Here is a 70,290-nt window from a genome sequence, read left to right on the forward strand (position 1 = left end):
CCTATAAGGGAGAGGGAAACAGATGCTCATTGGGCTGTGTCCCTCCATTAGTTCAGAAGGGACTCGGTCATTGGTGGGGCTGCATGGTGCTGTTCTATGCTGGGCCTTGCCTCCAAGGCGAAGGCTGAGATTTGCACTCTATAGACAGAGCAAATGAGGCACAGCTAAGGGTGACGCTCCAGCCTCCTGGCTTTAGGGATTAATGGTTGATAGTTGGTGGTTTAAAATTGGCTGTTGGGATATTTAATGATATGAGTCTGTGAAAAACATTTATGATAACTGTCGTTAGTGAGATCTGTCACTGTGACACGAGATGAGAAAGTAACTTCAAAGAGGGACAATTCGGTGTGGCTCAAAGTTCCAGAAGTTTCCGTCCCGTCACTTGACTCCATTGCTCCTTGAGGCTGAGCACTGTGGTGGGAAACATATTTTAAAGCTATCCACCTTCTAGACTGGGAGCAGAGGCACCACACCTGGGGACCTACTTCCTCCTCTGCTGGGCCCCACCTCCTGACATTCCCAGAGTATTGACAGAAGTCTAATTACGCACACCTGACAGACAGCAGAGAGAAGCCAGCCTTGCTTCTGACAGGCTCCTCCAATGGTTCCTTCCAAATTACAAGAAATGCCAGGCAGATCCAAAGTTAGGGGGCAATCTACAAAATAAGCAACCCATACAATTTATGCAACTTCACCTGGAAGCCAGGGAAAATCTGAGGAGGAAATTCTGTCTGAATATTAAGAGACAATGGGGCTAGAGAGATGGCTCAGTATCACTTGCATAGCAAGCATGAGGGCCTGAGTTCAAATCCCCAGCATCCACCTAAGCCAATCACAACAAGGCATGGTAGCACACAATTTAAACACATCACTTGTTGGCACATAATTTAATCCCATCACTCGGAAGGCAGAAGCAGGTGAATGTCTGTGAGTTCAGAGGTCAGACTACTCTACATAGTGAGTTCCAGGCCAGCCATCCAGGACTACATAGAGTGTCTTAGTATTATATATGTGTGTGTGTGTATGTGTGTGTGTGTGTACATATACACATATATATGTTGAATTACATACAAATTGAATCACACACTATATATGTGTAGACATATGTATATATATGTATATATATGTATATATATATATATATATATATATATAGTGTGTGTGTGTATGAGAGAGAGAGAGAGATTCAACTTGTCTCATTGTTTTGAATGTTCATTTTGATCCCTGCATGAAGACTTGATCATTCTAGGCTTCTCTGAGGTCAACCCCCCCTTTCTTGCTCTTTGCAATAAATACATTATTTGTGAGGAGGGATGTGTCCATTCATCATTTACATATAATAAACATGCTATATATTATATTTTTAAAGATTTTTATTTATTTATTTTACATATATGATGAGTACACTGTAGCTGTCTGCAGACACACCAGAAAAGGGCATCAGATCCCATTACAGATGGTTGTGAGCCACCATGCGGCTGCTGGGAATTGAACTCAGGACCTGTGAAAGAGCAGTCCGTGCTCTTAACCACTGAACCATCTCTCCAGCCCTATATTATTTATATATAATATGTGTGTTTCTCTCTCTCTCTCTCTCTCTCTCTCTCTCTCTCTCTGTGTGTGTGTGTGTGTGTGTATGTATGTGTGTGTGTGTATCCAGGCTTGCTGGCTGCCAGCCTAGGTTCCGGGGCAGTAAAAGTCACTGTCTTACAGGAATAAGGTGGAGAGTGATGGAAAAGAGTCCATATGTCTTCTTCTGGCCTCCTCATGCACACTCACATACACATACATGTATATATCACAGAAGCACAATACAAGTGTGTATACACACATACATGTACATGGGGGGATGACTGCTAGATGTAACTGAAGCTGGAGCCCATCCTCTGGAATGTCCATGAGGATGTCATGGAGACAGGCAGTCTACCAAAGGCAAAAGGTCCTGACACGCAGCGTCATTTCGCTGATTGAAATCTGAACTTCAGGAGGGCCATCCTGGTTCAGTACATACTGTCACCTGACCACCCATACATCCTTCACAAGTGGCTGAGGGGAACGAGGAGTCCTTTGTGTCACACCAGTGACTTCTTATCACTTCAAGATTGCTTCATCAGTTTTAAAATTGCTTCTACATTGCATGTACTCTTTGACTCAAATTGAAATTCCGAACTTCATTTTTATTCTAGGGATCATGCTCTGAGTGTGGAAGGATGGCTGCAATCATGTCTGCACCATCTGAGGCACACTAAATACACAGTGTTGATATTCCTTTCTACAGTAAGATTTGTAGCAGAATTATCTTTCGAAAAGAACCTGCCCACCAGTAAACATCAAGCAACCGTGCAGTACATAGCCTACATCATCAGACAGGATGAAACGGATTTCTGCTGGCCTTAGTGAGTGTTTGCCAGGAGCTCATGTGGCGGTGTGCTGTGAATATTGAGTCCAAAGCAACTTGCTGTGTCGAGTTTATTACTAACACCAGGTGCCGGACAGCAGTGAGGCTGTGGGGGGCGGCCTGTTCAGGGTGAGGCTGCCAGAAAGTCATGCTTCTCCTAAGAATCCCAAGTCACACAGCTGCTGCTTAATCACACACACACAACCACATACTCAGTCATATGCACACACACACACATAATCACATACACAGTCATATGCACACACAGAGAGACTCACACACTCAGTCATGCACACATACACAGAGAATCACATAGTTATATGCACACACAGAGAGAGTCACATACTCAGTCATATGCACACACACACACACACACACACATAATCACATACACAGTCATATGCACACACACACACACACACACAATCACATACACAGTCATATGCACACACAGAGAGACTCACACACTCAGTCATGCACACATACACAGAGAATCACATAGTTATATGCACACACAGAGAGAGTCACATACTCAGTCATATGCACACACACACACACACACACACACATAATCACATACACAGTCATATGCACACACACACACACACACACAATCACATACACAGTCATATGCACACACAGAGAGACTCACACACTCAGTCATGCACACATACACAGAGAATCACATAGTCATATGCACACACAGAGAGAGTCACATACTCAGTCATATGCACACACACAATCACATATTCAGTCACACACACACACACACACACACACACACACACACACACACGCGCGCACGCGCGCGCGCGCACACACACACATCTGCAGATGACCCAAAGCATGTCTTCTAAGGTTCCCTTTCCTCTCCTGCTGACAGGGAATAAATGCTACTATCACATCTGTCCACCCTGGAGCTAGTTATTGTTTACGGCCCTGTCTCTATGTTGCAGATGCCAGCACTGAGTTGTAAAAGTTGTCCTCAAAGAGTAGAGGCCTCTCTCTGTAGCTCAGGCTGGCCTGGCTGGAACTCAATACTAAAACAGGTTGGTCTGAAACTTTCAGCAATCCTCCTGCTTCAGCCTCCCAAGTGTTGGGATTTTGGGTGTGAACTAGCACACACTTGGCTAAGTGAATTTTTGTTTGGTTGGTTTTTTAATATAGCCATAGGGAAGGGGTCAGGGTGCTCTTATGCTGCGGCATGGGGGGAGGTTATGTTCTTTCAACATCCAGGGCAGATCTCTGGGTGGAGCTTCTCAGACCACAGACCTACTGGACTGTTTTCAATAGTCAAGGCCTTGGCCGGACTGGGGGGGGGGGGCCGCTTGTGAGTCCATCTGAGGGCCTGGGGGACAGCGACTCCAGCTGGAAACCTGGGCTCACAGTCTCACTAAGAAGTTGGTGACTTTGGGTAGGGCGCTTTTCCTCAGTTTCCCTGTCTGTGAAGCTAAGTAAAGAGTTAAAATGGATATTTGCGGAGGTGCCGTGTTCTCAGAGGATGCGGTTTGCCAGCAGATCCCTCCTATGGGGGACCAGAACCCAGTGGTGGAAATGAGCGCACAACTCCAACGCGTGTTCTGCTCTCAACCGGCTTGGGGACAAGGTGCCTCTGTCCTCCATACCCACTTCAGCGCCTCCCAGGAGGGCCACTGGAGTCCGCTCTGCTCTTGGCCTGTCCAGGCACCCTGGGGTGCACGTCGATCCCGGAGCTGGGCGGGTCAGGAGTAGCCCACGTGATCTGAGCCGCAAGTTGGGCAGGACCGGCGCCACAGCTGCCTGGATCCCCGCACACAGCTCTGTCTAGCTCAGTGCACCCTGACACTGGCCTCGCTCGGTGCCTGGGGTTTCTCTCTCAGGAGCTAAGAGAAAGGAGCAGAGGCCAGGACCCACCGAGCCAGAGCTACAGGCTGGGCATTCCCAGGAGAGAGGCTGGTGAGTGCACCAAGGACCTGGGGCTTGCAGAACTCCCAGAAGAGGGAATCTGGCTCAGGGAGGGTGCAGCGACACCTTACTTCTGAACTCTGGGCTTCTTCTGGATGCCTTAAACACAATGGGCGAAATCCTTGGGGAGCCCATTTGGGGCTAAACAGTTGGTTTTAATTAAAAGCTTCCTTTGAGCTAAAAGCTGGTGCCTTCGGGAGACTTGGACCGGAGCCCAGGGTGAGAGGCTATTTGTACAGAAACTTCCTCTTGGCTGCCCTCTTGGCTTCCTCTTGGCTGTCTTCTGGGAGCAAGAAGAAAGCAGATAGGTGCATGAAGGAGGCACCTGCCCTCCTCCGGACTTAGTGGAATCATGTTGTTGTTGTTGTTGTTGTTGTTGTTGTTGTTGTTGTTGGACCATAGGTCCTCTAGGCCCTCCTTCTTATTATGAAGATGTGAGAGGAAATGTGTTAACACCTCGAGTGTCACCCCACTGTGTCCAAGCCTGGGAGAGAGCTGAGTCTCACAGATGCAGGAAGATTTCACAGAGCACACACCTATGTCCTACTGACCTGAACTAAAAACACAGTTCTTTGCTTTCATCGGAAATGAGTTGGTGCTGTTGTCTGTTCTGTTTCTATGCCACAAGGATTGCTCTTGTTTCCTTCTGAGGGCTTTGAGTAATAACCAGGGTACAAGACTCCCCTAGATACCCAGGGCACAAGTCTCAGGAAAAGGGATGGGCTAAAGACCAGGGGTAGCTGGGCATTGAAGTTGGTGAACCCCTGAGCCTGATGGCTCCCTGGCCCAGATGTGTGTCATTTAACACACACCCATCTCCCAACTGATTACAAGGCCTTAGTAAGACACAGCAACAGCTTTCCTGGCCACGAGCATCACCCCTCCGGGCCCAGGTCTCCAAGGTGTCACTTCTTAGAGCATCACCAGGCAAGGTGGGGAGGTGAGTTCTTCCATCTCACCCAGCATCAGTGCCCCATCTCCAAAGTGGGTACCAGGGCAGGTGCCTCACAGGACTTGGAACCTGGTCCAGGCACAAGCATGAGAAGCTGGTGGGTCATCCTGATGCATTAGTGACTCTGAAAAGCTGCTGAGAACTAGAGGAGGAGGGAGGTTGGAGAGGGACACTGGGGGAGGGGGAGGTCAAGGAGGGGGAACTGGGAGAGGGGGGAGGTAAGGAAAGGGTAAAGAGGACACCAGAGCCTGTAGGCTAATGATACCGTTCCCTTCCTTCAGTATGGATGCAGGACGGCCATGTGTGCTGGCCATGCAGTCAAAGCACCTTTTAGGGCTCACTGTCTTGTTCTTTTCAAAAGCGACTTCTGAAAGAAGACACACACATCCCTAACATGTATGCACCCTGTACCCTACCACCATGGTGCCTCTTAAGTCTAAGATCCCAGCATCATACTGGGCTAGAGATGACCAGAGACCTTTGTAGATAAAGGCCAGCTTATCTGCTTCTAGTGCCACCTGTCCCAGAACCTGGCACATCAGTGACTGTGAGCAAACAAACTGAGGGACAACTCAGCATATGCCAGCTGACAGTGGCAGGATCACCCATGGGCCCCAACCTCTCACAGTAGACAGTGAGATCTTGAGAGCAGGAGGGACCTGAAGCACCCAAGCTGCCTATGCCTGAATTGGTTTGGAAGCCCAGCTGCAGGCTCTGTAGCTGCACCTGGTTCAGTTCTTGTCACAGCCTAGAGTAGAAGCCTTGCATGTAGGTCAGAACCGATGACCAGAGCCAATGAGAATGAAGAGATCAAGCTAGAAGCGATACCAGGCAGTCTGGCTTGCAGGAACCTTTCCAGAGCTCCATGGTAGCACCTGGCACATCTGTCGGGGAAGGGGATGCTTCTGAGTGGCAGTGTGTCCATCCTTCTTCTGGAGTCTGGAGGCCCCAGTACCCCTGTGGTGTAAACCCTATCTACATACACATAACCACACCCAGAAGCTCTGGAGTCAGCTCCAAAGGAGTCATAGCTGACACCTCTGTTTACACCTTTATCAGCAGGACTTGCCTAGCCCAATCAGGGGGTAATGATGCCAAGCTAGCTGGCATCGATGAGTTGTTCCCCAGTATGTTTGCTCACCATCACAGATGCGCTGGGTTCCGGGTCAGTTGGCCCCAAAAGGAGATAAACCAGGGCTTTATCTACAAGTTTCTCTTTAGTGTGGCCTAAGTGTTAATTCAAAGCTTTAATACATAAAGACAGCAGTCCCTTGAAACTCTACAGTCAGGTCTGAGCGGTCCCTCTTAGTTCTTCTCTCTCCTTCCTGCTGGCCACTCTGCCTGATGCCTCCCTGTTCCCCATTAGAATCATTAAGTAACTGGGGACAGCTGGCATCTCCGAGGTTTGAAACAGGATTAAAGCTGAGCAGTGGAGCAAAGAGAACTTGTGAGTGCTTTGGGGCTCAGGAAGCTCGTGACTGGGTTATCAGCACAGACAAGGAACAGCCAGAGCCTGGAGGCATTGCCCTGCCCTAACAAGTACCCATCCCCCCTGCCTGGCTAGACATGGGGCAGCCCCAAGCCTTCCAGTGTCGGGCACATCCGCTGCCCTTCACTGTTTTAAGAACAAATTTACAAAAGCAGACCCATTGGTGAGGAGCAAACAAGACAGGGATGACGGGGAGCACTGGCTTGCTGGAGGCTGCGGACCATGCCTGGCCAAGGGGCTAGCCTTTCACCTACTTCAACTGAGCACATCCTATGCTGGACTGGGTTGGACAGTGAAGTCGTCAACATGTTCTCAAGTTGCTACCTACTATTAGCCTGTGCATCTTAAAATACTGACATCAAACCAATTCTTCATGTGTATGATGACAAATATTCATGAGGATTCCTTGATGAACCTCAAAAACTAGTAATTTAAAAAATGATTTGTCAAGTCCAGCTTTGAGGATGAAAAAGGAGGCAGCTTCTCCTTTGGCTTTTCCTTCACACTCAGGATGTAAGCGCCCACGGACGGACTTTGATTTCTACTTCAGGAGGTGAAAGGGTGAGAGCCCTCAGCTGAGAGTCACACTGCTCATCTGCTCCAGGAATAGGGCCTGAGTGACTCTGAGTCCCCGCAAGGCACTTGCTCTAAAATGACAAGAATTCGGGATGAATGAGCCCCAGTCACCCATCAGATAAGAACTTCTTGTTCTGTTCTTTAGAAGCCAGACACCACGTGTCCTGAGGGGGGAGACTGGAGAGTGCGCCGGCTCCTATGACACTTTCTTCCCCACCCTGAGGCACTCTCTGAATGCATTCCTCAAAATTATCACTGTGCTCCAGGTTGGGAATATTAAGGGGTGATCAAAATGTTAGGGAGAAGTTGTCTTTCACCGATTTGAAGGCACACAATGTTAGGGGCTATGCTGGTTGGCAGTGGTGGACTCTGGAAATTCACTTTAATAGCATCTGCCTGGATGTTATTAACTTATCGTTATTAACCTGTTATTATTTCACTTTTTTCCCTGCCGTAGAAAAAGAAAATACCTGACAAAAGCCACTGAAGGAAGGGTTTCTTTTCGCCCACAGTTTTAGGAGGCAGTCATAGTGGGGAAGGCAGGGTGGTGATTCCGGACTCAGGCTGTGACAGCAGGAGCCTGAGGCAGCTGGTCACACTATACCCAAAACCAAGAAGAAGGGATGAGTGCTGGCACTCAGCTCAGCTTCTCCTTTAATGACCCCAACCCATGAGATGGTGGTCCCCACATTCAGGGTGAATCTTCCTTTCTCCATTAAACCTCTCTGAAAATGCACTCACAGACCTGCACAGAGGAATATCTCCTAGGTGATCGTGAATCCAGTCAGGTTTGATAATGAGGATTAATCATCATAGCCTTTCTTGTTGTTAATTGTGAAATTGTTCTTGAGATATGATCTCACTATGTAACCCAAGCTAAACTCCAAGCAGAGATCCTCCTGCCTCAGGCTAATGAGTGCAGAGGCTAGGGGCTACAATTAACCTCCATGTGGCCAAATTAAAGTACTTCTCTGACACAGAGCCAGTTCTTCTCAAACATTCGTACTGACTGCTTCTGACTGGTGACTGTAGAGGGTGAATCTCGGGAATTGAAAGCAAGTTATAGATTTCCAGGTTTGCAGGAATGTATCTTCATTGACAATGGAGGACTTTCCCTTTCCCTCATGTATCTTTACCGATAGCATGGCATCAACTCCCAAAGGAAGGCTTCTCTGACTACACAGTGTGCTCTATTCCTTTGCTGGTTACTCCCTACTTCCATCCTTCTAAAGTTTCTTCATCCTTCTTAGTGGTCAGTGAGGTTATGTCACTGTTAAGCTCCCTGGGGACAGCAACTCTGTGTGACCCTGGAACATAGGTCCTTTCTATGCTCCTCATGAGAGTACCTGACTGATCCCCTTCTCCATGTTCCCAAGAAATTAAGTTAATCCTCAGGGAAGACTTGCTGGAGTTTCTCAGTGCTAGTCAACTTGCAGCCTCCCAAAGCAGGTCTTTCTAGCATCTAAACTCTGTCCTTCCTAGGACCACAGGTTTCTGGAGTCAGCTGGACTAGGAGTCACCCATCAGCTGTCCTGCATGACCAGCTGCAAACAGTGAGGAGCATAGAAAGAACCTATCTATATACCAGGGTCAGAGTTGATGTCCCCAGCGAGCTTAACATTAACATCCATAACCTCACTGACCACTGAGAAGGATGAAGAAACTTAAGAAGGGTGGCTGTAGGGAGTGACCAGCAAAAGAATAGAGCTCACTATGTGGTCAGAAGCCCTCCTTTGGGAGGTGGTGCTGTGCTATGTTCTCAGTGAGGATGCATGAGGGAAGGTCCTCCATTGTCAATGATGCCTCTAGTTTTATACCCAGATGTAATGTCACATCAATATGCCCTGTGAGAACCATGGGACATCTCTGTACAAAACTCAATAAGAGAGCCTATCTTCCTCTGCTCATCTACACCATGACTTTCATTGGCCTGCCTCACACCCACTGCCCACCCTACAGAGCATACGGATCAAAGCTGTTAGTGACTAATCCCCTCCCTCCCCCCTCTGCCCACAGTATTGTCACCCACAGGGATCCCTGGACCAGATATACTAGTCCACTCTAACATGCACAGAACCTGCCTGATGAACTTCCCAAAGTCTTCAGGATTGGGCAGAGCTCGGGGATCTTTATCCTAACCACCTTCTAAAGGAAGTTGTCAGTATGGACAACATTTAGAGAAATGAAGTCACCAGGTTCTGCCATCTTTCCTTCTGATATCTGAATTTTTCTTTCTGTGTTCTCTGACATTGGCATGAACAAGGATGTTGGGTTTGGAGAACTTCAAAATATGAAGTCTGAGTCCATGTGAAGGTGCAAATAGATAATGTCAAAACTCAGGAGGTTGAGGCAGGAGGATTGAGAGTTTCATTCCAGTCTGAGTTATTCAGCAAGACTATACCTTAATACAATTAACTCATCAATAAAAATCCAGTTGATATCCATGCTGTTGGGTCATCTAGAATCACTGCACACCAGTATACTCAGGGGCTCAATGCTCTGATTGCAACTGAACCATTCAGAGCCCTTGAGAGTGCTGGCTATTGACATTGTTGGGTGACCTTAACATTCACTTGGCACAGGAATTCCCACTGGGCAGTCCCCTCAGCTGACCTTTCCCAGTGAGCAAAGTGTGCAGCCCCTAACCATCTTACCCATGCAGGTATTTCTTCATGTAGTGTCACCATGGGCTATGCATGAATATTCCTGGAGCAAGCACATTTGACATCATGCTAGTTTGACATTCCCAGGGGGTCTTTCTACAATGTGACATCCCTAAGCAAGAAGCCCCAACCCTGGAAGGCTGTAAACCTTTCAGATAGTGAGGGATCATCTCCAACTTTTCTTTGCCTACAGTGTTGGCTACTTTCCTGGTAGCTATGACAAAATGCTTGTCAAAGCCAACCTAAGGAGGTAAAGATTGCTCTTTGTCACACAGAAGACATGGGTGACAAGCACAGTGGTAGGATCATGAGGCAGACGGCCACATCAACTCCACAGTCATGAAGCAGAGAGAGATGAATGCTGGTTCTTGGCTCTTTCTCTTCTATCCTTTTTCTTCAGCAAGGGATCCTAGCCCGAGGGATGGTGTTGCTCACATTCAGGGTGGGTCTTTCCTCCCCATCCAGACCTCCTGTAGATATACTCAGAGGTGTATCATCTAGATAACTCTAAATCCAGCACATGACAGCGGAGTAACCATCATGCCTACATATAGAGCCAGTCTCTGAAATACCCTTGTTCTATGAGCTGGGGTGGGTTTAGACACGATTTTCTCTTTTATGAGCAAATGTGATGAGGTACTCATCTTACAGTAGAAGAGTGAGGATGGCTGTATGCATACCCTGGGGGCAAGAACTAACTTACATATCTACCTCCATTCATTTAACTGTGCAAAATTTATTAAATGGCCCTACCCCCAGACTGGTATTCATAGGTTTAAAAAAACTATTTGGCCCAGTACATATCTGTGGGTGGTTTTGCTGATCTGCCCCATACTCTGTGACTTATTTGGTGTCCTGGAGGCTTCCTGGAGTTGATTGCCTGTGGCCCTGTGACTTTCTAGGTGTGGCCTGGATGAGGCGCCGAGATGGGGAAAAGGTTGGACCTTTCCACGCTCACAGACGAGGAGGCTGAGCACGTGTGGGCAGTGGTTCAGCGGGACTTTGACCTCAGGAGGCGAGAGGAAGAAAGACTCCAGTAAGTGTCTGGCTGGAGTTCAGGCCCTCTGATGTCCCAAGCGGCTGTCACCTCTGGTGTCATAGGTGGGTGTGTGGCCAGAGTGGATGGGATGCCGTGATCTGGGAAGTGGCTTCCCTTTCAAGCTTTGGCTTCCTCGTTATGGAATGAGGTTTTCTGTTCTCTGAAGAGCGCCTTTGGACTTAACTCCACTTCTGGGAGTTGTCTCATGAGCCATGTGGTCCTGAGGCCCCACCTTGAAGAGAGAAAAGCTAACAGTGTTACTTGGTGAATGAGGTTTGGCTCTGCAGGGATTCAGGCAGAGGTTTGTTACCATCCTGTTTAGTGATTAGAGGAGCACCCCTCTTCCTGGATGAGCCCAGCTAGTGCACCTCACTCTCCCCAACTCCCGAACCAAGATCTACCTTGGTTTACCTCATTGCTTACACCTCCCTCTGCCCCACAAGGAAAGGCGATTGGCCTGTCTGGTGCCTGTTCTCTTCCCTCTGTGTCTTTTGTGGGTTGGGTCGGCGTATGGAGAAGTGAGGCAGAGACTCTGAGCAAAGGAAGGTAACTAAAGGCAAGCTGGGAGAACGAACGGGTTAGACACACTGGCTCTGGGGATGAAGATGTGGAGGTCTCAAGAGTGGGAATCACAGCTCATTGAGCCCCAGAATTCAAGGCTGGGAGGGAAGAAGGTTGTAAGAGGGCCCTATCTTCAAATAAGGGCCAGACATTGTATTTGGTGATTTGTTTTTCCATCCTCCTCTTCTTCCTCATCTTCCTCTTCCTCTTCTCCCTCCTCCTTCCTCCCTTTTTTCCCTTCTTCTCCCTCCCTGCTTCCTTTTCCTTTTCTGCTCCTCCTGCTTCTCTTTCGCTTCTCTTACTTCTGGTGGTGGTCTCACCACGTAGCTCAAGCCAGCTTGAAGCTCAGGGTCCTCCTGCCTCAGACTCCTCAGTGATGGAATTACAGGATGCCCAGCTCAATTGTCTCTTTTTAGTCTCCTCTAGTCTGTAAGCTACACACACACACACACCACATATATACACACGCCACATACACACATCACACTACACACAACACATACACAACACACAGAGAGACACACACTGCTCGCCCTCTCTCTTTCCTCTGAAGCTTGCTGTAGGAGCTGGCTGCTTAATTCCATGGCCTTCCACAATCTGATGTCTCCCAGCCATGCCCCTCTGACCTTTGCAGTTAGGTCCCCTTGTCCCACTTTCCTAAACCCAGAGAGAATTCCAGAGGTGTGTCTCTTATCTTCCATGCATTCCATATTTGCATGAGTCACCTGGGTCTTTAAAAAGCTTCGAGTAGAGAAAATATAATCACTTGTTATTATTTTTATACTACACAAACATAGCATTGCCAAAGCAAACCTTGGTGAGACCAGCCAGCTAACTCTCCACTTGTGGGCCCCTCCTTCCTGGGACACCCCCATCCTGGACCTGAGTTTCCTGGTACTATGTACACCCCCATCCTGGACCTGAGTTTCCTGGTACTATGTACAAAGGAGACTTCAGCAGGACTGAGAGCCTGTACACTGCCTTTTCTTGTGCATGAATATTGGAAGTCCTCTCAACATCTCTTGCTTCGTGTGTCAGGTCCAATGCTCAGTTGATGCTGTGACAGGAATCACTGGATGGTCCCAAAACTCGCAAAGACCAGCCAGCCTCAGTGACTCATGTTCTTGGGAAGGGAGTAACTGAAGTACACTTAAATGATACATCCTGTCCAATGGTGCCGCCCAATAGCCAAATATTAGACCTGCTAACCTTCCCAGAAAGGCAAATAAGTGGTAGTGTACAGTTTTGATCTCTGCAAATACACAGGAATTCCTGAGATAATCCATGAAAGACTTGTCATCATGAGACACAGACAGACAAATGGGCATATTTAAAAATCAGCAGCAGAAGGGGGCTGGAGAGATGGCTCAGCGATTAAAAGCACTGACTGCTCTTCCAGAGGTCCTGAGTTCAATTCCCAGTACCCACATGGTGGCTTACAACCATCGCTAACGGGGATCTAATACCCTCTTCTGGTGTGTCTGTCTGAAGACAGCGACAGTGTACTCACATACATGAAATAAATAATTTTTTTTTAATCAGCAGAAGGGACAGGAGAGGTGGCTCAGTGGTTAAGAGCACTTGTTGCTCTTCCAGAGGAACTGGGTTTGATTCCCAGGACCCACATGATGGTTCACGACCATCTGTAGCCCCAGTTCCAGGGGCACCAATGCCTTCTTCTGGCCTTCATGGGTACCAGACATATACACATGGTGCACAGACGGCCACTGAGATAAAAAGCAGACATACTCTTGAAATAAAATTAAAATTAAAACTCAGGAGAAAACTAAGAAAAATTAAGTCTGGTCCATCATCCCTATGAACAATGGGAGCCAGGGCAGCAAAGAGCAATGGCTAACAGAGGAAGTCATCTGTCTGCCAGGGTGGAGATTAGCATTGGTGTGAGATGCCAACGGGATTCTGCTTTGCCTCTGTCTCCTGCATTCACACATTCCCACCCCCCACCCCCCCCACTACATTCTCCCCAGCAGTTTCTTTTCCACCTTGACTACTCCTTTCCCAGAATCTTCAGGAAGGCTGCCACACCCATTTCCTCACATCCCTGACAAGGTTTCTTTACCTCCTACCTTCAAGTCTCCGCCTCCACCCCTTACTCTTTCCTTTCTGTTGCCTCCTACAGCAGGCTCTGAGGGTCACAATTCCTTCGAGTAACTCATTACTAGTATCTGGTCTAGCCATGGATTCCCTCTTTAGTCATGGAGTTCAGCTGCCCGTGCAAGGCAAAACCTTGGCTGACTCTGGAGCACAGCCTTTGCGTGCTGACTCTCTGGAAACACTCCCCCAGCAGATTTCACCTCAACAATGCTAGGCTCCTCTTAATCACTGCTAATTTATCAGTTCCAGCTGACCAGCATCAAGTATCCCAGCAAAGCACAGGTTTCACTTCAGTAGTTCTGCTATCTTGTTAATTATAGTTCATTCTTCAGCCCCAGCTAACCAGAACTACGTAATCTTAATTCAAAAGAATGAATGGCCCCCAGTAGTCTTTAAACGTCCCCGTGAAATTTCACAAGGCAGACCACCATCTTCTGCATTTCCTTCAACATTAGCCCTGGCCTCAATTTTCTGCATTTCCCTGCAACATTCGTACTTCCAAGCTCCTACAGAAAAGCTCGATGAGTTTTCAACACTCAGTGGCTTTTAGTTCCAAAGCCCTTCCCCAGACTTCTCCAAAACATGGCCAGGTCTGTCACAGCAATGCAATACCTCACTCCTAGTAACAATTTGTCTTAAGGTTTCTATTGCTTGATGCAACACCACGACAAAAGTAATTAGGGGGGAAAGAGTTAATTTGGCCTACACTTCTGAAGCACTGTTCATCACTGAAGAAAGTCAGGACAGGAACTCAAACAAGGCAGGAACCTGGAGGCAGGAACTGATGCAGAAACCAGGGAGAGAAAGAGGTGTCGCTTACTGGCTTGATCCCCATACCTTGATCAGCCTGCTTTCTTATAGAACCCAGGACCACCATCCCAGGGATTGTGGCACTCACAATGGGCTGGGCCCTCCCGTATCAATCACTAATTAAGAAAGTGCCCCACAGCTGGATCTTATGAAGGCAATTGAGGTTCCCTTTCTTCAGGTAACTCTAGCATGTGTCAAGGTGGCATAAGAACTAGCCAGCACAAGTAGCTAGTCACTTCTATTCAGTGATGATGTGTTCCGATGTCTGAAATGGTGGGTGGAGTCAAGTCTGTAGACACTGTGCCTCTCCTTATAGGTCCCTGCCTGAGACACAATCGAGTCCATAGATCAGGGACAGGAAGAGATTAACAGCATAGCTAAATATGAAATAGAGTAGAATAGTTATAAAAATACATCACAAGAACTATAAAAATTAAATACCAAAAACCAAATCAGCGATCACTAAGTGGGCTAATGCTTTTTATAGAGAGAGCTCTCAAAAGAACTGTAAACACCGTAGATACTGCAAAAGGGTGATCGAATCCTTGGGCGTCAGGGAAATGCAAACAAAAACTGCTTTGAGATCCCATCTCATCCCAGTCAGAATGGCTACCACTGAGAAAAACAACTGGCAGCAAACTCTGGCAAGGCTGTGGAGAAGAGGCGCCCTTGTTTGCTGCTGGCGTAAACATAGACTGGTTGTGGCTACTGTGGAAGCCAATATGGAGGTTCCTTTAAAAAGATCTCAGCTAGCTATGCCAGACCTGCCTGGGCACATAGCCAAAGGATTCTCAGTCAGCACCACAGAAACACTTGCACATCCGTGGGACTGCTTCCGTGTTTGAAATACCCAGAAAATGGAGCCAGTCTAGATGACCATCAACAGATGAATCCATAAGGAATATGTGGTTATCTACACAATGGAATTTTATGCAGCCATGAAGAAAATTGAAATCATGTTGTTTGCAGAAAAATGGGTGCAACCATAAATCTTTGTTAAGTGAAAGCAGGCAGACTGAGAAAGACAAGAGTTTACATTTTTATGCATCTATGTGTGTTTATGTTTGTGTGTTTCTAGGTCACAAAACTAGAAAAGGGATCATGAGAGGGGAGGAAGAGATAGAACTTTTGTTTGTTTATTTGTTTGGGGCTTGGGGGAGGGGTTTGGTTTCTTGTTGTGTTGGTTGGGGGGGGGTTGTTTTGTTTTGTTTTGTGTTTTTGTTTGGTTGGTCGATTTATTTTTGTTTTTTTTCGAGACCAGATTTCTCTGTGTTGCTCTGACTGTCCTGGACCTTGCTCTGTAGACCAGGCTCGAACTTAGAATTCTGCCTGCCTCTGCCTCCCAAAGGGCTGGGATTAAAGGTGTGCAACACTATGCCTGGCTGGCTAGAGGAAGGGCTCTTAAGGGAAGTGGCAAGTAGAAAGGGTGATGGATTCCATGGAAAGGAAAGCGTATGTAAGGACTAACCAGGAAAGGGAAAGAAAGCAGCTTCCGGGGAGGAGGGGAGACACAGCTGAGAGCAGAGCATCATGACCGGAATGAAGAAACCGTGATGAAGCCCAATACATTGTATTTTAATTCAAAAAATGTATTTAGTAAAAACAATGTAACATTGAAAATTATGACTATTCTGTGTCTGTGTCTCTGTCTCTCTGCCACTCTGTCTCCCTATGTGTGTGTCTCTCCTACCCACGCCTTTCTTTTCCTTGTTGGCCATCGAAGTGGGCCATTGCCACTTCACACCAGATGCCACCTCCCTGCACCCCATGGAAGCTAAAACCTTGCAAGTCCTCAGGAGACAGTGGGCCCCATGTCTTGCTAATTTTCCTCACTAAGGACAGATTACCGTTATCCCATGTAAAACTAAAAATATTGTGTTTGGCAGATACTCCGTGAGACTCGGAACAGAAAGGGTACATTCATTAGGGTCTGGGGGACATTTTCCATCGTTGCAGCTGGTTCCAGTTGGCAGGCTCGCCCGGAACTGGGTTACTTCAAACGGGATAGTCTCGAAGAACAGGTTTCTCCTGGAACTTCCGGGTACAGGGTGATTCCTGTCTGGAGCCTCTCCAAGCCAAGCACTCAGTCCCGGCTCCGCAGGAAGAGTCCTGGGCCTCGGCTTGGTGCTTGCTGGAAGACGCCCTAAACCACTTGTTGAGGAAATATCACCTGGCCTTGCCCTCGGGATTCTGTTACCCACAAGAGAGAGCACAGGGTTCAATCATAAACGCCACAGGCATGCTTAAGAGCTGTGCCGTTTCAGTGAAAAAATCATAGGTTTCGTCTCTAGCCTACCCAAATTGCGGATGATTTAAGCCCAACCTATTTGTCCCCTCCAGAAAGAGGGCAAGATGGCTCTCTGCCTTGAGCCTGTGGCGCTTTCGCTTAGCTTCAGCCACTGTCCTCTGCCTATGGAAATGACCCTCTGTCTGTGTCCATTCACACTGCGTGCATTCACTGGTCGGTTGTAGAAACAAACTGTCTAATGTATTTCTTATCCCATTTTTTCCCAAGGGGGCTGAAGGGCAAAATACAAAAGGAGAGCTCCAAGAGGGAGCTGCTGTCGGACACAGCCCATCTGAATGAGACTCACTGTGCCCGCTGCCTGCAGCCCTACCGGCTGCTCCTGAACAGCAGACGACAGTGCCTAGAGTGCAGCCTCTTCGTCTGCAAAAGCTGCAGCCACGCCCACCCAGAAGAGCAGGGCTGGCTCTGCGACCCCTGCCACCTGGCCAGGTGAGGAGCGGGGAGGCAGAGCCCGTCCCTAATGGTGTCTTAGCCTGGTGTGTCCCTTTGGGGGACTGGCTGGGGGGGCGGGGAGGCACTGCCTCAGGCTGCACCCATCTCCCCGCAGGGTCGTGAAGATCGGTTCTCTGGAGTGGTACTACCAGCACGTGAGGGCTCGCTTCAAGCGTTTCGGGAGTGCCAAAGTGATCCGGTCTCTCTGTGGGCGGCTGCAGGGTGGAGGTAAGGGGAGGGCTGGTCTGGGGATGTTCCAGGAGCGCTTTAAGTTGAAGAACCCTTAGAATGGGGTTGGTTGACGCCTGTGGGAGGCGCAGGCACAGTTGTTTGGTCAAGTTGAGGGCCAGGGAGCTATCACTTAGAAGTTTACAGAGTTTCAGAAGTTTGACCATCTTGAGAACTATGGGAATTAAAGCTTCCTGACTGCCATTATTACCTGCCAATTTCAAAACTGCTGCCATTACTACCAGGAGGTGGCGCTGTGGGACAACAAACAACAACTTTGAAGCACTTTCTTGCAGGAATTCTCAGCAAGCCAGCTGAGGCTGATCTGCTGGCTCAGGCTCAGACTGAGCAGGCACGGGTGGCAGTGGGAAGGACAGAGTCAATCTGAGGGCCTCCCGGGCCCATAACCCAGCAGCCCAGCCGTACAGGATCGGGAAGCGGGTCCCTTTGTCCCCCCAGCAGGTGGTTGGTTGTAGGCAGCAGAGTGGCAGGCAGGATGAGGGATGGAAAGGTTTGTAAAGTGACCAAGGCCACTGTAGCCTAGGACACAGCCTGAGACACCAAGCCCAGGCTCACCTTGGAACAGTACACTGCTGTGAAACTGACGAAGATGTTATGTGGGGTTTCTGGATAGATCGATGAGTCAGTGGTAGACAGAAGTATAGGAAAGAAAGATGAGCCAGTATATGGTGGTAAACAGGCTGACTGGCTGGGTAGATGGGTTCAAAAATAGAAAAAAGAAGAAAGGCAGGAAGGAGAGGGGAGAAGGATGTCTTAGTTTTCTATTGCTGTGAAGTGACACCATCTTATAGAAGACTTTATTTGGGGTTTATGGTTTCAGAGGGTTAGAGTCTGTCTTAGTCAGGGTTTCTATTCCTGTACAAACATCATGACCAAGATGCAAGTTTGGGAGGAAAGGGTTTATTCAGTTTACACTTCCACATTGCTGTTCATCACCAAAGGAAATCAGGACCGGAACTCAAGCAGGTCAGGAAGCAGGAGCTGATGCAGAGGCCATGGAGGGATGCTGCTTACTGGCTTGCTTCCCCTGGCTTGCTCAGCTTGCTTTCTTATAGAACCAAGACTACCAGCCCAGGGATGGCACCACCCACAATGGGCCCTCCCCTCTTGATCACCAACTGAGAAAATGCCCCCACAGCTGGATCTCATGGAGGCCCTTCCCCAACTGAAGCTCCTTTCTCTGTGATAACTCCAGCCTGTGTCAAGCTGACACACAAAACCAGCCAGTTCAGAGTCCATGACCATCATGGTGGGGAATCACAACAGCAGAAAGGCAGGCAGGCTTGACACTAGGGCAAGAGCTGAGAACTCACAAGCAAGAGACAGACAGAGAGAGAGAGAGAGAGAGAGAGAGAGAGAGAGAGAGAGAGAGACACTAAGGATAGCAGGAGTTATTTGAAACTTCAAAGCCCTTGACATACCTCCTCCACCAAAGCCATGCCTCCTGATCCTTCCCAAACATTTCCACCAACTGGCAATTGGGTATTCCAACATATGAAGTTATGGGGGCCATTCTCATTCAAACCTCCACAGATAGTAGTTGGCAGGTGAGTGGAAAAATGAATCCAGAGACAGTTAAGTGGTCTCCCATTTTGGCCCTTTATGGGTGGAGCCATACACCTGTAAATTGCAGGTGGATCTGAGCCAAGCTTGGAAGAAGGAAATGGAGACAGTGAGCAGACTGATGAGGATGGAGACCTGGACACAGAGGCCAGAGACCAGCCCCTCAACAGCAAAGTAAGTCCTGCCCAGGCACTGTCTGTCTCCATAAATCCCATAGGTCTCCTGCCCGTCCTCATGCCCCCCATCTCCCTTACATCTCTCCCAGACATGCCATAACACAGGCATCTGCATTTCTCTCTGGCTCCCACCCCATACCCACCTGGGAACCTGTGTCCGCCGCAGTGGATCCTCATCCCTAAGCATGGGACTCCCTCCTCCCTAAGCCCCTCCCTCCTGAGCTTCTCCCTCCTACCCAATTCCCTCCCTCTTGAGATCCTCCTGTCTAAGCCCCTCCCACCTGAGCTCTTTCTTAAACCTCTCCCTGATCCCTAAACTCTTTCCTCTTAAGCCCCTCCCTTCTGAGCCCCTGGCTCCCAAGCGTGGGAGCTCAGTGGTCACTTCAGAACTCAAAAAAAAAAAAAAAAAAAAAAAGTACAGATAGACAAAACCTACTGCAAGGCCTGTCCTGACTGACTGGCATTCTGGGACACCGAGGTGCTGTGACAAAGTGTACAGGAGGGCAGACATGTGTCCAGATGGCTCAAGAGACATGCATGGCAGCAGACCTTGCACCTTTCAGATTATAAGCCTTGTCTTTATAAGTGGTTGTTGCTCTTCTCATTTGGCTTCCTGTGGTGGAGACAGGCTAGGCCAGTGCTTTGGTTTGGGGACAGGGTGGTAATGATGATTCGGAGAGAGGGAAGTAGGCTGAAAAGTGTGAGTTGTTTTTGAACCCTTTGAAGGTGACAGGGCTGTAGAATCAGATCTGAGAAACGCTCCAGGCACACACACAGTCGTCCTTTGCACAGGATCCAATTCACACCATTTGCTGAGCTCACAGCATGTAATCCCACCAATGTCTAGAACATTCTAACAATAAAACATGCATTTAAAGGATCAGAGTCACTGTACTGAGCAGTGGAGTTCATAAAGTAATGATCATATATCTAAAGAAAATGGAGTGGTCACCTACCTCTACCCCATAGTCAGTGAGCTCCATAGACCTAAAGTCCCAGGATGCCCTCTGTGTGAGGTACCTTCAGCCCTGCTGCAGCTCACACCCTAGGCAGCACCCAGTAGGCCGAGAGAGAACTCATTTTTCTTAGAGTAGAGCACAGCTGAGTTCCTGGATACAATGTCACTTCTGATGACACAGACACGGTGGGCCCGTGGGTCCCACAGCCATCTCAGGGCTCCTTTGGATCAGTTTCTAGCTAGAGATAGGTGTCCCTGGGGGGGCGGGGGGTCTACCGACTCTCTGGAGGCTGAGCGTGGGGCTGGAGTCTGACCAGTCTTGTTTTATCTCACACCCAAGAAGAAAAAGCGCCTGCTCTCCTTCCGAGATGTGGACTTTGAGGAAGACTCAGACCACTTGGTGCAGCCTTGCAGCCAAACCTTGGGCCTGTCCTCAGTCCCTGAGTCTGCACACAGCCTGCAGGTCAGTGTACTCTGGTGTCTGTCCATCCCCCTCCCCCCTTAGGAACCTGAGTTGAGGGGGCAGTGCTCAGACACCAGCTGGAGTTGCACGTGGGGATGCAGTGTCACAGAGCCCGGTGGTCACATCAGACTCTCAAGGCAAAGGGACTTTTTTTTAAATATTTTTTATTACATATTTTCCTCATATGCTATCCCAAAAGTCCCCCATACCCTCCCCCCCACTTACCTACCCACCCATTCCCATTTTTTTGGCCCTGGCGTTCCCCTGTACTGGGGCATATACAGTTTGCGTGTCCAATGGGCCTCTGCAAAGGGACTTTTGAGGACAGGCTGTGGGAACATAGGATTTAGAAACTGTACATCCTCTCAAGACCAACCTCTTAAGGTACTGAGTAAAACACTTGGAGAGGTTGGGGCAAATGGAAATGTAAGGCCGGGCAGATGAGTTCGGAGCCTGGAATATGGTCAGTGATGCTCAGCCTAGAAATAAGGACTCAGGAGGGCAGAATGGACAACGGCGTCCACTGAGGAGCCAGTCAGAACCCAGCACTGAGCCCTGCCTGTGCCTTACCTGTGCCTCATGCACTTCATTGTTCCACCTAAGCTAGTCTCATAAGTGAAAATGCCCCCTTTTACACATGCTACTTGCTAACCATGTGACCTTGGTCCCTGGAAATTCTTTGAAACCTTATCCCCTCATTTCTGCCTTTCATGGTTGATTTTGAGATGAGAGTTGTCTTAGTTAGGGTTTTACTGCTGAGAACAGACACCATGACCAAGGCAAGTCTTATAAAGGACAACATTTCATTGGGGCTGGCTTACAGGTTCAGAGATTCAGTCCATTATCATCAAGGCAGGAACATGGCAGCATCCAGGCAGACGTGGTGCAGGAGGAGCTGAGAGTTCTACATCTTCATCTGAAGGCTGCTAGCAGAATACTGGCTTCAGGCAGCTAGGATGAGAATCTTAAGACAAGCAAGGGCACACCTCCTAATAGTGCCACTCCCTGGGCCAAGCATATACAAACCATCACAAGAGTCTGTGCCCAGCATGCATGAGACACTCTGATAAGCAATAAAAATAGTTGTAAGTGCCAGGCCATGGTAGATTGCTTTGTTGTGAACCCTACAGTAGCTCTTGAGCTCAAGCATTGCTGGACTGAGCTGGAACACAGAAGTCAGCCCCTAAGGGAACTGCCCTCCAACCCTCCCTTTCCCAAAAGCCATGTCACTCCCCCAGCTAAGATTAAACTGTAAAGATGCTGCAACAGTGGCCTCTGGGAGCCCTGAATACCAAGATCCCATGAGGATGGTGGCACCATGCAGACCCCCTCAGTCTAAGGGCAACCTGCTCAGGAAACCTCACCTCTACCCTTTGACCTCTGACCATCAAGGATTGCTAAAGTAGACACAGTTACCATGTCCTCTCCCAAGAAGTAAAAATCTCCACAAGAGTGTTTTCAAGGCTTCAACCTGAATGAGCCTGGGCCCCTGGCTGTTCAGAAATACATCTGTCTCCTGTATGATGCCTGGGCACGGTGTCCCAGGGAACCCCAGTGTCACAGACGTGAAGCAGAAGGGTGTTAAGTGCTCTTGGCAGTGACTGAAGATAGAGAGGAATAGCACGCTGCCAGAGCAGATGGCTGTCTAGTGTTCAGTCGGTAACCCTGGAGCAGCCAAAGCTGACAGCATGTGTGCTCAGTCCCTCTCAGGTGAGCCCTACTCTGAGGACACCACCTCTCTGGAGCCCGAGGGCCTAGAGGAGACTGGTGCAAGGGCTTTGGGATGTCATCCCAGTCCTGAAGTGCAGCCATGTAGCCCTTTACCCTCTGGGGAGGATGCTCACGCTGAACTGGACTCGCCTGCAGCATCCTGCAAGAGTGCCTTTGGGACCACAGCTATGCCTGGTAGGTACTCCAGCCGACCTCTTTCTGAGATATGGGGAGGGGGCATTGAGGAAGGGAGGCATCCCTAAGAAGCAAGCCCCTCCCCTAGTTTACATAGGCAGATTAATTCTTTTAGTGTAACTGGCCTCCAGCAAACCTCAGAGACCCTTTCTTCCCTGGGCTCAGTGCTTCCCTGTGATACCTGGAACTATCAGGAAAGGGGCTAAACTGTCCCCAGCTCACTGCCTCTGGTATAGGGAAGAGAACTGTCATTCCCTCAAAACAACTACGGTACCACCAAGTCTAAAGTTCCACTGGAAGATCAGTAGAGCAGGTCCCACCTAGGAGCCTGTAAGCTACTCATCAGGAGACAGAGAGCAAGAGAAGGAAACTGGTTCCATTAGATTTTATCAGAAATTTCAGCTTCCAAATGAAATCCCCAAACCTGTGCCCAAGGGGGCTGATGTTCTGGGTTCAGCAGTTAAATTGGGCAGATTACATTAGAGTAAATGAGACTACACACAAATAGCTGCTTCAGGGAGACCTGTTGGTCTCTAGAGAGTGTGACTTCATGTTCCTTGCAGTGATTAGGGTCTTGGGGACCTTGGATAAAGGGGCTCCAGTTGTTCCCAAAACTGTGAGTAAATAAGCCAGCTCAGTGACACAACTTGATATTCCCTCCCATGATGCTACAACCCTGGGACACATAGAAGAGGGAAGCCAGGAGCTAGAGACCTAGCAGTGCCCAGCAAAGGCCCTTATATTTGGGAAGTTCTGAGATTGGAACCTAGGCTTTGGCAGCCAGTGATTCTCACACAGGGCTTTCCACACAGCATCTCCTAGACGGAGAGTGGTGGAGGGGTTGTTACGACAGTGAACGTAAAGCAAGGAGTGTCAGAGTGTGGCCAGCTCTTCTCTGGATGGAGCAAGGGCATAATGCTAGGGAGTACCAGCAGGTCATATGGCTTCTCTGTCCCTCCTCATTCTTGCTAGGACGGGCAGCCATTTCTAGCTCACCCCAACGTTGTAGGGACTAAATGAGATGGTCACATCTGTTGACAAATATGACCAACTTAGCATCTTAAAGCAACTTAACAACTCCTAAGGAGTCAGAGCATGGGCTGGGTTTGGATATATTTGGCAGAGGGTCTCCTAGGCTCTGTTGGAAGGGGTGTAATGTCACTCGGGCAGTTTCTGGGCAGGATTCATAATGCAGGGTGGGACCTGATGAGCATCAGACACAGGACATGGTGTGTGCCTTGAAATTTCTGGAGGGGAGTTGTCGTATACTTCCTTCCTGGCCTCTCTGTTATTGCTCGAGGTACCATTTGGGCCAAGCAGAGGTAGTGGGTAATTATGGGTGAGGACACAATATGATGGGGTCACCTCCTGCTAGGGCTCAGAATAGTTATTCAAGCCACACTGCAAGGGTCTCTCACCACAAAACTCTGTGAACAAGAAAGAACCCTCAGTGGCCACATGGGTGTGTGTGGAAAGGGTTTGGAAAGCTACCTCCATTAGTGGAAAGGCCATGCTAGGGCCCTGTGCCCTACACACGTGTGCAATCTGGCCATGTTTGCAATTTAGACTTTAGAATTATATTACACCTACCCATTGTCAACTTCTCAAGCTCTATGCCACCATCCCATCCAGGGTGGGAGGGGCCTCTTTCCTGGAGGTGTGTGGTGTGGGAACCTGTGACCACACACACCCTAATGGAACATGGCTATGGCTAACTTTGCTTCCCTGGGGCAGACATGTTCCTAAGCTCTTGATGCTTCACTCCAATTCAAACCCTGTCTTTCTCCAAAGGAACAGACGATGTCAGGGGCAAACATCTGCCCTCACAGTACCTGGCTGATGTAGACACCTCTGATGAAGACAGTATCCAGGGTCCCAGGGCAGCCTCCCAGCATAGCAAGAGGAGGGCCCGGACTGTGCCTGAGACTCAGGTAAGGAGGTTTGGGAGAAGTCTATCTGTGTGGATGGACTCTCTCTCTCTCTCTCTCTCTCTCTCTCTCTCTCTCTCTCTCTCTCTCTCTCTCTCTCTCCAGGTCAGTTTAAAGAAACTGAAGCTTTTAGCACTTTTAGACAAGAAATAGCCTGTAGCATAGGGATGCTTTATTGGAGTGAATTTGAATAACATAAAGGTTAAGACTGGCAGAGCCTCAAAATGTTAAGAGGTGGTGAGGAAAAAGAAAAGAACCATGCCTATGGCTAATCAGACGGCCTGAGAGACGGTCGAAGGAGCTCAAGTTCAAAGCCGGCTGAGGCTTCATATCCAGAATCTGTCTCTAAGAAGTAAAACTATAGCACCCACCTGGTTCTTCTGTGATCATACACAGAGTGATGGTGAATTCTGATTATACACTCACCAAGATTGAAAGCAGAGCCCCCAAGAGACAGCCATGCAATCTGTATGTTTTAGCCAGAGAAGAACCTCATGTGCTCTGTTTTTAAGACAAAAGAGAGTTCCAAAAAATTTAACTAATTAACTAATGAATCAATTAAGAGAGACAGAGACAGAGACAGAGAGATTTCCATGTTCAAACAAGGTTTGGGTCACACTCTGCTGACTCCTGCAGGGGATGGTGACACTTGTATTGGAAAAGAATGGATCCAGAGTTTGGAGCCTAGACAGGACTTAATTAACCTGCCATGATGGTTTACATACATATGAAATGGATAGAGAAATTCTGAAGGGAGAGTCTGGGGAAAATCCCACCCAGGGCCTCTGAGTCACACATGTAGGGTGAGCTTTTGAAAGCTGAGCCCTTGGATGTATGAGACAAGCTCTCTCTGTTTAGCTCAGTCTGGTCTGAAGCTTGCCATCCTCCTGCCTCAGCCTCTCAAGTCTAGGGACACAGTAGCCCTGCCATGCCCAGGTCTTTTATTTTCCACAGGGGAAATGAGGTTCCTTAGCTCCCTCCTGAGTTTGCCTCCATCTTGGAAACATGGGGGACTCCAGCCCTCCTTGAAACTGTGGCCCCTCAGGAGACCCTTTGTGCTGTGAACTTGTCTGCAAAGTACCAGAGGCTCCAGGCTCCAGACACCAGACAGATGCTGGAGTTGACTGTGTTCCTTGTGTGTCTTACTGGCCTGGTGGGCCTCACTTCTCCCTAGCTGCAGCCAGGGCCTCATCAGAAAGCCACGCCGAACCCTAAGCCAACAGCCCCGTCTATTATTTTGCTGGTCCCTCCCAGCCTCTGCCTTCCTCTTCGGCCCAGCTAGCCAGCCTCCTTAGTGGCTTCCCTTCTTGTTCACTCCATGTGGGGCTCACAATGACAGTATCGGCACTGGGTAGGCAATGGCTTTTCCTCTCTCTGAGCCCCCACCTCTACCTCACGGGTGAATAGACCAAGCCACATGCTGAGCAACCTACTGAGAATATCGATCAGTGTTACCACCACCTACAACAAATGGGCCAGGTCGTATGACCCCCAAGTCACGGCTGTCCACAGAGGGCAAGCATAGGCAGAGGGCTCAAAGACACCCATGTTGACATTTCCAGTGTGCCCGTCTTCCTTCACTCCAAGTTCTCAGTGCTGTGGTAATTACCCACCAACAATGGCAGCTTCCCGCCCCTGTAAGTGTCATTTCCCTCTCATAAGGCCGGGCAAGCGGTAAATGAGATAATGTAAGACAGAGAGGCTGCCTGCGAGGAGGCCTAGCGAAGAGGAATCGATTTTCCTGCCTCTGTCTGGGAGCTAATAGACTGGGTGACTCAAGAGTCTGGTGACTCAAAGGATTAGAAAGTTGTGCTCTGGGTCACAAGTGACCCAGGGCTTCTGCTACCTAATGACTTTGGTCACCGTGTCCTGCTTAATGCACATCTTCCTGTGCATTAAGTGACCTGGAGCCACCCGGTGACAGCCACAGTCAGTGCTTTCTGCCACTTAGTCTGGCTGGGTGTGTCTCACCTTTCCTACATGTTTTTCCCACCCCACCCCCACCCCACCCCACCCCCACTGACCTTCCCTCTTGCTTCCAGTACCCTTGGTGTCAGAAAGAGGTTGTTTACAGTTAACCTTCAGGGCTCTGTCATAGGTAATGGCCTTAGCTGGACTTCAGAGGAGGAAGACACTGTGCTGGTGGGGGTTACCGTGAGACCCTCCACTATAACCAGACCACTGCTCTTCTTCCTCTGCCGCAGATCTTGGAGTTGAACAAGCGAATGTCAGCTGTGGAGCACCTGCTAGTCCACCTGGAGAATACGGTTCTGCCACCCTCAGCCCAGGTAATCCCCTGGGCTAAGTGAGATGAGGCCACAGCCTTCCATTAAGGGAGGCTGAAGTCCCAAGTATGGCTTCAAGAGAAGAGTCTCAGAGATCTTGCAGATGGTTAGTGCACAGTGCTCCAAGGATGGGCAGGTGAGGTCTCCTGCATAGGCCATCCGCATAAAGCCATCCGTGCACAATAACAAGGTAATACAATGTGGTCATTTATGGGTAGATGAGAGGAATCCTCAGCCAGGTGGAGACATCACGGGTACTGAAACTGGACCAGCATCCCCAGCCTGCACTTCCTCACTGAAGAAATTCCTGACTGTCACTCCTCTTCCCCATCCCTAAGTTAAGCATAGCCCAGGACAGATGAGCAGCAGCCAGTCGCTAGTGGTCACATCGTTCTCGGTAGTTCCTTTCCAGCCCTCCATGATCCAACTTCATTTCAAGTCATAACGCCACTTACAGGTTCTGTGGCCTAAGTACATCATGTTGGAGAGTGGCTTCAGGCATCCAAGAAATGGCAGCTGTCTCATGTCCAAAGCCCACCTGAAATATGTATGTGGGCTTTCTTGGACTCCCCCCACCCTGACCAAAGCAAATAGCTATTCTGGGTCCTTCAAAAACCTCATCTAAGGCAAAGAGATGGGTTCCCACGCAGTCTGCCACCCTTGATCTGAACTTAAGAAGACTGGCCACGGACCGACCGAGGTACCACTGAGTCACCACATGCTGCAGCCTTCTCTATCCTCTGTCAGCAAAGTTCTGCAACTTGCCGCTGGCCTGTGAGGGGTTAGTCCCCGTTGCAAAAGTGACATGAGGATACAATGTGACACCTCAACCTTGTCCCCAGACTCACAATAACTTGAGGATAGGAGGGTCCTTGTTGCTATGTGAGTCCAGGACAGACACCAAAGCCCCATGGGAACACAGAATTTCTAGGTAGAGCTGAGATAACACTGCTGTGGCTCACCTCAGTCTCACAAAGGGAGAATTCAGAGAACCAGAGACCCTTGTCCTCAGCCCCCTGAGCCCCAGCCAAACGCCAAGGGATGCAAACATAGGACCAGAGTTTGGACACAAACGGAAGGGGTTGTGGGCTCAGTGGGGGAGGGAGGATGTGCCCTCCACCTCTGAGCACTTCCCCCAGAGAAAGCTCAAACCATGTGGTCTAATGGGTCATCCATAAAAAGAAAGATGTTCTGCCCAGTATTCCAACATGGCTCAACCTGGAGAAATTAGCTGAGTGAAAGCAGCTGCCCACAGAGAGCAGAGCACCTGATGCTACTCACATAAGGAGCCCAGGAAGGAAAGATTCCCTGAGACAGAGAGGAGAGGGATAGATGCCGAGGACTTCCGGGGGGGGGGGGGGGGATGAGTGTTCAGTAGGGATGGAGTCTCAGTATAGCAGAAGGGAAAGTTCCGTGGGAGAGGGAGTGCTACGTGCATCAGAAACTGCATGTATACCCTAAAATAGTGAAGATGATAAACATATATGCACATTTATCCCAGTGAACATTTTTGGGGACGGGGAAGCAGGACAAAGGGTGGGTCTTAAATGGACACCAGTGCTGGAGTTCTCTCAAGTTGGCTCACCTCCCGAGGCTGCCTCTAAGCCCTGCCTCGACCCATCAGGAACCAACTGTGGAGACACACCCCAGTGCTGACACAGAGGAGGAGACACTCAGGAGGAGGCTGGAGGAGCTGACCAGCAACATCAGTGGTTCCAGCACCTCATCAGAAGATGAGACCAAGCCAGATGGCACCTTCCTTGGAGGGTCCCCAAAGGTGAGGCCAAGCACAGGGCAAGAGGGACAATCCCAGGTAGCCATCTGCCCTTGCAGAGAGGGCAGCTAATTAGCTTCAGGCTTTGGGGATGGGGCTTGATAAGATCACACAGGTAACGAGGTTGGAGCCCAGCCATGGGAATTCACCAGTGTGGCAGCAGCCTGTGCTCTACTTCAATGGATGACCAGTGACACCTTCTTGTCCCTAGGTGTGCACAGACACAGGGCACATGGAGACACAGGAAAGGAACCCTCGGAGCCCTGGGAACCCTGCTCGGCCTACAAAAAGCACAGATGAGGAGCTCTCTGAGATGGAGGATAGAGTGGCCATGACAGCCTCTGAAGTTCAGCAGGCTGAGAGTGAGGTAGCCCACCCACCCTACTCCTTTGGGATGTCCCCAATGACAATGTCCTGGTGACGGGACCCAGTCAGAGGCCTGACAACCCAACAGCCCACCTACAGGCTCACAGAGGCCTCCCTGGCAGCCAGGAGGGGAGCAGAGTGCAAGTTTGGGGGGGTTTCTCACCTCTCCACTCCCCTGCTCAACCTGAGGAATGCTGGACAAGCTTTTCGGCCATGAGAAAGGTACACATTGTCACTATTTCCATCCTGTGAGCAGCGCCTAGACAGAGGCTGGGAGGGTAAGATAGCAGGGCTTATGACTGGACTTGGCAGACTGTCCTCGGGAGCCTGAGCAATGACTTCAGGGTTTGGGAGAGAGATATGTCAACAGTGCACAGGCCCCGTGCAAGCCAGCATGTGCAGGCCTTCCAGGGACAGATGGAGTGTCTTCTCCAGGGACAACTGCAAGGTCTTCCCCCTGGAGTCTTGTTAAAAAAAAGAAAAGAAAAGGAAAAAAAAAAGGGTCTAAACCCAGGCTTAGGCCAGCATCCCTGCCTTCACCCAGCAAATGGTTGCCAGTACCCAAGAACGGGAGGTGTGAGCTAGCCACTGCTCACAGCCAAGGAGTGAGGCAGGCCCAGGCCTTTCCTTCAAGGGTTCCCTTCTAACACATGGGTGACATGGGTAATCGCACAGCCAGTGGCTCTGAAGACCTCAGCCCAAGCGCCTGACTCTGCAACTTAGACTCTTTGTGGGAGGAGACAAAACAAAAAAACCAATCAAACAAACAAAAAAAAAAGTGTCTCTTTCCACAACAAAACATGAAAAGAAACAAATTTACTCAATAGTGAAATTAGTGAGTAGGAAATATGGTGGTTTATCCTACAGAGCAAGCGCCCAGGAAGGGCAGCTTAGAGCTGGCGGTAGGACGGACTATGTGAAGAGAAATTAACATGGAAACTCTATGGCCGTGGCCCTCAGCCTTCCTAAGGCTGCAACCCTTTAATACAGTTCCTAATGTCGTGCTGACCCCCAACCATAAAATGTTTTCATTGCCACTTCATAACTGTAATTCTGCTACTGCTATGAACTATAATGTAAATATCTGTGCGGGGGGGGGGGGTTCCTTGGTCTTAGATTCTCAACCTGTGAGTCACGACCCCCAAGGGTTGCTTTAGGGCATGGGAGCCCAGGCAGAGAAGACATATCATACGAAGGCACTGGGGTAGTGTCAAGCTTAGTAAGCTTGTGGATTGGCCGTGGAACCCCAAAATGTAAACAGAGTGATGGGGAAGGGAAGAAGAGGAAGGTTCCAGGAGAAGATGGATGGAGAGCCCTGAGGACCACAAAAATAAATGGAGCGGAGTGACTGGTGATGTCATTCAAGTGGTGCAGCATGTGCTTGGCCTGTGCAAAGCCTCGAGTTCAGCCCTAGTTCCATGATAAAATGAAATGGAAGAGGAAGGAGTTAACTTAGTTTCCGCATCTAGATGCTTCCTCTAGCTTCAGTGGGAAGAGTAGCCAAGGAGGTGAGAACAGGCCAAGATGGCTCTGGTGGTGGCCAGGTCAGGATTAATCCGAGTTGCCCCCACATACACATCATCCTACACGGAGGAGCCAGCCTTCCAGCTGTGCCTCCAGCTGTGCCTCCAGAGAGTGCCCAGCACCCTGAGACAACCAGAGAGACTCTGACAACCAGGGAAGAAGGCAGAGGAACCCCAGGGCCAGGCTGTGGTTGGGATTCTGAGCTGGCCATCTTTATGATCTGAGAGGGGATGCTGGATGACATCTGTCTGTCTACCTGTCTTCGTCATCTGTCATCCCTCTTTCCTAGATCTCAGACATCCAGTCCAGGATCGCAGCTCTGAGAGCCGCAGGACTCACAGTGAAGCCCTCGGGAAAACCTCGGAGAAAGTCAGGCATCCCGGTGAGTAGGGTAGAGGATTGGAGCATCGTGAGCCCCAAGGACCTCCTCCGTAGCCCACAGTGCCCCCTCAAGATCCCCCAGGAACCTAGAGAGGAACAGGTCTGATTTTCTTGATGCTGCTAATCATGTTTGCCACAGCCGGTTGGTGAGCTGGACCCCTGCGAGAGCTTTTTAATCATTTATTACTTTGAAATAGTAATAATTTAAAAACTCCTTATAGGCTGAGAAGATAGGACATCTATAAAGTACCTGACACACAGGCATAATGGCTTGAGTTCAATCCTCAGAATTTGTAAGACAAGGAAGGAAAAAAATAAGCCAGGCACAGTAGTGCTGGTGTACACTATAGTCCCACTGCTGGACAAGCAGAGACAGGAAGAATTCTGGGGCTCCCTGGCCAGCTCCTCTCATCTACTTGGAGAGTTAGGGCACAGTTAAGAGACCCCACATCAATCAATATGCTAATTAATTAGTTAGTTAATTAAACGGTGGCTAGCATCTGAGGACTGACACCCAAGGCTGTTCTCTGGCCTATACACATGGTGCATGCATTCCCATTCGTACCTGAAGCTCCCTATGTGGAACCACAGCCCTACTAGGCAAACCTCACCTGGTGATGGAGGACCTGACACATTGACATTCTGAGGTGGGTGTGGCTAGAACAACTGAAGGAGAGAGACCAGAACCTAGTATCTGTCCCCAAGTCCAGTCAGAGGTTTCTGAAAGAGCAATGCTGTGGGTATCGGGATAGAAGAATGAAGAATGATCTGCAAGGTCCCTAGGTGGGATTCGTGGTTACATCCTTACTGCCCAGTCAATGTGGTGTTTCAGATTAAAATAAAACTGACTTTCTCAAGCCCATACCATGGCAAGAAACTGCTTGTTGGTGATGGGAACCACTGGGAAGTGTATTTTAATTTGCTGAGTCCATAGCCTTGTCTAGAACAAGGTTGTAGTCTGAGGGGTGGAGGGCATGCTCTGTCCCAGCTTGACCAGTATCTGCAGGGACCACTGTCCTGCATCATGCCAGCCCTGCTTGACTCCCCTGGCTGTCATGGTTCCACAAGACACATTTCTTCCTCGGCCTCCAGATCTTTCTTCCCCGCGTTACTGAGAAACTTGACAGGATCCCAAAGACTCCACCTGCAGACCCTGATGACCAAGCCAAGATGCCCAAGGTACACTCCACCACCACCTTCCAAGGCAACTCTCACAGAAAAGTTGGTGCTGAGGGAGGGTGTGGAGAGTGAGCTGGCAGCTGAGCGATGCCTAAAGGGTACACAGATGGGCGGGGCGGTGTCTGGCAAAGGTCAGATGTGTGAGAGTGACAGCAGGGTCCTGACTGGGACTGGGTACTGGCTCCTGACATCCACAGGATTCCTCCAAGGCCCCCAAGCTCTACCTACAGGAAAGGCAGCTAGACACACCGGGAGAATCCCGGACACTGGGAAATATTTCTTGGGCCATTCGGTCTCTCTACTCTTGAAAAGGGCAAACAGAGAATGAATCTCTTCCCGTGTTGAAGAGAGGTGGTAACTTGGAAAAGAGGGAGGAGGCAGTGGCTAAGAACGCCAGTGCCAATAGGGAACACGATTTACAAAGCTATGAGTCTGTGTCACCAAGGGTGAGTTCAGAGCGAGCATGCAGTAGGAAGGAACAGCTCTGTATGTTGAACCCATGCCCCTGTACTCTTTCCAACCCACCACTGGAAGCAGGCAGTTCCCTGGCATCTCGTCCACGTAGGCACTGGTACATAATTTATAGACAGTGTACATTCCTGTATCGTTGAGCTCGACTTTTGGCAGAGAACGGGGAAGCAGGTGACCTTGGTAATTAAAGTCAGAATCAAAAAGAAATCCCAAATTAGTTCAAATTACACCTCAGGAATGCCCAGAGATGCTCTCTTCCTCCTAGGCAACAACAGCTGTGCCCTCTCTCCTGAGGAGGAAGTATTCTCCCAGCAGCCAAGGTAAGAGCGACCCGCTCCCACTCTGCTCAGCTATAGCTGAGAAATGAGCTCAGGGGAGGGACACAGCCAGCCAGGCTCTGTACACTCCTCCCTAATCTGTGGGACCCACCCTAGACCCTGTCCCTGAAGAACACCCAGAAGGGCCACTGTGCCACCCTGGGGTCCATGCCTGCTGTTCAGTGTGGCTTTAAGCAAGTGCAGGCAGTGCTGGTAGTGCTAATGTTCCCATGGTCTCAGTATAAAGGGTCCCTATAGAAAGCATAGAATACCAGACCATAAGAAGACCTTGAGTCTCCCTGGTGACAAGGATGTCAGCTTTGCTCTGGGCACTCAGATGTTCACTAGTTGTTTTATCTATCACTATGAAAACTCCTGTTGAGAAACTCAAAGGAGGAAGGCTTATTCCGGCTGACAGTTTCAAAGGATCAAGTCTGGGCTTCCCCCACACACTTAGGTAGCACAATTCCAGAGTGGTGGGAGTGTGTGGTGGAGAAAAGGTCTTTACCTCCTGCCAGACAGGAAGCAGAGAGCTGGAAGAGACTCCTCTTTGCATCCACTGAGGTCCTAGCACACATTAGGTTCTCTGGAAGGATATGGATGGTACTCCAGGTACTCAGACAGGTTCACGGGAACCCTCAGGGTCAGGGTTAACTTAGAGAGGGGATGGTGTGGAGTGCCTGTTGACATTTGGGGACTTCTGGAACAAGAAGACAGAGGTGAGCAGAGTCCTCTTTGTGGCTGGCTTTCAAGGACAGACTGAGCCCCACCAAGAGGCCAATCACACTCAGCCCAAAGCTAGAGCATCTCACAGCCAGGCCACTGCTAGCTCTGAGCATCCTTTCCAATTCTTCACTACCACCATCTCAGTGCCAGCATGAAGACAAAACGGCCCCTCACTGGGTCTCCCAGGGCCAGCACGGCACCATAGCGGGTCCTCAGGGCTCTCTAAAGGCTTGCAAAGCCAGTTGCATCCTCTCCACTCAGTGCTGTCATCCCTGGGACAGCTCTGTCAGGTGGGATTCAATTCCCTCCTGGGAACGGAATAACAGGACAGCCATGTGTCTGTAAGTCAGCTCTCAAGAGGAAAGGGAAGGGGAGGGGAAAGCAAGGAAGGGAGGGAAGAGAAGGGAAGGGAGAGGAGAAGGGGTCAGGCCTGACTGAAGCACATCACTGAATATGGGTCTAAAAAGACAGTCAACACTCTGGTGTGCTGCGAGCCAACCCCACTTCCTTCCAGCTCAAGAGATTCCCACAGGAGCCATGCAGGCATAGGTTTTGTCCTACCCCTTCATCTAAACACAAACAGTTGGCTAAGAATCGAGGCCGAGGCCCCCAACTCTGCAGCCACAGGCCTAAAATAACTTCTGCCCTGAGGATCAGAGTGCCAGCACCTCAGGCCCATTGTCCTGTCACAAAATTACATGACAGACACAGATGCATATGCTCCTGACTCTAGTGTCCTAAGTTCCCTGTTATTCTTCCAGGGCCACAGAAAAGAAGGATACAAACTCTACTTCCAGTGACCTAAAAGATTAGGCCCCGCCTCCTGATCACAGCACATACACCCCCAATCTCTTTCGTGCTGGCCCCGCCTCCTGCCCACTAACCCCACCCCTTTTCTTGGCCTCACCCTTTCCTACTGGCCCCGCCTCCTTTCTCGTGGCTCCGCCTCTTAAAAGAGAGAGCTGCTTTCTGAACTCCCTTTCTACACAGGCACTGAGTGTGCCCTGCAAAGTGTGCCACAGTGCGAAACCTTCCCGACAGAAGACACGTCCACATCTATGACTCTGTCCAATGTCTGAGGTAGACAAGGACTCGTTTGGATAGGTCTTCGATTCATTGTTTCCCCTCTATTTTCCCAAAGGCGTAGACAGTGGTTCTTTTGATCGGAAATCAGTGTACCGTGGCTCGCTGACACAAAGGAACCCTAACGGGAGGAGAGGGACAGCCAGACACATCTTCGCGGTAATGTTTCCTCTCTGTGTGTGCCCTGTCAGCTTCACATTTTGATATTGAGTCAAAAGCAAAAGTCATTGGAGAGGGGGTGGGGGTGGAGAGGATAGTCATCAATCTACAGAAAGAGAACTGAAAACATTTCTTAAACATACCTGAGTATGTGCTTGCTCCGGGAGCACATATAAAAAAAGGGGGCAGGAGGGGTGAGTACATTAATGAGAGATAGAATGGTAATGGCAAACCTGCAGACTCACTAAGCACGCAAGGGACAGGCTCAGCTCTGTCACCACAGAGGTGCTATGAGGCTGAACCCTCAGGCCAGGCAGGACCACTAGATACAGAGGGTAGACCTGAACACCCTCATTGACCCTTGAGGCCCTCAAGTTCAGCAACATGAGCACTAGACACTAGGACAGCTGTGAACTACCTTAGGCCTCTGCACTGAGCCAGGGGCATGCCCAGTGGTTCCACTCAGATACGACACTGTGACATCTCAGGTGACAAGACTGTGGCCTTCATCCTGGAGATACTCAGGGTGACGGTGACAAAGTACCTTTGATCAAGGCCCAAACACATTTTGTGTTACTGTTATTTCATTACTGGGGGGAAATGCACTAGGCAGGCAGGCTACATATAAAGAATATGACTCTGTGTGTGTGTGTGTGTGTGTGTGTGTGTGTGTGTGTGTGTGTGTGTGTCAGCATGTACTATGTGTGTAGTCACCAGCACAGAAGGCCATTGGATCCTCTGGAGCTGGTGTTAAACCTGGTGAGCCACCTGGATATGGGTGCTGAGAACCAAACTCGGGTCTTCTTGAAGAGCCAGAAGCATCTTAACCTCTGAGCCATGTCTCTATCTCCATGCTGTAGTAAGAACACACTGGGTCCCAAGAGAATGTCTCTTAAACTTTCCAAAGGCATGTCCCCAGTGACCTTGAGAGCTCCCACTAAGCCCTGCCCATCGAGAACTACCACCACCACACTGGGACCAAACTTCCAATATATGAACACTGGGGGATCCCCTACATCTAAGCTGTACCAACCCTTGCCCCCTCTATCTCTCTCTCTCCCATCCCCACATTACCAACTTAGCACACTGTCTAATGTTCATCCTTGCTTACTTCCAGTTCCAAGGGTGAGCAGAGGTGTGCCTGACTCAATTCTTCAAACCTTGTCCAGGAAGACTAAGCTCTAAATGTATTCTTTTCTTTAAAAGACACCTTGGAGTGGAGGCATAGCTTGGTGGCAGACTGTCAGTTCAACATGCATGATGCCCTGGAGTTGGTCACCCATGCCACAGGGAAAGCAGTAGTGATCTTGGGATGGTCTAAGCATTTCTTTCAAATGGATATCTGAATCTGCCTGCTCTCTAGGCTGAATATTAATGACTGCTGGGAAAGAGGTTTCACTTGTTAGCATCGGCAGTGGCCTACACCATTGTCCTCTGCATGCAGCTCCTCACAACACCAGTCTGCATATAGGTCGTGTGTCATACTCATAGCTCATGACAACACTGTCTCTTAGATCTCAAATTGAACCTCCTCCTCTGATGGGTCTCCTTCCCATATCTGGATGTGTATATCCAGCTCTTTGATGTCACTTAGAATGTAATGTGTGCTCAGCAAACGAATTTTAGCTGAATTCTACACCCAGCACCAATCCAAATTAAGTTCCTGTAGGTATCACATGCTGAGAGGGGTGTAGCCCTCAAACACCCAGCCAGCCCTTCCCTGCCACCTAGGAGATAAGTGCTTGGGCCTGGAGGCCCTGAGCCCTTTCCAGGAGAAGCAGTATCTGTGTCCTGGAGGCCTCTGCTCACACTGTCCTGTGTGTTCTATAAACCCATGGACAGAATGAGACCAAGTAAGATCATCGAAAGCATCTCTTAAATTCCTTTCCCCATCTCTGGCAGAGCTGCAGCCAAGAGCAGAAACCACAGTGAGCAGAAGTAGCTGGGCAGCTCTGCAGAAAGCTTCCACCTAGGAGCTCACTAAACCAGCCAAGCCCTGCAAGCTCCTCTTCCTCAAGAGACAGAAGGAAGTCAAGGCCCCTGAACTACCCTCCTAGTAAATAGGCTCTACTGGGAACCCACACGAATCGTGGCCTCTCATGGTCATGAACTCCACGTTTAGAGGACAGGGCATCACAAGGTAGGGATGCAAGAAAAGTGGAAGATACTCATGAGATCTCTGTGAGTTCAAGGACAGCCTCCTCTACCTAATGAGTTCCAGAACAGCCAGGGCTATGTAGGAAAGACCTGTCTCAAAAAACAAAAACAAAAACAAAAACTCAACCAAACAAAGGCTGGTGAAAAGCAAACACAAGCAACTGAGTTCTGTGCACACATGAACCCACAGTCAGGGGTTTGCCTGTGTGCCTGTGTACTGTGTGCACTAACATGGCTGAGATTGTGTCTATCTGTATACATACCCATATTTTTCTTCATACATATCTATGTCTGTGTCTATGCATGTACCCATGTGTCACGTACATGCTAGTATGTGTGTCTGTGCATGCACACGTGGGTATCAGTGTACATACCTGTGTGTGTGTCCGTGTACACAGCAACATGTCTCTCTGTATATACATATTTCTACATGGCACTTGTTGGTGTGTATATCTATGTGTGCATGCACACATGTATATACATAGATCTAAGCTTGTATCTGTCTCCCCACCTGTGTGTGTATACACATATACATACATACATATATATATGTGTGTGTGTGTGTGTGTGTGTGTGTGTGTGTGTGTGTGTTTCTCTGTTATATCTGTATCTGTCATATAATTGTTAGTATATTTGTTTACTTCTGTGCAAACACTTTGCACATGAACCTATGTGCATGCCTAAACGAACATGTGTATTTGTGCCCTACAGAAACCCGTGATGGCCCAGCAGCCCTAAAGGGAGGCTCATGGCACAGGACAGTACCACAAAGCACCCCACAGTTTCCTCCACATGACCGTCGCCTCCCCATGGGCTCTGTTCTTTGTGATGCTCACAGCTGCTTGTAGTCATCATTCCAGTGAGGAGTAAGAAGAATTTTATGTGTGTCTCTACCTGTGAGACTGCAGAATCTCAATCCTCCAGCTGTCACCAGGTCACCAACCAGGCACCTGCCAGCCTCTGACCTGGGAAATACAAACTCTGTGACTTCTCCTCAACTGATGTTCTCTGCCTACTGAAGGTCACTCAGAAGCCATCTCGCTGTGATTCTTTAACCCGATCCTCGACTTTGCTGGGCCACCCTCACAGCTGGGATGAAAAGAGCTGGTTCAGAGGAAGCCCTGAACATGTACACATCCATGACTATGCACGAGCATGAGAGAGAGAGAGAGAGAGAGAGAGAGAGAGAGAGAGAGAGAGAGAGGAAGAGAGAGAGAGAGAGAATGAATCTGTGGGCATGATGAGAGAGCATACAATTGCAGGTGGTGAATGGGGGAGGGGTGGATTCCTCCCCTACCTGACAGATTTTGTTCTTCAAACTTCCTTGTGTGTTCTAGATGAGGGCAGATAACACTGACCACCCCCACCCCAGCATTCCCACCACAATAACCACTATCCACAATGCCACACTAAGACCAAGCCTCCAACACAGGCTTTTGGGGTACACTACATGGGGACCTCGCTTTCTAGATAGCTTGTCTTCAAATGCAGGCTTCTAACACACAGAGATGACTGGGATTTATCAAGAACTCAGATCTTCCAGGTCAAGCCCGTCAGAGCCAGTTTTGCTGGTGTCTGCACGGTCTGCCCTTCACAGCCATCCCACCACTACAGCGGGGCTGCTACCCACACCCAGCGCTGCCTCTTTCCTGTCGTCGGTTTGTATCCTGTTCTGGGCTAGAGAACACACAGGCCAGAGCCACAAACATCCCCGTGTCTTCTGAAAATAAACTCCAGGAGGAAGCCTCTCACTCATTCAGAGCTCCTCTCAGGAGCGCCATATTTGTTACAACCTGATGCAGGAAATGTGTCCTCCTGTGTCACCTGTGCCCTGAACTGCTTGCCACCTGACCCTACCTGCCCTTGGGGGTTGGAGGTGAGGTGGCGCAGAGTCAACAACACAGACTCCGGGAGGTGGTGGGAAACAGAAACGCTGCAGCAAGTTCATCTGAACAATGCTCTTTAATACCCTCCACCCAAGCCCCATTGGTCCCAGGAAAGCACCTCCTCCTCCTCCTCTTCTTCCTCCTCCTCCTCCTCCTCCTCCTCTTCCTCCTCCTCTTCCTCCTCCTCCTCCTCTTCCTCCTCCTCTTCCTCCTCCTCTTCCTCCTCCTCCTCTTCCTCCTCCTCCTCTTCCTCCTCCTCTTCCTCCTCCTCCTCCTCCTCCTCCTCCTCTTCCTCCTCCTCTTCCTCCTCCTCTTCCTCCTCCTCTTCCTCCTCCTCCTCCTCCTCCTCTTCCTCCTCCTCCTCCTCCTCCTCCTCCTCTTCCTCCTCCTCTTCCTCCTCCTCTTCCTCCTCCTCCTCCTCTTCCTCCTCCTCCTCCTCCTCCTCTTCCTCCTCCTCCTCCTCTTCCTCCTCCTCCTCCTCCTTCTCCTCCTCCTCCTCCTCCTCCTCCTCCTCCTCTTCCTCCTCCTCCACCTTGTTCTAGAGTTCCTTACCATACCCACCTCCCAAGGAGCCCACTGGCCAGAGCCCTCTTCCAAGGAAGAGGCAGCCATTCCTTGAGAACCCAGATGCTACGCTGACCACGTGTCCAAAGGATGACGGGGCAGCCTAAAGCTTTTCTACAAGTCTGGTGGTGGGCAGGAAATGGTGATCCTGGGGAGACACCTGCCTGGTCTCTTCTCGTGCACAGCTCCTTCAAGAATGTTCTATTGCACCTCAATGATATTTCATATAACCTGTACCTATTGTCGTGGTGATGACGGGGTGAGTTAAATGGCAGAACGTTGAACAGTCCTTTCACCAGCACAGACCTGCAGATACTTCAACACTTCCAGAATATATGCTGGTGAAAGAATGAGGCTCAGCACCTCTAAGCGGGCTCAGGAGTCTTCCCAGAAGGCACACCCCGAAAGGCAAACACTGACCTTTCCAGGTGATCTGAGCTCTTCTATCTATTTTTGTGTGCACTAATTCTTTCTCATTACATGTAAATTACCTTTCCAGCATAATAGACTTCCTTTTTTAAAAGATTTTTTTGCCTGCGTGTATGGGGTGAGGTGTGTACACATCTATGAGGGGACGCTGTGCACTTGTGCATAGAGACCAGAGATTAATGTGGTGTCTTCCTCAGTCATGTCTCCATTTCCTGTTTTTGAGACACTGATCTTGGAGGTTGTCAATTTGGCTAAGCTGACTGGCCAGTGAGCATCAGGGGTCTTCCACACCTCTGCTCTCTCTACCTTAGCACTGGGGTTATAAACCGGCGCTGCCATGTTCTGCCTTTAAACCTACCTTACAATAAAAGTAACACTCTGTTTCGTTTTCATTTTTTTATTGTTTTGCTTTATTGAGGCAGCCTGGTTTTGAACTCATAGCCATCCTCCTGCTTCACTTCCCAGAGAGCTGGGGTTACAGTCATGTACCACAATGCCAGGCTTCTGATTGTATTGTATCAATAAACTTGGTGTGTTCTCAGCCATAGACTCAGGATGAACCAGAGAAAATGTGTCTAGAGACCGTGCATGTGGATAAGCAAGCTGAGGGGACAACCAGAGTAGGAGGTACCCACCTGGGTTCAAGGGACTTCCTGGCCACAATTCCAGGAAGTCATGGCTCAGGTGGGACAAGTATTCAGAAGAGGCCATATTCTAGTTCACATTGAGAGGACGGGTGGACACGTCACTGTGGAGTCTGCCCAAAGGAGAGCGTGAAGAGGGGGCAGGGGGGGTGTTAATGTGTTTTAAAGCCACTTGGCCCAAATGAAATTATATAATTCAGGAAGGAACAAACCACGTCAGTGATGAGAGGTTTGGGTTTTTTTTTTTTTTAAGAAGGTAAAAAAAGAAAGGAAAGGAAAAAAAAGACGGAGTGTCTTGATGAGATGATGAGAGAAGAGACGTAGTGGAAACTGCAGGCTATAAGCAAAGACGCCATCTCAAGGAGGGGTCTGGGGGCGTCCTTTGCCTCCTTGTTGGCCTATAAAAGATAAGCAGGCAGGCAGACCTCACCTCACGCCCAGGCAGCCTTATCGCCACACTCAAGGGACAGAGAGAGGGTGAGTAACTTGGCAGTGCTGGAGAGGGCTGGGTGTTGCTGTGACTTCCAGCTTCTCCACAAGTGTTTTCTCTGCCAGGCTTACTGGGCAGCCAAGTGCGGGCACCAAGCAGGACAAGCAGAGAGAACTACCTGTGGTCTGTGGTCTAGGACCACACACCATTCTGGGGTCTCTGACACTCAAGGGCTGTCCATGATGGAGGGCAGGTGAAGGTGGCCCTCAGTGGGACACCTCAAGCAAAGCCCAGAAGGCACCCTCCAGAAAGGCTCAGAACTCAGGATCAGTTAGCATTCTCAGTCCCCATCACCCAGCCTGAGTGGGTGCAGTCTTTACAATGATTCATGGTGGCTCCTCCATTCCTCTAGTTAGGGTTCCCCTTCACTGTGTGGGACATCCCAGGAGGAGGAGGAGGAGAGGGTGGGCATTTAAAGAGCTCTGATGGACAGCGCTGTGTGGACAAGGAGAAGCTGGAGCGTCAAAGTCAGCTGGGGGGGGGTCTTCCTTGAGCATCTTCTAATAGGACCTGAAATGTCAGGGGTAGGAAGAAAAGGGTCCCCTGCAGGAAGTATCACAGGTGGATGCTATGTGGTAGGTCAGAACACTCCATCAGCAGGGTACCAGTTCCCATACACAGTGGCGGCAGCCTTCCCATGTCATTCAGGGGGACTCTGTGAGGAGAGGCCCATTCTGGAGTCTCAGCAAACTGAGTCTAAAGTCCTGGGTTATTGTAGAGGCTGTGAGGTGTGAGCTCTCTGGGGATGTGGGATGCTAAGTGTCCTCCATTGCCTGCCTGGCTCTCAGTGTCAGGAGATCCCAGACAAAGTGTGAGGAAAGCCTGGGCACTGAGGTTCCAATATGTTCCAACTCCTAGCTACCTCTGAGGTTGGGCAAATTGTTCTCCACCTCTGCTGACCACAAGGCTGCCCATAAATCTGCTTCCCACCAAGGCCTGGGTGTCTACCTCCCAGCTCTTGACACAGATGGACAGACAGACCCAAGGATGTCCCAAGACAGCCACCTGTGCACAGCTCACACCTCTCCCCTGATAATTGTAGCTATGTGCACTAAACATATGCATTTGCACACCTCATAGGCACGGACACGCACCACACACACACGTACATCTGTACAAACAACCTAGGGTCCCTCCTGGCTTTGTGCATACAACGTACTCTGCATCTCTACCCCCAGGCTTCAGGATCCAATCTCCAGGGCATCATCCAGGAAGCCGGAAGCATGGCACCGAGGACCTGGCTTCTGTGCTTGCTGCTGCTAGGCTTAGTCCTCCCAGGAGCTTCCAGCCGAGCCCACCAGCACTCCATGGAGACCCGCAGTGAGTGCCTGGCATATGGAGGACAGCCACTGTCACCTCCCATCCATATGCTTCCCAAATGCCTTGAGTACCCAGCCCCTGAATGGGAGGTTAGCCATCTCCTAAGCCAGTGGTTTCCAACCTTCCTAATACAGAACTTTTAATACAGATCCTTATGTTGTGGTGACCCCCAGCCAGAAAATTATTGTGATGCTGTTTTCATAGTTGTAAGTTTTGCTACTGTTATGGATCATAATGTTAATATCTGAAATGCAGGATGTCTGATATGCGCCCTTCCCCCCAAACAAAAGGGACACAACCCACAGGTTGAGAGCCTCTGGGATCTAAGCAAAAGCTACCTTACCATGCAGTCAGTTGGGAGATTGGTCCTGTTAAGATCTCCCCAGAATGGTCCTGTTTCCTGTCCTCATCATTCCCCTAACCCATCTTTGTGGGGTCCCTTAAGACTTTGGAGGATGACAGTCAGACAGGAAGAGAATACTGATCCTGGCATATGTCTAAATAAATTCCCTAAAGCCACACCACTGCCCAGATATGCCCAGCCAGTGTAATCAGGGTGGGTGCCAACATGGCCTGGTGCCCAGGTTTCCATCAGCTTAGGGGCTCCCGTGTCCCATACGCTGCTCTGACTCTTTCCTTTCCAGCCCCTGACATCAATCCTGCCTGGTACACGGGTCGTGGGATCAGGCCTGTGGGCCGCTTCGGGAGGAGGAGGGCAGCCCTGAGGGATGTCACCGGACCTGGCCTGCGGTGCCGGCTAAGCTGCTTCCCACTGGATGGAAGTGCCAAGTTCTCTCACAGCTCATGAAGACAGTGATGCTGAGCCCAAGCCCACCCTCCCTGTCCCCCCGCAGAGCCTCCTCCACCCTCCCTTTCCGGTTTTCCCTCTGATCTAATAAAAGTGCTGGCTTTGTTTATTGTACACTTGTAACTATGTGGTAACAAACCGGAAGGTGCTTTCTCTCTGGGGAGGGTAACCATGAAAGAAGCTCAGAACCCAGTAACCTCTTTGGAAAGAAGAGGCTCCCACCTGCCCCCAATAGAACAACTGAGATCGCTCATTACCAGGCCCCACAGAGGTTGTCCTGGTCCCTTAAGACCCTGCAGTGGGGGAAGGGAATGTTGATTCAGTGTTCCTATAAATTCCTGTTCCCCAAAACCACATCACTGCCCAGAAATGGGGTGCCCTTTTCTTGGTCACTTGTTCCCACAAGCTTCCACCTACACAAGGTACCCTGAACACATGCTCAGCTTGCATACTGCATAAAGCCAGGGTAACCACACACTACACTATGTAAGATACTTGGTCCCAGAGAAAAGCCACACAACGCCCCTGGCATGGCTCACGTCCTTCTCTTGGCATTTTTTGGTTTGTTTTTTTTTTTTGTTTTTGTTTTTGTTTTTTTGTTTTTTTGTTTTGTTTTGTTTTGTTTTTGTTTTTTTGTTTTTTTTTTGTTTTTTTGGTTTTTCGAGACAGGGTTTCTCTGTAAAGCCCTGGCTGTCCTGGAACTCACTTTGTAGACCAGGCTGGCCTTGAACTCAGAAATCCGCCTGCCTCTGCTTCCCAAGTGCTGGGATTAAAGGCATGCGCCACCACGCCCGGCAGCATTTTTAAGATTAACATTTAGAGATGTTTAGGGGTTTGCTGCAAAAATTAGATGCTATCAAAGTGTTGTTCCTAGCACCCAGAACAGAGAACATTCATTACAGCCTATGAAGCCACCAAGTGTCATCGCACAGGACCTATGCTATCCATAGGTGCATGTTCGGCATTGTGTCTGCTGTTTGGGCAAATGTATTACGTGGCTCCACCAGTTCAGTGACAATGTGGTGCCCCTCATCACCCTGAACACACCCCATTCCTTGTCCCTTGCAGAATCCTGCAGCTACCAACACACATGGGTATGTTAACCTACTTCCTGCTCAGAGGAGAATCCCAGAGACTTGACCCCATTCTTTTTGATCCTATAGGCCTCCTTTAAAGTCACTTGGGGTGTCCTATGCCCTTTGTCAAACACAAAGTGACTGGCACATAACACAGCTGGTGCTCCCAGAAAAGGGGGGAAAGTCAGACAGGAGCTGAGGGAGACGCCGTGGGAAGCCGGGGCAGCTGAAATTCACCTGCACAGAGGAGTGCCAATGGCTGCCAGCAGCCTCACCCACCAGCACAGAAGCCTGAACTGGCCTCTTCTCAGCTCAGTAGGTGCCATCTTACCCTCAGATCAAGATGATTCTCAGCTGGGGGTCATCTGGCTGGCTGCTGTCTATGCTGTTCCCCTCAGGTTACCCTCAGGCTGCTGTGACTGTTGTCACAGGCCGCTATGACTGTTGTCACAGGCCGCTATGACTGTTGTCACAGGCCGCTATGACTGTTGTCACAGGCCAACTCCCCTCCAGTTCTTTCTACTCCCTGTATACTTCATCACCTTCCAACGCCACTTTTTCCTGGGGTGGTGACATGTGGCTGCGGTGAAAGGCATAAGTGGGGATTGGCTGGGATCTCAGATGAAGGTCTCATGACCTTACCCATCCCTCCTCCCGGGCAGGAACACAGGCTGGCTCTTGTTGATGGTTTCCTGCAGGCAATAGCTGCTGCTCTGACAGCAGTGGTAATGGCTGCCATGCTTGGAGGACATCCTCCCACAGCTCTTATCCAGAAAGAACCAGCTCCTCGTCTGGAAAGATGAATGGAGGCGTACTCATCTTTTCCACAGTCTGGGAACGGTTTTAAAACATACAGAAAAGTTCACAAGACATTGTAAGGACTATCTCAACCTACATGGACTCATCAGCCATCCTGTCTGCCTGCTTCCTACTTCCCATCCTTGCCAACCTACATTTGATGACAAGCTGCAGACACCAAGACATTGCCTCAAAGAGTTCAAACCTTTCTCCCAAGAATAACACAAAGTGTAAGCCTGGAAAAGTCTATTCTCTCTCTCTCCCTCTCTCCCCTCTCTCTCCCCCTCTCCTCCCCCTCCCCTCTCCCTCCCCCTCTTCTCCCCCTCTCTCTCTGCATGTGTGCATGTGTACGTGTGTGTGCATGCATGTGCATGTGTGTGTGTGCACACACGTGTGTGCATGTGCTCATATGTGCATATGTACGTGTGTGTGTGTGTGTGTGTGTGTGTGTATTTTTCTCAGCCCCTGATCTTACATCATAACATCAACCTTCTGAAGCACCCAGTGGCCTGTTCTTTAAAATGATCCTTGCTGATTATCCCACCTAGTGGTGAGCCTGACACTGCTCTTGCACTTCCTGTCACAGAAAAGGACCTGGGCCTTAGCTGGACATTATACTCTGCTGTCCAAAAGTCCTGGGTCCTCTGATGGAGTCCTGGGTCCCACTTTGACATGTTGACCTTGACCTTGAGTTCAGGGCCCTGCCTCTCAACTGTAAGAGATCTCTCCATCCCTGGGCACCACTGACTTTCACAAGCCTGGTGAAGCTGGGTGGTTCCAGATCCATCCAGTCTTGGGCTTTCTGCTGAGGTGTGTCAAAGGGAGCATTACTAATCAGTCAAGAGAAAGGAGAGATTGGTAACCAGACAGGCAGTCACCTACAAATCTTCCTGCTGTATCCCTGCTTCCTCAAAGCAGTGATTTTGCCCTGAAGAGATGCACCGGAGTGTCTAGGTACCCAGGACCCAACAGAAGGATTTGTCTTAAGTGATACTAGATCGCCACCTAGTGGCCATATGTAACCCGGCCTCTCTTCCCCCTCTAGGGTAGGCTTGCCTACCTGCCTAATGATTCCCAGCCCTTAGGGATGATGAGGACAGCCCGGGATGCTGAATATTCACTTCCCCTGTTTCACATGTGAGCGAGTCACCAGGTGGCAACAATGTATCTTCCCTAGCTGTCAGCAAAGCAGTTGCCCAGCATCAACAGGCCTCACTAAGAAACCCACCAGGGAAGAGGGAGTGAAAACCTCCCACACGGCCCTTGTCATCTGCTCACTGATCCTGACGTGAACAGTGTCTGGCTCACATTTGTCCAGTGGTCACAGGGTTTCCTTCAGGTCATGTCAGGACTACATCAGTGCCTAGAAACTCACAATCGTTTCCAGGCCCCAGAACGGAATGAAGCTGCATCCCTCTAGAAGTGCAGCGGGGCCAGAAAGTTCCCTCCAATCCCTGGCCTGAGCCCCATGTGAAACTTGAAGGGAGAAAGCACTGGTGTGGTCCTGTCCAAGCAAAGCCAATGGGAGCAGGAGTCACAGCCCAGGCACAGACAAGCTCCTGGCCAGCCTGGGGACACGTTCACTTTTATCCATTTGAGCTTCACAGTGGGCACGGTGAAGCCATCTTCCTTGGTGAGATAACAATGTTCCACTCTGTGATGTTCTCTAGGGCTTGTTTGACTCTGTTGGTTTTGTTGTTTGCTTGTTTGTTTGTTTGTTTGTTTTCTCACTGTGCAGCCCAGAATAAGCTCGCCATTCTCCTGCATCAGCTTCACAAGTGTCGGGATTCGAGGCCTACATCACCACACCCAACAACAATGTCTCATTGTTCAGACTCAACAGCTAATCACACTCCCAGAAGCAAGGATTAGCAAGGATTAAAACACACACAGAGAGAGAGAGAGAGAGAGAGAGAGAGAGAGAGAGAGAGAGAGAGCTTTGCTCCCTAAATGGCCACACCTTGCCCCAGCAAGTGTCAAGAGAGAAACTTAACAGGAAGATGTTTTCTGGGGCTTTCTTCCCTGCTCAAGGACCTGAGTTTCTCTACAAGGATAAGAACTCACACAATCACCATCAGAAGAACTCACAGTCCACCCCAGACCAATGCCTGTGCCCACCCTCGTTACACTCACCCCCATGAACCCTCACCATGTTTAACACCCACAAACCCATCTAGAACGTGTGCAGAAAAACTGAACAGGTGTGACCCGTCGGGCCATGGGTCCAAATATAACCTCATGAAGTGTTCGGATTGTCAAGACGTTTAATATTTGGAGAGAAGGACATGAGACAACACGGTGTTCATCTCGGGACAGGGGTTTTAGAGTCCTCAGATCACTAGGTAGAAACCTGGCTCTGTCCATCCACCGCTGGAAGGGGGACACTTCCATCCCAGCCACCCTTTCAGACTCTGTCTCTCCTGCGTCACCTCACTGAGACTTAGCACCTTGGGCTCGTTTTTCTCTTGGGCTCATCTCTGCATTTTTCCTTGCATTGATGCCCCTTCTCTCCCCCTGACAGTTCCCAGAACGAAAGTGGTCCAGTTATGGATGCTGCCCCAGGAGGAAGCATCTGTCCTCCCATCCCACGGATCAAAGGCTTTTCCCAGTCCATGCTGCTTCTCTGCTTCATTTAGCTCTCTGTGCTGGTCACAAGGAAGCTGAAAGGGACAGCCCAGGAGGAGCAGGCACACTTGGCTCAGGGCATCCAAGTATCTGGGTATCAGGTAAGGTAGGGCTGACAGTCTTCTGGGAGCCATTTGACACTGGATCTTCCCTGAGACAGTTCTCATCAGCTTTGGCAAGCAGTGATTACAGAGAAAACCAACGCCTGGAAGCCTCCAGGGCTCAAGCATAAGCCATCTCCGACACAGAACATGAATGGACAAAGAGGCAGCCCCGGCAGATTTGCCACAAAGACGTAGTAGCTTGGGCTGGGGACCCTCTGAAGCACAGGCTGAGATGTGTCCTCCGCCAGCTCTCCTGCAGTGGCAGCGGCTATCGTGCACAGCACTGGCGCTGCCTGATGGGAGGTTCCTGGTTCAGAGCCACAGCCTCACCTTCCTGTGGGCGGCTGCTCCCCGTGTCTCCTGCTCTCTGCAGAAGCTCCTGAGCTGTGGAAAACAGGGAGGTGTACTGGAGAGCACCACCCAGAACCCTAACCAAACATTCCCTATTAGTCTTCCTCATACCCCTCCCTGCCCCAAGGACACCAGAAGTCAACCCAAGGGTGGAGGCATAGCAGCGAGCTCTCACACTCCTGTGGAGGGGCTGTAACTCACCAACAGTGTTGAAGATCTCAGACACCTGGTAGTTCAGCTTGGCGGAGGTTTCCATGAACAGCAAGCTTTTGCTCTCTGCAAACTCTTTTCCTTCCTGAAGGAAAAAGTCAGTGTGTTTAATGAGAGCCCCTCCAAAGACTCACTAAGTCCAACGACTGTGGTTGACTCACAAGAAATGGAAATGCACCTGTAATCCCAGCACTCAAGAAGCTGGGGCAGAAGGATTATGAGTTCAAGGTCAGCCTTGGACACATACGTCCCTGCCTCAAAACAATAGAAAAAGACATCTATGTGCACATATTCTTCACACAGACCACCTGATATACACACACCCTCTGTACATATGTGTACATACACCTTCTATATGAATCTCCAACTAGAAGAGGAACTAAGATGGAATCTTTGTGCATTTCTATACACACAAGTGCATCTGCATGTGGGTTTGCATGTGGTGACTTTGGAGGCACATGTGTGTGCTCATGAATATATATCCATGAAGAACGACTCTGGGCATGTGCATGAGCATGTGTGTTTATGAAGTATGAGGTAGAGAGATCATGGGTATACATGTAAGTGCAAGTATATGGATGAGTATGTGAGTGCCTGAGGCACAGAGGTATATGCTGTGTGTGTTGTGTGTGTGTGTGTGTGTGTGTGAGAGAGAGAGAGAGAGAGAGAGAGAGAAAGAGAAAGAGAGAGAGAGAGAGAGAGAGAGAGTATGTGTGTGTGTGTGTGTGTGTGTGTGTGTGTGTGTGTGTGTGTTTCCAGGCCTCAAAAAGTACTTGAGTCCACAGAATCAAGAACTCCCTCCTGCTGCCCGCCACCATGCGGCACCTGGAAGGTCACTTCCCGCTCCTCGCCCAGATCCGTTTTGTTGCCGACCAGCATCACCACCACCTCTCCTGGCTGGAATTCCTTCTCCAGGTCTTCCAGCCACTGCTGGGCCTTGTGAAAGGAATCCTAAAGAGACAGAATGGAAACCGTGCTGGAGTTCTCCTTGCTGAACCAGAAGAGCAAAGCTCCCTTGTGGTTGCATAGCCACATCAAGACCTTGTTCCAGAATGCAATGCCAAAGGGCTGCTCTGATCCCCTGAGAGGGCATCCAGGATGGGCTGGCCCTGCTAAGGGAGAGCTGTGCAGCCAGGCAGCACACCAGAAAGCCAAGGGCATGGATGTCACAGGGAATTTGGAGTCAAGAGCTCCACTTTGGACACCATTTTGTGAAGGAGAGTTTGAGAGAACTGTTATCTCCCCAAACCCAGTTCCTAACTGTAGCCCCTCATAGGTCAGGTGAGGGGCTTGACCCTGTGTCCTTTGGCACCTGTCTCCTGACCCCTGGCATCAAGGCTGATATGGGGTCCCATCTCTCCACACTCCTGGACCTATGACCAACACATACATTTTGGATCCACTGCAATCTTTTATCCAGGACCCTCCCCCAAGCCTCTTGTACCTACTACACCTTCCTGCCTCCTAGCCAATATGACTACTCCCCACTTCCCTATTTCCTGTGAACAGCAAGCTCACCCTGTCCTGGGCCAGGTTGGACACACTCGGGCATGCGAGTCCAGTCCTTCCATATCAATCCCATGCATGCTCTGTGTTCTGCAACCCCTGGTGAGACACACTGGTTGGTCTGGGGAGGTGGGCTGGCTCTGAAACAGTCCCTTGCTATGTCAGCAGCACACTAGAACCATTGATGGTGGTGCTGTGGGGGTAAGGAGTGCACCAGGAGATTGCAGAGAAACAGAGCCCAGCTTTGGGTGTCAGGGGTTGCCAAGAGGACTCTCTGAATGAAGCTAGCAGCATGGGCTCACTGGCCCCTTTGGTTGATGTAGTCGTTACTATAAACCATGGATCCAGTCCTGTTTCCTTGACGTGGACCCCTATAGAAAGCAGTAAACGTGCAGTTGCCTAGGGAAGGGGGTGGGAAGTGACCCTACCTTCCGAGTGATGTCATAAACCAGGAGCGCAGCATTGGCACCCCTGAAGTAGAGGTGGCAGACGCTTTGGTACTTCTCCTGGCCGGCTGTGTCCCAGATCTCAAGCTTCAGAGATGAGGAGCCCAAGTCCAGCACCTTTGTGAAGAAGGCACCTGCAATAAGGGGACCAAGGGAGGGTTTGCTCAGGGTACGCTGCTCATCTGTGGCTCCTAGTGCGTCATCCTGACCTATGCTTAGCAGCTCCCTGAGAGGCAGCTAAGCCCGTGCTCGCAGAGGCTGAGTAAATGCCTGTTCCAGAGGCTGGAGCTTCTCTATGAAGCAAAGCATAGCTGGCAAACCGCTTTGTGCCCCTTAGAGGTTTCTCCTTAGGGTGACGCTAAACTCTTGGGGTGAAGAATAAGACTCTGAGTTAAGAATGACATGGGATGGACCTCCAGAAATGAGTAATCAGCAGTGTCTCCACACTGTCCACTAATGCCACTGAACTCGAGAATTCTTGTGCCTCAGTCCCTCTGGCGCACTGGCCACTTAGCCACCCGTCCCACTCTGAAGCCACCCTCAGTCACTGGAAGCTACCCGCCTCAGCTCCTTCCCCTGTTCAACTCCTCTGATACTGTTCCTCACTTCAGCACCTAGAAATCTCTCACGAGTTACTTAATTCTGCATGTGTCCGCTGCAGAAGCACCTGCAGGGCCCCCACCTTCCCCTGAGCATTCGACGCTGCCTCCAGGTGTTCCCTTCCTCATTCAGGCACCCCCTTAGCCAAATCACAGAGACTGACCCTGCACCCTCCTGTAACGCGCAATCCACCTTTTCTCTGAAGATATTTTTCCTTGAACTTTGCTTCCCAATATTGAATTTTTACTTTTAGTTATGTGTGTGTGTGTGTAGGTGCAGGGTGAGTTTGGGCACATTCGTGCAGTGCCTATGGAGACAAGAAGAGAACATTGCATTCCCTGGAGCCAGAGTTACAGATGGTTATGAGCTGTCCAATGTGGGTGCGGGGAACAAGAACTCGGGTCTTCTGGAAGAGTGGTATGTGTTCTTCTTAACTGGTGATTTAGCTCTCTGGCCCTGATGTGATTTAAAAGTAGTTATGGTACCAACAACCTCTATTTCAAGTGTGTGAGCTAGTAGGGTACTAGAAGCCAGGGAGAGTCAGGGAGCCCAGCACGTGAAGGGTCAGCAGAGACCAGAGGCTTCACCCAGAGCCACTTCCCTGCACAGACTCAGGGTAGGTTTGGAACCAATTGGGGAGACTCTGGCAAACAGACCTCCATGCATGAAATGAAACTCACAGCTCAAGGACAGAGCAGTGCTACACCAGCTGCTGAGTGCCTTAAATCCATTCTTTCAGTTCTGGAAACCAGAAGCCCCGGATCAAGCTGTAGGCAAGGCCTGTTCCTGCTCAGAGATCTGAGAGAACCCACCCCCACCTCTCTCCAACCTCCAGGGACTCCAGCCACCTGTGGTGATCCTTGGCTATGGGCTTACCACCTCAGTCCGGGCTCTGGCCTTAACTGATGTCCTGATTAGCCTCAACTGTCAACTGGACACAGCCTAGAGTTGTTTTTAAAGAGTCTCAGCTCGCCCTGTGGTCCTGTCTGCAAGGGATTGTCTGGATTAATGATTGACAGAGAAGAACCCGGCTCACTGTGAGACCACTATCCCTAGGCAGGAGGGTCTGGGCTGTCTAAGAAGGCAAGCTGCGGGGCTGGGGAGATGGCTAAGTGGTTAACAGCAACCACTGCTGCTCCAGAGGACCAGAGTTTGATTCCCAGATCTCAACCCTCAGAGATGAGGAGCCCAAGTCCACCACCTTTGTGAAGGTACAGGCTGAGGGGAGATAGGAGGACCACATACTGCTGGCCTAGCTCTAGGTTCAGTGACAGAGACCCTTTCTCAAGAGGATGTGGTAGAGAGGAATAGAGCAGGACACCAGGCATCCACCTGTGCCCTCTATGTAAGCATGCACCCATGCACACATCCTAAGCACATACAGAGTGGGAGGGAGCTGGGAGGGAGGGCAAGGGGGAGGAGTGAATCCTGGGCATAAAGCCCAGATACGCTTTCTCTGCATACAATCTTGCTCTCCCTTTAAACATGTTGGCTGGGAGTTCTCAAATCCCAGCAGAGGTACAAGGGCAGGGCACACACAGGCAATGACCCATTAGCCACGGCTGAGATGTTTATACAACACAGAGCAGAGCCTTCCTGGAGAGAAGGGAGCTTTTACCTCACCAGACCGGTCTGCACAAACTGGCAATCCCTGAGGCAGTGAGTTTGGGGGAGGAGGGGGGTGGATGGACACATAATAAGATGGAGCATGAGAGGAGAGACCCAAGTCTCAAGTCCACTGAGGACAAAGCTTCCTGTCACTTCTAAGATTGGAAGGGGGGGGGGGGGAAGCAAGGGCGAGATGCCTGGAAGCAGGAGGAGCATCCTTTTAGGGAGAAATCCTTAACGGGTATAACAATAATGACGGGCATGGGGTAGGGGTTGCTTTCTAATCTGTCCTTGCTCTAAATTAAAACATATCATGTGTAGTAGCACATGTTCATCATCACTGCACAGGGGAAGCAGAGCCGTGAGGATGGAGGGTTCCAGGCTAGCCTGAGCTACATAGTGAGCCCTTGTCTCAAATACCACAGACATACAAAGATAAATGTATATATACTTACATATATGCATACATAAGCAAGCACACAGACAGTTGTTTTCTCTTTCTTCCCTTATAGCATACCCCAACCTCACTGCCAGTCCCCCATACTGAAGCCTTCTAGGAACAGAGACCCTACCCCTGGATCTACACACTCACAAATGCCAACTGGGCTGAAAGCTGACCCCTAGCCTGTTCCCTGACCCGTAGCAAAGGTTGTTTATGTGCATTTCCAGACAGTGTACCTGCCTGCCCTTGATGGACACCTAGCCCCGCCCTGCAATCTGGCATATCCAGCCTTGGGTTGCAGAGCAAGGGCCGTCCTGAGGAAGACCACATTCCCATCTGCCCCTACCAGGGCTCTCCTCACTTACACCCCACAGTCGGCAAGACATTGCTGAAGTCCTGCTTCATGTACCGGAGGGCCAGGCTGGTCTTGCCCACAGAACTGCTTCCAAGCAGAACCAGCTTGCTCACGTAGGGCTGGCCAGAAGCAGTGCTGGCCTGTGGCAGCCCAGCAGCCTGCGCCATGGCCTGCAAACAACCACAGAAGATAGAAGTGGGTGGGAAACCTGTGGTCAAACCACCTCAGTGAGTCTAACACACACACATCACACATACCACACATACACACACACCACATACATATACACACACATATGCATACAACACACACACATCACACATACCACACAAACACACACACCACATACATATACACACACATATGCATACAACACACATACACATACACACACACACATCACACATACCACACAAACACACACACCACATACATATACACACACATATGCATACAACACACACACACATCACATATACCACATACACACACACCACACACATATACACACACATATGCATACAACACACACACACATCACATATACAACACATACACACACACCACATACATATACACACACATATGCATACAACACACACACACACATCACATATACCACACACACACACACACACACCACATACATATACACACACATATGCATACAACACACACACACACACACACACCACATACATATACACACGAAACTGTGTGACAAGAAGCTCTGAACCCTCTCTGCAATGGCCTCCGCCAGCATCATACGAGCTTTTTGTCCTAATTCACTGCCCTGTTTCTCACTGCTTACAAACTTCCTATTTATTCCAAGCACCCAACAGAGGTCAAAAGCACCTGGGCACCTCTCAGTTGTTCCTGGATTAAACTTGGTGTCTCCAAATCATGAAAAGGGGATTTTTAAAAACAAAAGCCACCTTCATTAACATTCCAGATCTTCCAGACCCCAGGGAGATGTCTCTTCCTGTCAGCCAATGCTTCTGGAGACTCAGCCAATTCCATTTTCCTCAAACCCTCTGTTTTGCAATTAGCTCTGCAGTGGGAGGTGGGTAATCTTCCTAGGGCCAGGAGTGTGGGGCACACCTACAATCCCAGCATGCCAGAGGCTGAGGCAGGAGGATATCAAATTTGAGTCTACACATAAGACTCCATCAAACAAGGAGGAGGAGAAAATGAAAGGAGGGAGGGAGAGAGGAAAGAAAGCAGGAAAAAAGGAGGGAAAAAGAAAGGAGAGGAAAAGAAGAGAAGGAGGAGGGAAGGAGGGGAGGAGGAAAGGAGGGGAGGAGGAAAGGAGGGGAGGAGGGAAGGAGGGGAGGAGAGGAGGAGGGAAGGAGGAAAGGAGGGAAGGAGGGGAGGAGGGAAGGAGGGGAGGAGGGAAAGGAGAAGAGAGGGGAGGTGGGAGGGAGGGAAGGAGGAAGAGGAGTAGAGGGGGAGGTGAAAGGGAGAGGAGGAGAAAGAGGAGGTGGGAGAAAGGGAAGAGAGAGGGAATATTGGAGGGAGGGGAGGAGGAAGTGAAGGAGGGAGGGAAGGGAGGAGGGAGAGAGGGAGGATTGAGGGAGAAAGAGGAGGAGGGAGGGAGAGAGAAAAGGGAGGGAGAGAGAAAAGGGAGGGAGAGATATCTGTGTCTCTGGGACCTCAAACACCCAAGTCCTTTCTGTTGTCTCTAATACCTCATAGCCCAGCTCTTTAATAACAACATGGGAACCCTGCAGCGGTCAGTGACTGCAGCTTCCAGGTACATGTCACACGAGGTGGGGCTGTGTGCCCAGCACTCACTCTCACAGGAACTCCCAAGCTCCTGAAGGAAATCCAGAGAGATCCATACGCTCTCTCTCTCTTTACAAGCCATGTGTGAAGACATCAGGTTTCGTGTGCCCCGGCCTATTGCTGACGATCTGTCTCCTGGTGCTGACTCGGCTGTGTAGATCCCTGTGCACTCTGTATGGGGCTGTGGTTCAGGACAGAGAGCTGATCTCACATAGACCATATGGGACAAGAATTTTTGAGTGTGGTATGCATGTTCCACAGAAATAAGATAATATCCAGTTGTCTCTTTTGTACATTCAGTCACCAGAGCCCCTGGGTCTGTTGTATCATGAAGGGAATGAAAAACGATGAGACTAGGGTGTTATCCCTGGTGTCTATTATCTGGACCACATCTGTCCCCTTATCAATGTCTATACCCATTATGGGCGGCTAGACTCTCAAATGGAGCCTTTCCCTACCACCACTACAGTGAGCAAAGGCTGAGTGAGGACAGAGGAGGGGCAAAGGGAAGATGGACAGGAACCGTAACACAGACCACCTAAGACTGTAGTGACAGAAGATGAGAATATAGCACAGACACTAGGTCTCACACAGAGGCCTAATACCAAGGCGCCATTCTAGAGAGCAATAGCTGGAGTCTGGGAGAGAAGGCTCCAGGGTTCCCCAAGTCAGCAGCACAGTATAACCGTGACCAACAGCTAAGCATGGCCCATCCCACAGGGACCTCTAGAGCTTCTCCCATGCACTGATCACAGAGCAAGATCACACACATCACACACACACACAAACCTAAGTTGTCTGTTTCAAGTGGTTTAAAGCTCTGTTCACTCAACATTGCAAAATTAATTGGCTGTAAATTAAAATACAGGTGACCAAAGTCACTCTTATGTTACCTGTGTTTCTTCAGGGCTGGCAAAAATGCCTACCACATAGTAGCTGCTCAGCACACACCTAAGCAATGAATGGATGCATGGAGCAGGTGGATGTGTGAGTGAGTGAATAGATCTAGGGGTAGGCAGATGGGTGATATGCAGAAACTTGATGGACGAATGCATAGGTGCAGAGATGGAGGTGAGTGGATGAGTGTGTAAGGATGAGTGTGTAAATCAATAGGTGGATAATAGGTAGATGAGTGGATGGATGGATTAATCAGTTGACTGAAGGGTGGACAGGCAGGAAGAACACTTTATCCAGCATCTGTGTTTTTGAAATATCTGATGAGAGAGAGAGAGAGAGCCTCCAGGAATGGTATGTGCAGCCTCCTCCCAGAAACTCCACCCTTTGAGCCTAAGGGCATGGCCAGAGTTCAGAATCCTGACTAGGGACCAGGAGGGACACTCCCAAGGGCCATCCATCAACTCCACGGCAAACAGGTCACATCTTTTCCTCAGTGAAGCTCTAGCCCTGTGCCCTACCACCAGAGTCATTGCTGCTCTCCTCCGCAGTAGCCTGCCTGGTGCCACCTCTGCCACCCTAGCCCCTCCATCATCCAACAGCAGAGAGTACAGGTCCCACCCTCGCAGAGCCTCACTCCCTGTCTCCCTTGATTGGACCAACCTTGACTTTTGATGGCCTGTAAATACGTATACCTGTGTTATCAGCAGCTCAGCTTTCTCACTGGGTCATCACGACCACCCTGAAGCTGGATTGCCTTTGGTGAGCTTGCCGTAGTCACTGAAGCCAGCGAGGGAACAGCAGGTGCTCACTATCTCCTGAATGAACCCGGAAGCGGCTCCACAGATTCTAACTGGATCTATGTGTCTTCTGCCCCTGGGGCTCCCATGCCAGTCACACCCTGACGCATGTTGGAAACGTGCCTGGTGTGCTTTCAGAAAGGGAGGCAGGGCTGTTGGCAGGCACTGAAGGACCTTCACGGGTCACCCTGGGGCCAACCCATACATGGCACAAACAAAGCTGTCAAGAGTGCAGCTGCCAGGGCCCTCCAGAGAAGAACAGAGTGGGTAAGTTCTCTGAGCCCACCTGCTCCCAAACAAAGATATCTGCCAAAGCTGAGCAGGAAGTCTGAGGGCCTGGGCATCATCACCAAAGGCCCAGCAGCTTTCCAAGGCAAAGACGTGAAATTCGGGGCTGAAACATGATGGGTTTTTATGCTTGTTAGGACCCCGGGAGGCACCAGCTCGGCCCAGCACTGATGGTGGCAGGATATGCCTCAGGGGTGGTACAGGGGAACTCTGCCTTTGCACCTCCAAAACAACACCAATAGTTGTTGTAAGCCTATAATCCCAGCACTTGGGATGCTTAAGCAGGGGGCTGCCACAAGTTTCAAGCCTTTCTGGGCTACAGAGTAAGACCCTATCTCTAATAACAACAAAACAGCAGCAACAATAACAACAACAATACCTCAGCTTTGATGTAATCTCACACTCTGCCCTAATGGTCATAGCATCAAACACAGTGTCCACGTGCCTGCGTCAGATTTCTACAATTATCTCGCTTTGATAGTTCATTCCCCTATCACTGAATTTTTTTCCTGCTATTAATTATTTTTCTCTGTAATAGATAAGACCACGGCAGATGTGCTCGTGTTGCTTTCTGAGTGACTGTGTGTTGCAAGTTTCCAATAGCAGCCAGGCAGAAGCCTCGACTTGGAGGGAAAGTTGGAGATGTGGTACCTGCCCCCTCTTCTAGAATTTGGATCTTTCTGAAGGCAGTGGTTGCAATTGGGAGTCTCTTCCCATCCTGACTGGGTCCTTCTTCAGCAGTCACAAGCCTGCCTCTCTTCCACCTAAGAAAACACATTCAGGGAAGGAGGAAACCCCAGGAAGCTGCACCCCTTCCTCTTCACCCAGATCCTCCAAGCTGTCCATTCCAGACACCGAACTTCAGAACAACATGGCATTTGACAGCAAGCTGCAGAAGAGAGTTTTTGGAAGAGTCTGCCAAGCTCTCTGCTATTGCTGGAGCCTCTGCAGCCATCTGAAAAGGCTTCCTTACAAGGCACCCACTCACTCACACTCGCCTTTTATGTTCAAAACCCTTAACTGGAACTTTCTGCAAGGAAAATTCAATGTGACCCAAACAAGAACACTATAGGTGCTGAACAAACTCAAGGCGTCTACTGTTTCAGATTCGCCTCTGATTCAGGTCCTGAGAACACAGGGACACACATCTGTATGCACACACACTCACAGCAGACACACACACACACACACATGCTCACAGCACACACACACATACACACACACACACATACACACACACTCACACATGCTCACAGCACACACACACACACACACACACACACACACACACACACACACGCAGCACAACACAATCTAAAAAGGACTCACCTGTTCACTTTAGAAGAGTGCTACAGACCACCATCCCACAGGGCCGCAGGCACCCCTCTCTTCCCCTGGCTGTGCTTCCCCTGGGTGCTGTATGACTCGTCAGGGTCCTGCCAGGGGCGGGGTGGGCAGAGCAGTGCACACTGACTACCAGCAGCCGAGCAAATGAAGTGAGCAGGCCCCCTGCTCCCACCAAGGCCCCAGCCGGCAGGACTCTTCCTGTAAACTCCGGTGCAAAGTCCCCACATGATCATGTGATCAGCTGGGTCAGAGTAAGCTAGAAGTCACACTTGGTGGCTCTCTGCCTCCTCACCGAGCTGCAGCCCTGAATTTCAGCCCTTTCCAGGTCTCACCTGTACCAGAAAGCATCACAGACTTAGAGAACAGCTCTTCTGTTACAGGAGCGAGCGAGCTCACTTCTTAATTTATGTAAACATCTCCAGTTTGAGGCCGCATGCCAGATGGGCAGGGCCGGGGCCAGAGCCTGGGATGGGTGTGCCTTGGAGCAGGTAATTGCCTGGGCAGGGCTGGAGGATCCCCAGAAGGAGAAACTCTAGGCTGAAGAAAGATGGAAATCAGTTCTCCTGTGCTCAGCCACAAGTCCCAGGCAATCGCGTGTTCTCTCTGTGCTCACAACTCACCTGGATTACCAGCTTGTGTTCCCAATGGGGAACTCAGCACCGTTTAAGTGGGGGAGGGGGCAGCTGTCGTGGATTCCCAAGAGGCTTTCCAATGCACCCTGAAGAACCTGTTTCTCTGCAGAGGCCACTGGCCTTCTTCTTGTCACCCTGTCCTCCAGGACGCACACCCTGTCCACACGTCTGGGTGCCCCCACAGCCTTGAAGACCAAGAACCTCATTCTGTTTCTGAACAGGACCCTGATTCCCTGTGCCTAGATTGGCATCCAAGGTGTGGCACCCAGCACCGCTTCTATCCTCCTTGTAGTGGGTAGAGATGTGTGGGCGTGGCCTTTTCGGTTTACACTGGAAATGGTACTGGTACAAAGGTCTCCGGAGTTCAAGGGGACACTGAGATGGGTTGTTGCGGGGGGGGGGGGTTATCAAAGGGGTTTATAAAGAGTTATTAACCCCATGGACAGACAGACAACAGCTCGGGAGCTGTAAGGAGAGGTCAAGTCTCAGAGCTGCAGGGTAACAGGTAGCTCAGTTCGACTGTTGAACATCAGACTGTTGAAACAGCGAGCCCAAAGGAGTGGGCATTCTCCTAGCAATCTTGTACTGGGGAGTACACTGCCTGGGAAGAGATTGCATGCATTTCTAACAGCTTGTCGGACTACCTTACAATGAGACTGAAGTTCTCATGTTGTTATAATGACGGATCCGTGGTGGGCGGGACCACACGTTGTCTGAGACTGATCAGAATAGAGGTGCTTATCCTTGGCCCTCTATTTAAACTCTAATCTCGATTCAGTACCCTGAAGACAGACTTGTGGGTGGCTGGACCTGCCCTTGCAACACATGCACAAGGAGCAATGGAAAGAGCTTTATATGTGCCGAATGTATTAAGTCAACTTACATAAAAACAGTAACAAACGCTGAATCCCACTGAAAGAGTGAGACTCTAGAAGCCGTTTGGTCTGTGAGGCTGGCTGCCTCACCAGTGAGATACAATCCCACTGTAACTGTCTCCCTCTAGAGGGGCAAACAACCCAGTATTTGCTCAGTTCATGAGGCTGGGGACCTCTGCAGTCTCAGGGGAATTGGGGGGTGTTGCAAAACTAGTTGGTTTCTGGAGAACTGTTGGTGTCTAGTCCACATCAGAAGGCTGGAAACACTGGTTCTGACATCAGTGGAGGAATAGCTGCAAGGAGAGGAATCAACTCAGAGGCAAGAGGGAGTTGAGCAAAAGGCCAAAAATCTTCCTACTGCTGTGCCCTTTATATATGGGCTGTGCAGAGGGTGCTGCCCTTGACGGGGGCAGGTCTTCCCACATAGATAAGGCAATCAGGACAGTTCTTCTGAGCTTACACGATGTTCGCAGAACCTTCAGTTCCCCGGGATAGAAGCACTGAGACTCCCCCATTTCTATTGGCTGCTCAGAGTTCTTGGGGTAACAGATCTCTTCATAGGCCCCTCTCACATGACACCCTACGTTCTCAAAGTCAGAAGAGGCCCTCTCTGACCTCTAGAGCCTCTCTTAGAGGGTTTGTCTGGTTGAGACAGGACTAACAAGCACAATCCTCTTTTTGTTCAACTCAGGGTCAGCTGACAAGGGCTCCAGTGACTTTAACAATACATCTTCATCTTTTTCCTGTAACATGACCTCCCCTGAAGACTGGAGCCCTGAGCAGGAAGAGGTGTATGCACCAAATTCCCTTCCCAGGATTCTGCTACCTAGAGTCCGGGTTCCCCCATTACCACTGGGCTTGTGTCTAGGAGTATACTGGTGTTCCGGATGATTTCAAGCAACCGGATCCTCTCCCAGGGTGGACCAGGATAAGCCAGAATCCAGACATTTGAGAAGAGCTGGGGGTGCATTCCTTCTCTGTGTTCCGAGTTACCCCATGCCAAAGGTCACTTGGGTAGTCTTCTCCTGCAAGATCCTCTCTTAGACCAGTCTGTCTGCTCACTTGGACACCTGTCTGCTCACTCCTAAAGGCAGCCCCTGCCTGGCTGGCCTGTGTGATTATGTGTGATTCAGGTGCTGAGAGTTGCCTGCTGTGGGAGAGAAATTTTCAGGGCTCTAAGAAACAAAGGATGTGTTCTCTGGGCTAACATGGGATAAACTCTACTTCAGCGTTGATGAGGACCCACAACTCCAAAATTCAGATTGTAACTAGAACCATTGCTGCTGGCGGTGGAAACAAGACAGAGCAGTTCCTAAGTCATTCGTGTGTGTGTGTGTGTGTGTGTGTGTGTGTGTGTGTGTGTGGCCAATTTCCAGACAGTTCATCAACCTTGGGCACTGGCAAGAATTCTCACTAAGCCAGGTTAGTATGTCACATGGACATGCACATAACTTCCAGGGCACCCATTCACCTTTCAAAAGAAGTCAGAACTATGCCAGGCTTGGGGACACACACCCATAATCCCAGTACTCAGGGAGTGAAACACAGTTGGGGGCGGGGGGGGGGCAAGATAGCATTGGGTTCATAGTGAGACAATAAACAAGGCAAAATTATAAAACTGGGTACAATTGCAAGGGCTGCGGAGCCTATGCAAACCCTTCTCAACCTCTGTTCAAACACTGCATGACAGAGACTTTCTGTTTTCATAGACAGCTACCCTATGAGAGCTTCTTGCTATCCTATGATCTCTAGAACTTCCTACCCCATTCCCCACAGGAACAGCTGGACCTACTGCTGCCTAAACATGTGTGAGCGTTTTGTGAACACTTTCCAATGTACTTTTAAATATATGCATGCGCATGAGTCTCTGTGTGGGTTCTCGCATGTGCGTGCAGCACTGTGGAGGCCAGCAAGAGGGCTTCAGATCCCCCACAGCTGACGTTATAAGCCCCACACTGGATCTGAAGAACTCGGCCCCTCTGGAAGAGGAGGAAACACACTCTTAACCCCTAAGCCATCTCTCCAGCCCCTCTTTATTACATTATTATTCACTCATCATATATGCATGAACATATTTTTTGCACACACTTGCCACAGTGCGTTTATTGAGGTCAAAGGAATCCTTCCCCTCTGTGGATTCCGGGGATGGAGTCCACAAAGCTTGGCATTGTCTTTGTCCCCTGAGCCATCTTATTAGCTATCTGTTTGTGACTTTCAAGCGGTTCTCCCGGCTTGCAGCAGAACAGCTAACTGCTTGCACGGACATGTGCCCCTGTTCTCTGTGCACAGCCCATAATTGTGGGCCCCATTGCCAATATATCCAGCTTTCTAGCAGTAGGAACCAGATGACCCAGCTCTGGCCAGCCAGGCATGCTGGTGCTCCCCCGGGGACAGCTGAGCTTGGGCTTCCTTGCAGAGCAGTGGCTAAGGACAAACAGACTGATTATCATCTGCACTCCTCTCTTCTGCAAAGTTCTAATCTCCTAGCCTTGAGATAAACAGAAGCTAGGGAGTGTCTCTCCCCGAAACATTTATCCTGCTTATCTCAATGTAAAATTCCAGTAGTGGTTTCTGAATGCCAGGCTAAATTCCTCCGCTCAGCCATCAATGCTTGCACGTGGCTAACAGCCTGCGCAGCAGAAAGAAGTCAGGAAAAGGAAGCTAGGTGCTGTCCCAGGTAGCCCCAGCAGGGGGAGACAAAGCCCTGCAGAGGAACAGGTCACTCCCCAGTCAGGGGCCTACCGTAGGGGAGGAACACTGCAAGCCAGGCCAGAAAGGATCAGGAAAAGTCAGAGAAGACCTCTCCCAGGAAGAAATGCTTATGTAGACACAGTCAAGAGGACAGGGGTGCCCTCTTTCTGGGAGCAGAATGAACAAGGTAAGGCCAACTGCCTGCTAGGCAGGGGATGCCATCAGCAGGCAGACTGAGCTGAACAGGCAACAAGAATGACAGGTGCCAGCTGGGCAGTACTGGTCCACACACAGCGCACAGCTGGCAGCAGGCAGATGACAAAAATGGGCCCAGATGGTTTGTCCAAGCTTGTGTCCATGCTGTAAGCAAAAGGGTGCAGAGCACTTGGGACCAAACAGCACAACTCCAGTCGTGCTCCCACATCCTGGAACCAAAGACTTCCCCATCCAAGTAGTTCCAAGTACCATATAGAAATAACAAGACTGGAAATCTGCAACATGGTTCACCTAAGAATCCAGTATGGAGATGGAATAAGCAAGAAGGATATTTAGTTACACTAGAAAGAAGAAGGAAAGGAAGAAAAAAGGAACAGAGAGCCCAAGAGGACGGTTGCTGAGCTCTGACAGTAGGAGGTTGTGGTGACTTAGGGGGCTACAGGACTTGGGTTCTGTTCACAAGCTGCCAAATCTCTCCTGAAATCCACTTATCCACCTGCTGTGTATACTTTTCTCTTACAGAGTTTTGTTATTGTTGTTGTTGTACTGAATGTAGTATTGCAAATTCCTTACCCAGTAACTGTAGCTGTGTGATTTATGGGTTTGTTTCCTTTGCTGTGTTTCTGGCTTTGATTTTGCTCTTGCAGTGCTAAAGATGGAACCCTGGGTCTGGCACCTGCTGGGCAAACACTGTACCACACTGGGCGTTGTTTCTCTTGCTCATGGTCTCATTTTTCTTGCCACTCACTTCCACGCTAATGGCCCTGCCCAATCTTGTCAAGAAGGCAGAAACAAGCTGCCCAAGCAACTTTATTTTTCTCTTCCTTTTACCTCCAAACCCAGTGCCTTTGCCTTGAAGTCCCGTTTGCAGGATACCTAAAGAGCAGAGGGCAACCCCCAGCAAGACTTGCTGGATTATAGTCAGAGAATAGGAAGGCGTCATGTATTCATGCGCATTGGCACCCGCTCAGCTCAGTGTTGACATAAATTATAAAAAGAGCCCTCCCAGTGTTCCAAGAAATCCCTATATTGTTGCAGGAGTCACATCTTCATCTTCGTTAGCGACTACACCATGCAGCTGAATGCACAAGGCAACCCTAGGGAGAAATGAGCGCATGACAATCAAAGCCATCTTTATACGAAATCCTGGGGAAAATAACTTCTGGAGAGATGGTGTTTTGAATCCTTAATTTATAAACCTGAAAGAAAAAAAAAACAAAAAAAACCAATTCACTGAAAACTCAGAGATGGGCAGTAAACACAAGCCCCCTAGTGTGCACAGCCCTGGTCCAGCCCCCACGGAAAGCATCAGCAGACCCGTCATCTCCAAGCTTGGCAAGGGGGTGGGCACATAGCACTTCCACATGCTGCAGCTCACGCACCAGGGCAGCTGTTTGCTGAGAGGCAAATGGGAATGTCCATCAATGGGCTCCGGCAACAATACAGCCTTTGACTCAGCAGTTGCCCAGGGAGAAACCGTCCTCATCTGTGGTCACGCTCTCCAGCGCATCCGGAAAGGCCAGCGGGCGCAGTGACTCAGCCCTCTGGTTCTTTTGTTGCTCCTAGCTTCCCTAATGCTGACTGCAGCACTGCTCACCCTCACGCCTGCCTGACAAATCATGCTTTAGGAACTCCTTTTGGAAACTTTGTGCAGGGAGCCACATCAGGCTGCAGAGTGGGAGTTCAGATCCAGCTGGGTTGTAGTCATCACCTGGGAACTAGATGGAGGAATGGATAATGGTCTGAGCCTTGAGGTCACAGGCTTTGCCACAGGGAGCCACCTAACAGGCTGGCTCTGGAGTGAGCCTTCTTAAATACCTGTGACCCTCCCAAACCTGGAGGGTGGGTGGACAGAGCCACACTCACTTCTGAATAGCCAGAGCTGCTGTGCCTGTAGCCACCTGAAGGACAAATGTGGACACAAGGGCTCCTCCAAGAATAATGCTCACAGCCAAGGTCACAGAGAGCCACACGGGGCTGAGAGAAGAAGGGCCAGAATAAAGGAAGCCCCGTCTCCTGTAGAGAATCTATGCTCTCCTTTCCAACCCTTGTGTGTGTGTTTGCAAAACAGCTGTAAAAGCCCCACTAATGGAATTGCTTAAACAGCAGAACTCCATTGCCTCAGAGCCAGAAGGCCAGAAGCCCAAGATCAAGGTATCTGGAGGCTCTGGAGAGTAGCCACCCTTCTCCCTGGAGACTGTCAGCAACCCAGGTACCCTTGACTTGTCAAAGCAGCATTGCAATCTTGATCTTTATCTTCACACATTTGTCTCTATGCTGGTGTCTGTCCCCAAACTTCCCTTCTTGTGACAGACATCACCAGTCCCACTCAATTAGGGCCACCCTAATGACTGCATCACTACTTGGTTAGCTCTGAAAAGTCCCTATTTCAGGTCCTGGTCATATTTTAAGGGACACGTGTTAGGAATTCAAATAAGATCATCTTGGGAAGACACAATTCCATTGATAAATATTCATGATGTGTTCAATATTCATGAGAAGATGAGCCTGCATGCACATTCCCCAAGGGCCTGTCCTCTGAGGATTCATGCGCTGGGAGAGGAAGGTTTTACATTTCTCCAAACCTGTCCTGAGTTGAAGAATATCCTCCAAATCCATACCCAAGTGGACCCTGGGGGGAAAGCTCTGGGTGCGGTATTTACCGCTGAATCCCCAGAGCTCAGAAAGCTGGGCAAGGGAGATTGCTGAGTTTGAGGCCAGCATGGGCTACATAGTGAGTTCACGGCAAACCTGGGCTACAGTGTGAGAGCTGAATCTCCAAAAAGCAGAGCTAAGAGTGATTGTTTGCACATGGAACCATAGGACTCGGAGGACCGAGGCAGGAAGGTTTCCACGACTTTGATGACAGACTGGGAAGAAGAAATGGTTCTCAGATGTCACCTTAAACTTGACCGAGGAAGGATGAAGCAAGGCATTCGGAATTGGAAGTGAGTGAACAGATGGGTGCGTGAAAAAAATGAATCAAAAGTTAGAATTCCCACTGAAGTGTGCATGGCCTGACACAGAGCTAAGTGACTCTAGGAGGGAATGTGTGGGTCAGTGAATGACCCTTCATGCACTGTCAGCCCATTCATTCCTCAGTCACCAAGAGACAGCAAAGCAACCTCTTGAACAAAAGGAAGAAGCAGACTTACTATAAACACACACACACACACACACACACACACACACACACACATACACACACACACACACACCACCACCACCACCACCACCACCACCACCACCACCATCAGTGTGTTCTTTCTTATCTAGGAACTGATATGCCTTCATCTTCTTATCTGGCTTGTTGGAGGGCCCTCTCCTTCCTTGGAGTCAGGCCTGGTCCTCCTCATCTACCCTAGCTCTTTTCCAGGGCCAGCAGCTCTCTTCCTGAAAGGGCATCTCTTCTGTGCTCCTTCAGAGCGGCCACAGTGCTGGGCAGCAGCTGAGGTGTCAGGCTGAGTGAGGATCCTGTCATGCTTTCTTGACAAGGCCAAGACCTGATCTGGGACAAAAGGCTTTAGGGATGCCACTGTAAGGGGAAAAAAAGCCAGGTACAAAGAACCAAGTAAACCCAAGACTGCAACGTTCATCCCCCTGCCTCAGAGCTTACCTGACCCTCTCTCCAGCAAGGGCTCATTTCCAATTCTCCATATATTGAACTCTGCTTTAATACCTTGAGACACACTTGTGGGAAGCCATGAACAATCACCATTACAAGATGGTGCTGGCTTCCTCAGTGCCTAACTAGTAAACAAGCAATGTGCGCAGGTGCTGGAGTAAATTCATGCCAAGTCACTGCCCATCCCGGGGTGTAATAGTGGGGTGATGGGTGAGCAGCTAATCAGGAGCTGACATGTGACACGGAGGGGTATTTAAGCAGCACCATTTCCGGGTTCAGGGTCTTCCTGAGAAGTAAGCAATAAAGCTTTGCCGTAGAAGGATCTGGTTGTCCGAGTGTGTTTTGCTGGTGAAACGTTACAAGGACAAGACACACTGAAGACAGGTATGTGCCCTGCTCATTCCAGACACAACAGACACTCTGCTGTGCAGTTACAGTGTGCTAGGCTCTGGGTCATCGGAAAAGTCACAGGATTAGTTTTATCGGATTCTATGTTAGTGCAGCGTTAAAGAATGAGTCTTCCAGGCTGGAGAGATGGCTCAGCAGTTAAGAGTGCTGACTGCTCTTCTGAAGGTTGTGAGTTCAAATCTCAGCAACCACATGATGGCGCAGAACCATCCATAATGAGGTCTGATGCCCTCTTCTGGGGTGTCTGAAGAGAGCTACAGTGAGTGAGCAAGGCTGGATCGAGAAGAAAGACTGTCTGAAGACAGCTACAGTCTACTTACATATAATAATAAATAAATAAATCTTTAAAAAAAAAAGAATGAGTTTTTCTTCCACTTTGCTTCTTGAAGTACTTTAAAACAAGAATGAACCAAGATAAGTTTCCACTTCTTTCCCTGTGCCTTCCATCTGCCTGTCATCTACGGTTTGTGACCTGTGAGTTGTCGATCATATATGTCTGGTGTCTATCCATCCTCTGTCCCCAACAAAGGGGGTTTGCTCTGTACTCACTGAACAACATAGATAGCATGGTGTAGGGGAAGGTGAATTCTTCTACATATATCCTGTTCGGTCACACAAGGGAAGAAGACATTTTACTGACCCCCAACTGACACAGAAAAGCACTCAAAACTGGAAACAAATATTACCAACCTATTTCCAGCCTTTATGGTGGATACATTTTTTGTTTTGTTTTGTTTTGTTTGTGTTTTGTTTTTAGCAATTAAAAAAATTTTTATTGGATAGTTTCTTTATTTATATTTCAAATGTTATTCCCTTTCCCAGTCCCTTGCCCAGAAACTCCCTATCCTATCCCCCCTCCCCCTGCTTCTATGAGGGTATTCACCTACCCACCCACTCCCACCTTTTATTTCTTCCATTGAGAGTGCTCTGTTCAGATATGCCATCCATTTTTTAAATGAGACATTTATTTCTTGATTCTTTTTTAATTCATTATATATTCTGAATGTTCTGTCAGAAATATATGCCACAAAGATTCTCTTCAATTCTGCCTGTTTCTTTCTTTTTTTTTAATTAGGTATTTTCTTCATTTACATTTCCAATGCTATCCCAAAAGTCCCCCATACCCTCCCCCCCACTCCCCTACCCACCCACTCTCACTTCTTGGCCCTGGCGTTCCCCTGTACTGAGGCATATAAAGTTTGCAAGACCAATGGATCTCTCTTTCCAATGATGGCCAACTAGGCCATCTTCTGATACATATGCAGCTAGAGACATGAGCTGGGGGGTGGGGTACTGGTTAGTTCATATTGTTGTTCTACCTATAGGGTTGCAGACCCCTTTAGCTCCTTGGGTACTTTCTCTAGCTCCTCCTTTGGGGGCCCTGTGATCCATCCAATAGCTGACTCTGAGCATCAGGGGACTAATATCCTATATATAAAAAGAACTCAAGAAGGTGGACTCCAGAAAATCAAATAACCCCATTAAAAAATGGGGCTCAGATCTAAACAAAGAATTCTCACCTGAGGAATACCGAATGGCTGAGAAGCACCTGAAAAACTGTTCAGCATCCTTAATCATCAGGGAAATGCAAATCAAAACAACCCTGCAATTCCACCTCACGCCAGTCAGAATGGCTAGGATCAAAAACTCAGGTGACAGCAGATGCTGGCGAGGATGTGGAGAAAGAGGAACACTCCTCCATTGTTGGTAGGATTGCAAGCTTGTACAACCACTCTGGAAATCAGTCTGGCGGTTCCTCAGAAAATCGGACATAGTACTACCGGAGGATCCAGCAATACCTCTCCTGGGCATATATCCAGAAGATGTTCCAACTGGTAAGAAGGACACATGCTCCACTATGTTCATAGCAGCCTTATTTATAATAGCCAGAAGCTGGAAAGAACCCAGATGTCCCTCAACAGAGGAATGGATACAGAAAATGTGGTACATTTACACAATGGAGTACTACTCAGCTATTAAAAAGAATGAATTTATGAAATTCCTAAGCAAATGGATGGACCTGGAGGGCATCATCCTGAGTGAGGTAACACAATCACAAAAGAACTCACATGATATGTACTCACTGATAAGTGGATACATGTTAAGGTTCCTTTTAACTTATTAGCTGCTTTCAGCATATGATTACCACAAAATGTACACACACTCACAGAGAGAGAGAGAGAGAGAGAGAGAGAGAGAGAGAGAGAGAGAGAGAGAGAGTTCTTAGCCAGGGGTATAAAAGAGTATATAGCTCAAGATTAAAGCCACATATTTAGCTTAGATCATAAAAGCTGATTAGATAGGAAGTCCAGGGCATGGTAAGGTTGGTTACATTGCCTCATTAAATACAACTTAAACAGACCCAGTACATAGTTTTTAAATGGTTTTCAGGCATATGATGAGCTTGGTCTCAAGATTTGGCAAACATTCCATTTCTAAAGGCATGAGATATTTTCAGATAATTCTACTCCCACAAGACCTGCTCAGTGATCCCACCGTGTATTTTGTCATGCTCCACGGTGAGAAAAGCCTTCTGCACCAAAGAACCTCCATGACCTTCCCTGTACTCTGAGTTGTTCTAAATTTGATAAGTCACAGGGGATTTTATGAACTGTTCTGGGTCTGGAGATGTTACTACAAGAAATTTCAATTTGAACATCCCATGCAAATGAATAGCTGACAAGCTATTTTTCTTTTATTAAAAGATCTATCTATCTATCTATCTATCTATCTTGTGAATAGATGTCCCATACATGTGCAGTGCCCAAGGAAGCCAGAAGAAGACATCAGGTCCCCTGAAACGAGATATAAACAGTTGTTCCCTACACACACTATGTGGGTACTGGAAACAAGAACCCAGTCCTTTGCAAGAGCAGGCAATGTTCTTAACTGCTGAGCCATCTCTCCAGCCCCAGGAGCTTTTTTTTTTTTTTTTTTTTTTTTTTAATGCTCTTAAAATAGATCGGATGCTGGTGTGGAATGCTTCACCTCGGACCATTCCTGGAGTTAGGCTGAGTGAAACCAGGCAGAGCAAGGCTCTCAGAGTGGTTGCGTCGTCAGCACTATCTTAATGTGGGGAAATTTCCAGTGATTTTTTTTTCTCACAAAAAAAAGTCTCCAAGGCATTATTCAGTGAACAAAAAACTTGATGAAATGTTTGTGCTATTTTAAAATTGCCAAATCAAGGACATGACGTGCTTTAAAAGTCACTGCCAAAAATATGAGAAGCATCTTCCAGACCCAGAAAAGAGAGTTAAAACATCTGTGCTCGGTTCCCATTGTGGAGGACAGCGCTATGTAACTGATAAGGATGGTACTTTGCATGTAAATACTATGATGCTCTGGGCACAGTTTCATTGGTGATGGGTACCCAGGCACCTTGGAGGAGTGGTGGGTTTGTAGCCAGGTATGCAGCTATGTGTGAATGCTCTAAGGATAGAGAGGAGCCAGCCCACAGCAGGGATCCCCGTGCGTGTCATACCCCCTGGGGTTAGTAGCAAAGCAGACATGCTAGAA

General features: G+C 49.4%; 3 protein-coding genes across 7 annotated transcripts; 2 read left to right on the forward strand and 1 right to left on the reverse strand.

Annotated features, from left to right (window-relative positions):
• The first annotated feature begins 4,103 nt into the window (after window positions 1-4,103).
• On the forward strand, window positions 4,104-40,222 carry Mlph (melanophilin). 2 transcript variants are annotated; one of them, XM_006529231.4, is made up of 16 exons: window positions 4,104-4,333; window positions 10,925-11,058; window positions 17,063-17,284; window positions 17,403-17,515; window positions 19,170-19,273; window positions 20,577-20,696; window positions 22,397-22,601; window positions 24,393-24,532; window positions 26,734-26,817; window positions 28,439-28,591; window positions 28,800-28,955; window positions 30,768-30,860; window positions 31,952-32,038; window positions 32,775-32,829; window positions 34,694-34,794; window positions 37,663-37,987. In XM_006529231.4, exons 2-16 carry the CDS (start codon window positions 10,949-10,951, stop codon window positions 37,687-37,689), a joined length of 1,770 nt encoding a protein of 589 aa, XP_006529294.1. In that variant the 5' UTR covers window positions 4,104-4,333; window positions 10,925-10,948; the 3' UTR covers window positions 37,690-37,987. The 2 variants fall into 2 exon arrangements, with proteins under 2 accessions (XP_006529294.1, NP_443748.2); NM_053015.3 differs by having other exon boundaries at window positions 4,180-4,333; window positions 20,574-20,696; window positions 37,663-40,222.
• A 566-nt stretch (window positions 40,223-40,788) lies between these two features.
• Prlh (prolactin releasing hormone) lies at window positions 40,789-43,201 on the forward strand. 2 transcript variants are annotated; one of them, XM_006529772.2, is made up of 3 exons: window positions 40,789-40,951; window positions 42,143-42,284; window positions 42,929-43,201. In XM_006529772.2, the coding sequence occupies exons 2-3, from the start codon at window positions 42,188-42,190 to the stop codon at window positions 43,090-43,092; spliced, it is 261 nt and encodes an 86-aa protein (XP_006529835.1). In that variant the 5' UTR covers window positions 40,789-40,951; window positions 42,143-42,187; the 3' UTR covers window positions 43,093-43,201. The 2 variants fall into 2 exon arrangements, with proteins under 2 accessions (XP_006529835.1, NP_001095117.1); NM_001101647.1 differs by lacking the exon at window positions 40,789-40,951 and having other exon boundaries at window positions 42,188-42,284; window positions 42,929-43,092.
• Window positions 43,202-47,212: 4,011 nt separating this feature from the next.
• Window positions 47,213-58,753, reverse strand: Rab17 (RAB17, member RAS oncogene family). 3 transcript variants are annotated; one of them, XM_006529263.3, is made up of 7 exons: window positions 58,660-58,753; window positions 58,310-58,416; window positions 53,224-53,383; window positions 50,191-50,342; window positions 49,082-49,207; window positions 48,248-48,341; window positions 47,213-48,079 (listed from the first exon to the last, which is right to left on the reverse strand). In XM_006529263.3, the coding sequence occupies exons 3-7, from the start codon at window positions 53,378-53,380 to the stop codon at window positions 47,964-47,966; spliced, it is 645 nt and encodes a 214-aa protein (XP_006529326.1). In that variant the 5' UTR covers window positions 53,381-53,383; window positions 58,310-58,416; window positions 58,660-58,753; the 3' UTR covers window positions 47,213-47,963. The 3 variants fall into 3 exon arrangements, with proteins under 3 accessions (XP_006529326.1, NP_033024.1, NP_001153197.2); NM_008998.4 differs by having other exon boundaries at window positions 58,310-58,700; NM_001159725.2 differs by lacking the exons at window positions 58,310-58,416; window positions 58,660-58,753 and adding an exon at window positions 56,588-56,747.
• Window positions 58,754-70,290: the final 11,537 nt, after the last annotated feature.

The sequence above is a fragment of the Mus musculus genome, chromosome 1 (genome assembly GCF_000001635.26).
Source record: "Mus musculus strain C57BL/6J chromosome 1, GRCm38.p6 C57BL/6J".
Taxonomy (NCBI): Eukaryota; Metazoa; Chordata; class Mammalia; order Rodentia; family Muridae; genus Mus; species Mus musculus.

Bases quoted from the DNA above. Each gene is read 5' to 3' on its own strand.
- Mlph (NM_053015.3), top strand. From the start codon at position 10,949: ATGGGGAAAAGGTTGGACCTTTCCACGCTCACAGACGAGGAGGCTGAG. The intron at 17,285-17,402 runs GTGAGGAGCGGG...ATCTCCCCGCAG, and splicing joins GACCCCTGCCACCTGGCCAG to GGTCGTGAAGATCGGTTCTC. The intron at 28,956-30,767 runs GTAGCCCACCCA...CCTCTTTCCTAG, and splicing joins TTCAGCAGGCTGAGAGTGAG to ATCTCAGACATCCAGTCCAG.
- Prlh (XM_006529772.2), top strand. From the start codon at position 42,188: ATGGCACCGAGGACCTGGCTTCTGTGCTTGCTGCTGCTAGGCTTAGTC. The intron at 42,285-42,928 runs GTGAGTGCCTGG...TTTCCTTTCCAG, and splicing joins GCACTCCATGGAGACCCGCA to CCCCTGACATCAATCCTGCC.
- Rab17 (XM_006529263.3), bottom strand. From the start codon at position 53,380: ATGGCGCAGGCTGCTGGGCTGCCACAGGCCAGCACTGCTTCTGGCCAG. The intron at 50,343-53,223 runs GTAAGTGAGGAG...CCCTTATTGCAG, and splicing joins TGTCTTGCCGACTGTGGGGT to GTGCCTTCTTCACAAAGGTG. The intron at 48,080-48,247 runs GTGAGTTACAGC...TGTTTTCCACAG, and splicing joins TGAGATCTTCAACACTGTTG to CTCAGGAGCTTCTGCAGAGA.